The sequence below is a fragment of the Diabrotica virgifera genome, chromosome 4 (assembly GCF_917563875.1).
Source record: "Diabrotica virgifera virgifera chromosome 4, PGI_DIABVI_V3a".
Taxonomy (NCBI): domain Eukaryota; kingdom Metazoa; phylum Arthropoda; class Insecta; order Coleoptera; family Chrysomelidae; genus Diabrotica; species Diabrotica virgifera.
The window spans coordinates 109,542,034-109,614,122 of record NC_065446.1 but is presented as its reverse complement, the minus strand read 5'-3'; the positions used below and the strand labels follow the sequence as shown (position 1 = coordinate 109,614,122).

Here is a 72,089-nt window from a genome sequence, read left to right as displayed (position 1 = left end):
CTTTTGGAGGTTATAACTTTTTTTCCGTTCATTTCACAATAAAATATCGTCATATCGATTTTCTAGAGGATTTTTCAGCGAACAATTTCCACTATAAAATTGTTTAATTTTGCTTATGTATCTAGGTTTTACAGCGTCCAAACTTGAACAGATTCTCGAATTTTCATAGGAATACAATAAAAACAAAACCTTGCTTTTCTATCTATATATTTATTTATTATGATTTTAACATTCTTATACTATTATCAAGCTATTTTTGACCCTTTTCCCCGCCACCTATAAGGTAGAGTCTGGAGGCGCGTTTTTTGTGTGGTATCCCCATTAGGCCTAATCCACGGACAATTTCTAGACAAAATAATATTATTTATTATTATATGTTGAAAAAGATCTATCATAGTTATTATCTTTTCGTTTTTTTCGATGGTCCAGTCAAGATCTGAATCAGTATCCGAGGTGATTTTTTGGGTATAATGAGAGTTAGAGTTGGCGTCATTGTCGCTAATTCATCTTACAATTCATTTACATCAATAATTAATGTTGATATGTCCACGATGTTGCTGCAACTTTTACCACCACAATGGAGGCACACTGCTGAACATTTGAGGTCTGCTTTTCGGCAACCACATGCACTTCCAGTTTCCATTGCATCTGTAAAAGATGAATTTAATAAGCTCGGGGGTTCCGGAAGCTTGGAAGTTTGGATTGGTATCAAAAATCTTCCAAGCTTTTTCCAGTCCCAATGTTCTGGATCACAATGTTTACCGAGCCATGACTGAATCTGATGATACACTCGGAGTCTGTGGAAACGGGTAGCATCTTGTGTTGGAGGAAGTGAGAAGAGATTAAATGCATTTTTTGTTACTGTTTTAGCGAATCGTTTGTATCTCAGGATTTCCAGAGAATCCTCTTTATTTCCGCCATATAAAGAGACGAAAAACGTTCGTTGACAACAGTGAGTAAAGATGGCTCGACTCTCCCACTGAAATTTTCCCCAGAGGTTTCTTACAAATAAAATAACCACCACTCGTGATGCGCGCTTACAAAAATCACAAAACGCTTATCTAATCACAAAAATATAAATTTTACCCACAAGACTCTCAATAGTATAAATCTCAATTATCTATAAAACTCAAAATACTTTTCACAATTTTTAATACGACTGCACGTGGCCAAATAGGTAGCACAACTGTAAGAATACGTTAAGTAGAGGGTAGAGGGGAACCGACTGCTGTGCCACCTAGGATAAATTTAAAAAAATTAAATTGACTCCTCTAACCAATGCAAGGTATGGCCTAAAAAATGTAACATTTCAATGGACTAAACTAACAGCACACATCATAGTGAATGACCAATGGGATCCTCAACAAGAAATAACATGCCGTACTCCGTACTTAACCAGCAAGACAAGCTTTTATTAAATTTAAACCTATACTTGTAACCAGTGGCGGGTCCAGGGGAGGGCGATGGGGGCGATCGGCTACCCCTCTCAAGCCAAGTTATATATAAAGATTATAAAAACATTCATTTATTTATTTATTTTTTATAGAAATTTACTAAATCGGCCCCCTCTTGACGATGCTGGATGCTGCTAGATCCGCCACTGCTTGTAACCGCAAGCTGTCCTTCAATCTCCGTTACAGAATGGTTAATTGCTATGTATGATCTATATTGCTATAAGACATGGAGACATGGACGTTGAAAATATCTTCCATTAATAAGTTGGAGGCCTTCGAAATGTGGACCTTGCCTTGTGAGTAATGAGGAAGTCTTAATAAGAGCAAATATAGAGAGAGAATTGCAATGGCAGCAATGGTCACCAAAATAACCAACGAGGAAGTGGCTTAAGCGCTTCAAAAAATAAAGAAAGGAAAAGCGGTAGGACCAGATGATATTCCTGGGGAAGTATGGAGAGCATTGGGAGAGACAGGAACAAGGTGGCTAGCAGGTCTATTTAATAGAATTATTGAAGTCGGACAAGTGCCAGACGAATGGAGAAGCAGTATACTGGTACCTGTTTACAAAAACAAGGGAGATATACAACAATGTACAAACTACTGGGCTATAAAACTGCTTAGCCACACCATGAAAATATGGGAAAGAGTAATTGATAGACGGATACGTGAAGAGACCGAAATATCCGAGAATCAATTTGGCTTTATGCAGGGAAGATCAACAACAGATGCAATTTTCATTATAAGGCAGTTGATGGAAAAATACAGGAGTAAAGAAACAAACGGTCATATGGTATTCATTGATCTTGAGAAAGCATATGATAGAGTTCCTCGAGAGATTCTGTGGTGGGCACTCAATTAGAAAGGAGTCCCTGGTGAATATGTAAAGATTGTGAGGGATATGTATGAGGGAGTAACGACTAGTGTTAGGACAGGAGTGGGAGAGACTGATAAATTTCATGTGAAAGTAGGATTGCACCAAGGCTCTGTGCTTAGTCCGTATTTATTCTCATTAGTTTTGGACCAGATAACAGCGAAACTACAGGGTAACATTCCATGGTGCTTAATGTATGCTGATGATGTCGTGTTAGTAGAAAATAGTGAAAGAGACTTAGAACAAAAACTGGAACAGTGGAGACAAGCTCTGGAGGAAAAAGGTTTAAAACTTAGTAGGACAAAAACAGAGTATTTGGAATGTTCATTTAAAGATGGAGTTACTACAAATAAAATGGTATCTTTGGATGGTAAAATGATTGTGAAAAGCAATAGTTTTAAGTACTAACTATGATCGGTATTACAGAGTATTGGAGAAATAGATGGAGATGCATGCAGTAGAATTAGGGCTGGATGGATGAAGTGGAAAGAAGCGAGTGGTGTGTTGTGTGACAGAAAAATTCCAATAAAGCTGAAGGGAAAATTCTATAAAACAGCCATAAGACCGGCTATGATGTACGGAACTGAATGTTGGGCAGTGAAAAAGAAAGAGGAACAACGAATGCATGTGGCGGAAATGAGAATGCTTAGATGGATGAGTGGAGTGACAAAGAAGGATAAAATTAGAAATGAGTATATTAGGGGAAGTCTAGGTGTGGCACCAATTGATGCCAAAATGAGAGAGCATAGGTTAAGATGGTTTGGTCATGTTCAACGTCGAGACGTTAATCACCCAATACGAAGAATAGCTGAAGTGCAGATTCCTGGAAGGAGTAGGAGAGGAAGACCAAAGGAGACCTGGGGGGAGACGATAAGGCAGGACATGTTGGTAAAGGGGATTAACATTGATATGACCCAAGATAGAATTGTGTGGAGAAATGCAATTAGGGAAGCCGACCTCGCATAGGGATAAGGTAAAGAGAATGATGATAGAGAGAGAATTGCTCAACTTGGTCAAGGCACGAAAAATTGTATACCTGGTCCATATCCTCATCATGCTAATTTGTTGTCCTTTATTGTGTCAAATAACGGTTTGATTTTAAGTCGGTTTCTTTTCTTCATTTGTGAGTATGTCTGTCCTATCATTCTTCTGAGGTATTTCATGTCTGCTGCTTATATCCTACTCTGATGTCTTCTGTTTAAAATCCAGTTTTCTGCTCCATATGTTAACGTTGGCCTATATGTATATTGTTTCTACAGTACCATCTATTCGTATACAATAAATCCAAATTAAATGACATCTTCGGTTAACCACATCTAGACGATTGATTTACTAGTCCAGTTGATGTCTGATAGTTTTTACTAAAAAAGGCACAGCTTCGATCTACATGTTCTCTGAACCAAAAGGAACTATGATGTATTTGAGGTCAGTGATTCTATTAAAAAAATTAGGTAAGTAACTAATGTAACTGGTTTTGTAAAAATAATTAAGGTTTTTGTGAAATTAAAGCTGATCCCATTTTCAGATGTTTAAATTAAACTCATAAAGGTATAACAGGACTAATTAACTTATACACTATTGATTAAAAACCGTTTATTTTGGTAAATCACTTTGATTTTTGTACCTAGAAAAATAATAAAATCTTATTAACGAAAATATACTTTATTTACGATTTTAGAATGCAGAGAACACAGTTTTTATGGCATAAGTGTTTATTAAGTATCTACTGTTCAAAGCCGAACAAGTATACATACGTTTTCTGCAAGAATATACAGTGCTAGTCAAAAGTCCCTTCCCCCTCGTATCTTTTGAATGGTTATACTTATCTAGCAAGGGCAGGGCATCTAACAAGATCACAGCAAAACAACCAACAACCAGGGGACATGAAAGGAGCCTCCACGTAGATTGTGATCACTTGTGAATACAATCGGGCGTCCCCTGGAAACGAGTAATGTCGGCTAATCCTTTCAACACCGGTGCACCAACAACACAGATGCAATCAAAATCAAAACGGTCTTTATCAAGGCCATTTTTGATGACGACCTCAATTAATATTGAAGGACTATAAGCAGATAAAGAAGACCTATTGTCTAATATGTGCAGAGAACATGGTGTCGATGTTCTACTGGTTCAAGAAACCCATAGAGGTACTGCAAGCCGCAGACCAAGGATTCGGGGTGTGAAGCTCATACTGGAGAGACCACACGACCAATATGGTAGCGCAGTCTTCGTCAGACCAGATATCGACGTAGCATCCACATCTCTAACAGATCAAAATAACATCGAGATCCTCACAGTGGAGATAAACTCCTGTACAGTAACGTCAATCTACAAACCACCAAACGCTGACTTTGCTTTTGAGGAACCGAATATCTTTCAATCACAGCAAATCAAATTCGTACTGGGTGACTTCAACTGTCACAGTGTCGCGTGGGGTTACAACGAAACAGATTCCAATGGCGAAGAACTAGAAAAATGGGCTGAAAGCATGAACCTAAAACTTATTCACGATCCAAAGCAGCCTGCGTCGTTCAACAGCGGAAGATGGCGCAGAGGTTACAACCCAGACAATTTATTTGTCAGCGACAGAATTGGAGACCAGGTGACAAAAAACGTTGGAAGCGCCCTCCCAAAGACACAGCACAGACCAATAATTTGTCTTTCCAACGCGGCAATCAGATACGAAATTGTTCCTTTCAAGAGAAGGTTCAACTTTACTAAAGCAAAATGGGAAAAATTCTCTGAAACATTGGATCAAGAAGTTTCCCAGCTAGAACCTTGCCCTGATTCATACGATAAATTTGTAGAAATCGTAAAGCAAGTATCACGGAAATATATCCCTAGAGGTTGTCGAACTGAGTACATAGCGGGGCTCAATGAAGAATCTAAACCCCTACTTAAAAGATACGAACAGCTATATGAAGAAGACCCTTTCTCGGAAGCGACAATACAGGCTGGGGAGGAAATGTTACATGCGATATCCGCCAACAGAACGGAAAGGTGGTGCAAGCTGGTCACGAGTCTGGACATGAAACAAAACAGCAGACGTGCCTGGAAGCTGATTCGGAATCTTGGCAACGATCCCGCTGCTCCGGCAGTCAACATGACAGAAGTCACACCCGATCAGATAGCCCATCATCTTCTAATGAACGGTAAGACGACATCAAGAAAGAACAAGGTGAGAGCTCAACGGAATATCGACGAAGAAAGAGATGTTCTAGGTACCTCTTTTTGTCTAGAGGAGATGAGAGGCGCGATCCATCAAATGAAAGATAATAAAGCGGCTGGCCTGGACGACATACGAACAGAGCAAATAAAGAACTTTGGACTAAAAACCGTAGAGTGGCTCGTAAAAATGATGAATTGCTGCATCCGTACATTACAAATCCCCAAAATCTGGAGAAAAGCTAGAGTGGTAGCCCTCTTAAAACCAGGGAAGGATCCAGCGGATACAAAGAGTTTTAGACCTGTATCTCTCTTGTGCCACCTTTTCAAGGCCTTTGAAAGAATGATACTGAACCGGATCGCAGAATATGTGGAGACTAAAATTATTCCAGAACAAGCAGGATTCAGGCCCGGAAAGTGCTGCTGCAGTCAAATTCTTAATCTCACCCAACATATTGAAGATGGTTTTGAACGGAAGGAAATAACAGGAGTAGCGTTCATAGACCTAACTGCCGCTTATGATACAGTTAACCATCAACGGCTACTCGCAAAACTCTACGAAACTACAAAGGATTTCCGACTAACAAGGTTAGTGAAATGTCTCCTCCAGAATAGACGCTTCTACGTAACGCTCCAGTCCAAGAACAGTCGGTGGAGGGACCAAACAAATGGGCTACCACAGGGAAGTGTCCTCGCGCCGATTCTATACAACATATACACCAACGACCAACCCATACACCAACAAACAAGGCAATTCATTTACGCTGATAATACAGCGGTGGCAGCTCAGGGAAGAACCTTCAATGAAGTCGAAGTGAAACTGACAGATGCCCTGGGAGACTTAGCTCTATACTATGATAAAAACCATCTGAAACCCAATCCCACAAAAACCCAGGTATGTGCTTTCCACCTGAGAAACAAGCATGCCCGAAGGTCGCTGGAGGTGGAATGGCGTGGTCAGATGCTGGAACACAACAAGACGCCAAAATACCTTGGCGTCCGTCTGGATAGAACTCTGTCTTACCGATACCACTGTCAAATAACATCATCCGCAAGCTATTTAATACAAAATGGGGAGCACAACCACACACTCTCCGCACTTCTGCCTTGGCATTATGTTTTTCGGCCGCGGAGTTTGGAGCACCAGTATGGGCAAACTCTGCTCACGCAAAGAACGTCGACGTGGCTCTAAATGAAACGGTCCGCATAATATCGGGTTGCCTGAAACCGACACCTATCGAAGAGGTATACCCTATTGCTGGAATTGCTCCACCACCTATCAGGAGGAAGGTCACGTCAGAGGTAGAACGGAAAAAGCAGGAGACGGACCGAAGACACCCCTTATATGACCACCAAACTCAGCCAAGCAGACTAAGATCTCGGAAAAGCTTCCTGAAAACATCAAGATCCATCCCCGAAGCGCCAGAGACGCGCCGAATACACCTATGGCAAGCGTCAGCTACCGCGACACATTTTCCTCCCTCGGAGGAAATGGCTGCTGGACACAATTTACCGTATCCGACTTGGAAAGCGCTAAACAGACTAAGAACCGGCGTTTCACGTTGTGCTAGTAACCTGAAAAAATGGGGATACCAGGAGGACGATACCTGCGACTGTGGCGCGGTTCAGACCAGCCGGCATCTACTATCATGCACAGAGAAGAGAGAGACCTGCACAGAACAAGACTTAATTATAGCAAATAACAGGGCCATCTATGTGGCCAACCATTGGAAATACAGAATTTAAAGTTGTTGGTGTTCCGCACACGGAAAGTAAGTAAGTAACCAACAACCCTCCTAGAAGAATCCTTATGTCACAACATGTGGGAAGTAGAAATAGGGGTAGGCCAAAACTCAGATGGAAGGATGGTGCAGATCAGGATGGTAGAAAAATAGGCGCAGCAAACTCGCAACAGTTGGCAATGGATAGAACTGACTGGCTGTAGCGTAGCACCATTGATGATGATGATGATACAAAAGTAAACTCTCGTTTTCTGTTAATAAGGCGTCCATTTCTGGCTTTAACTTTTAAAGCTGGTTCAGTTGCATTTTGGCTATTCAAACTTTGTGAGGGTGGTTATATTGTTTTTATACAGTGCTAGAATGTGCTAGTCAAAAGTCCGTTCCCCCCTCGTATCTTTTGAACGGTTATACTTATATTAGTGAAATTTAGAGGAAGGAAATAAACGGGCGTAGGCTTCTCAACTGGTCAAAACAGCGGAACGTAATAGTGACAGATGACGTTACAGAGCCACTTTGACCGATAATTTTAAATGGGACCTTATGGCAAGTGATACCTCGTGAATTGGGATACACAGCATCTCAATAAACATCATATTACAAATAAACCTTTTAATAATTAAATGCCCGTGGTAATGTTTGTTTAATAAATACGAGTAACCTAGTTTTGCATGCTAGTATTTAATACAAGGTCGAGTTGCAATAATATTCAGTGGGTGTTTATTAACAGTCAGCACGTTAAATCACGGTCACCTCGGCTTACCAAAACAGTAAATAAACAATAACCGACTTTAATTATATTTTTACGAGAACAGATAAATCAATTAGCAGTTGAGATTCGACGGGGTAACATCGATTCCAAGTAAATAATATACCACCAGTTATTTTCTGTGATATATTTAACGTGTAAATAAATGTCTTAACAACGAACTATATTTACTACATCAACCCTCATAGTCGGGGTAACCACCCCTAAGTATCCAGGGTGGCTCAGAAGGCGGGAGCCACCATATGGCGATCCAAGACCAGGCGAGAACTCAGAACTAGCAGTCTAGGACGAGTATAGAAATGGAGAAAAACGTCAATGTTCCGGCACCTCGACCACCCTAGACAACAGTGTGGTACCTACATGGAAATAATGGAGACATCAGGCCGACGCGGAGCTGAATGGAATGGAATGGAGACGGAACTACCATATGGAACATCGTGAGACAATGCTATGGAACGTGCAGCGAGAACTTTTGGGTGATACGAACAAAGACGTTTAAAGTGGTAAGTCCATATTAGCTATTTTTATGGTATTTCCTGATTCGTATAATATAAAATATAAAGTATAAAGTAATATTAACGTAATTATCATTTAAGACGCACATTACCTTTTAAGTTTTACCTATTTTTACTTAATTATTCTATTTTAATTTCCTTATGATACCAATATTTATCAAAATATACAGAATTTTTTTTTAACCCTGATATTAGTTATTTATAAGACGTAATGATACATTTTATTTGATACTGATTTTTATATGATTTTTTTATATATTTACCAACATATTTTATCTTTGCTGATTTTTATCCATTTATTATTTGACTACTGATTTTTATTACATTTGTATTGGCTAAGCAGTAGACCCCTTTTTAATGGTGATTTATATTGAGTGATATACTGATTTTTTTATGGCAATTTACTATATTTTTACTATTTTTGACATAATATTTTTCATATATATTTACTATACCTCGTAAGACTGTCAAATTTATGCGTTCGTTACGGGTACAGGAATAAGAAAATTATGAATAAATGAGTAGCAACAAAGTTACTTGGGAAGATTTCATCAAAATAGTTGAGGAGATTACGCAAGAAGTAACAAGACAAAGTAGAAGGGTCTTGAAGAAGAAAGTACCTAAATCTAAGTATATACAAGAAGAAGTAACGACACAGCTAATTAAATTGTATAACAAATTCACATATTTAACGAAGAAAAATTGGAAAGCGCTATCGGACAAACAAAGAGAAGCGTGCAACAAATATTTCGGAAAAATAAGAGACAAAGTTATACGCTCATTTCAAGCTGTAAACTTAAGGACAGTAGTTCCAAGTTCAATACATCAACTAATCGACAAGGAAATAGAGGAAGAACAAAGCGACGAAGAAGTAGAAGAGGAAAAAAGTGACGAGGAGATAGAGGAAAAAATTGACGAGGAAATAAAAGAGGGAAAAAGCGACATAAAACAAGAGATAAAAATATTAAACATGGCTCTGACAATCAAAGAATTTTTGAATATTGCAAGCAAGGTATTGCCCAACGAGTTTGATGGAAGCGCAGGGAAATTACAACCATTTTTAGACGCATTAGAGTTACTTGGAAAAATAGCAGAAGGACATGAAGAAACAGCAATAACATTAATAAAAACAAGATTGAATAATAAGGCTAGAAATCTGATAACTACAGAGGATACGATCCCACTTATAGCAGCGGCACTGAAGAAAGAATTAAGAGGTGACAATCCGAAAACGATAATAGACAAGTTAACAAAGAAAAGGCAAGGAAACAAAGATGCAGCAGTGTACGCATCCGAAGTAGAGGAATTAGCGGAACAGTTGAAAGTAGCATACATAGCGGAAGGAATGCCATTGGAGCTAGCGAAAAAATACACAACGGAAACAGTTGTAGCAACAATGAAGCGAAACGTTAATACGGATAGAGCAAAGTTAATACTGGAGGCAGGTAATTTCACAACACCGCAGGAAGTAGTATCTAAATTTTTATCGATTGATACGACAGAGGAGAACACACAGGGAAGAGTGTTCAATTATAGGACGAATTATGAAAATAGGAGAGGACAACAGCAATACCGAAGAGGATACCACAACAAATACGACAGAGGAAGAAGAAATAACTTCGGACAACGGAACGAAGGAGAAGAAACAGGAAACCAACGGAATTATTCCAACAGAGGATATAGACAATTCAACAACCAAACGTACAGAGGAAACCAGAGAGGAGGACGAAACAGAAACGTAAGGCCACTTGAGTTAGAAGACAGCCAAGAGGAAACAGAAAACCAGCAGTTGGGGTTTTGAATGAACGAAACAAGGAAAGTACACAGTCAGAAGTGGAATATAATATTTACAACTTCGACTTAAACCTAACGAATTTTGTACGAATGAAAACAGGAATCCTATAAAACACAAATACCTTTATCATAGACACAGGAACTGATATTTCAATACTGAAATGTTCACAAGATTTTATGAAGGAACATGTGAAACCAAACACAAAAGCGAAAATAAAAGGAGTAACTAAAGGAGAATTACAAACAATGGGAGAAGTTGAAACAACACTAGAAGTAAAAGGATCTCGAGTTGAGCATATCTTTCAATTAGTGGAACCTAGCTTTCCTATTCCAACCGACGGAATCATTGGGAGAGACTTCATTTCAAATTTTCAATGCATACTAGACTATGCTAACCTTAAAATGCACATTAAAGAGGACAACGATTGTTACATTAGTACAAACATTTTGGATAATATAGATAATGACACGATAATAATACCGCCCAGATGTGAAATTTACAGAATCGTAAAAATTTTTCAAACGCTGAAGAACGACAGGATAGTGGAAAAACAAGAAATACAACCAGGAATATTCATAGCGAGAGCAATTATTTCAAGTAATAATCCGTACATCAAAATTTTGAACACAACCTACGAAACAGTAAAAGTAGAGACAAACGAAATCAAAACATTAGACATTAGATTATTCAACATATATAGACTGATCAACGACAGCAAGGATAGGAAAAAGGAATTACGGGAATCATTGAAGTTAGACATTCCAGAATACATACGCGATAAGTTAGTATCTTTATGTGAAGATTATTCAGATATATTCGCCCTAAGGCACGACATGCTAACATGTAACAACTTCTACGAGCAGAAACTGAGAGTTAAAGACCAAACTCCGGTATACATTAAAAACTATAGGACACCTCATGCACAAACAGAGGAATTAAACCGGCAAGTGCAAAAACTGAGAGACCAAGGAATAATAGAACCGTCTACATCAGAATACAACAGCCCAGTAGTACTGGTACCGAAAAAGGCGATAGATGGAAATAAAGCATGGAGATTATGCATAGATTTTAGACAACTGAACAAGAAAATAGTCACAGACAAATTTCCTTTACCAAGGATAGACTCGATACTAGATCAACTAGGAAGAGCAAAATGGTTTTCAGTTATAGACTTAATGTCAGGTTTTCACCAGATACCATTAGAAAAATCATCGAGAAAATACACATCGTTTAGCACAGAAAATGGAGCATTTCAATTTACCAGATTACCTTTTGGATTAAATGTAAGCCCAAATAGCTTTTCAAGGATGATGTCAATAGCATTTTCGGGATTAACACCAGACAAAGCATTTCTTTACATGGACGATATAGTAGTGATAGGAATATCTGAAAAACATCACCTAGACAACCTGAAAAAGACATTTGAGACATGTCGAAAATTCAATTTGAAACTTAACCCAGGAAAATGTCAATTTTTTAGAAGAGAAGTAACATATTTAGGACATGATCTTTCTCAGGAAGGAGTATCACCAGACAAAGCAAAATATGCAACGATTGAACAATACCCGACACCTAAGACAGCGGAAGAAACAAAAAGATTCGTAGCATTTTGTAATTATTATAGACGTTTTATTCAAAATTTTGCTGAAATATGCAGACCACTCAACAGCTTATCAAGAAAAGGAGTAGAATTTTTTTGGTCAGAAGAATGTGAAAAAGCATTCAATAAGCTTAAATCATCTCTGATGAAGCCACCGATCCTAAAATATCCAGATTTCAATAAACAATTCATCCTAACAACAGACGCATCCAACGAGAGTTGTTCAGCAATTTTAAGTCAAGATTATAACGGAATAGACCTACCTATAGCATACGCATCAAGAAGTTTTAATAAAGGAGAATGTAATAAACCTATAATCGTTAAGGAATTACTAGCGATTCATTGGGGAATTAATCATTTCAAATGTTATTTATATGGAGCACCAACATTTTTAGTAAAAACGGATCATAAACCACTAACACATTTATTTGCAATGAAAGAACCAACTTCGAAACTTACAAGAATCAGATTAGATTTAGAGGAATACGATTTCGAAATAGAATACATAACAGGGAAAAATAACTATGCAGATAGTCTTTCAAGAATAACATTACATCAACTAAAGAACCTATACATAGATAATACCCATATATTAGCTATAACACGAGCTCAAGCAAGAGAAAATAAGAAGGAAGCAAGGCAAACGAAGGCAGAAAGCGAACTCGCACTACAGCCAGAAGCCCACAAACAGACAGTAAGAAAGGTACTAAATAATTTAGAGGCGCATAGACTACCAATTTTGTCTTTTGGAGCAGAACTAATCTCACCAAGGCTGAGCATTAGGGTCAAAAACAAAATAAAGTGCAGCAAGAGCATAGCCACAGGATTCAATCATTTCGATTTAAACCAAATGTTGGCACAGCTTGATAAGCTGGCGGTAGAGAATGCAGTACGTAAAGTAAAAATATACGTAAACGATATTATTTTTAAAGTGTGCACAATTGAGGAATTTATTAAACAAGGAAACAAAATATTAAAGAATGTTGAAATATACATATGTGAAGTACCAGAAACAATAGAAGAAGACAAAGAAAAACACAGGCTAATAGAAGAATATCACAATCATCCGATGTTTGGAGGACACGTAGGAAATAACAGACTCATAAAGAAGCTAAAAGCAAGATTTAGATGGAAAAATTTGGAAAAAGACGTAAGAAAATACGTTAAACAATGTCATAAATGTCAAATTAATAAACCGAAAAAGACACATGTCGAAGAATTCGTGATATCGGACACTTCTTCCAAACCATGGGACATAGTATACATAGATACGATAGGTCCATTTACTAAAAGTAACGAAGGTAATAGATACTGTATAACAATGTTATGTGAACTTACTAAATACGCGGTCAGCATACCCGTGTGCAATAAAGAAGCAGATACAATAGCCCGAGGAATTTTTGATCATTTCATACCAACATACGGACTCATGAAGCAAATAAGAACAGACCAAGGCACAGAATATAAAAATGAAGTAATGCAGGAATTAACAAAGCTATTAAAAATAGAGCACAACTTCTCAACGGCATACCATCCACAGTCCATTGGAAGTTGCGAAAAACTACACAGAACATTAAACTAGTACGTAAGAGCATTCATAGATGAAGACAGAGAAAATTGGGATGTGTGTTGCAGGATGTTCACATACTGCTACAATACAACCCCTAACGCGTACCATGGTTACACACCGTTTGAACTATTATATGGCAGGAAGGTTAACCTACCAGAAGACCTTACACAGGAGGTTCAACCATGTTACAATATAGATGCTTACTACAATGAGTTACGTTACAAACTACAAAGCGCACACGAGAGAGCTAGAACCTTCTTACTAAAGCACAAAAAAGAGCGACAAGAAAAGAATAAGCTCAAAGCAACACCACAACAATTTAAAATAGGAGACCTAGTCCTGGTAAAAAGGGAAGAGAATGGTAAGTTTGATAGTCTTTATGTAGGCCCTTTCACAATAACAGAGGTAAATAATGTTAATTGTAAGATCAGATCGGAAAACAATAAAATCAAGGAAATACATAAGAATAGACTATATGCTTACAATCCGAGAACACCGTGAGTGACAAGTGAAACGGGAACAGTCTAGATAACGAACATTTTCACTTTTATTTTTTGTATCTAATTAGTATTTATAGGAAAAATGTATATATTGTACTTCGTAAAACGCAGCAAGTAATTAGTGGTACTATTAGAAAAATTTTCTTCCTTTTCCGTAGTCAGAAAATTTTCGGGGGAAGGGGAAGATGAATTGGGATACACAGCATCTCAATAAACATCATATTACAAATAAACCTTTTAATAATTAAATGCCCGTGGTAATGTTTGTTTAATAAATACGAGTAACCTAGTTTTGCATGCTAGTATTTGATACAAGGTCGAGTTGCAATAATTTTCGGTGGGTGTTTATTAACAGTCAGCACTTTAAATCATGGTCACCTCGGCTTACCAAAACAGTAAATAAACAATAACCGACTTTAATTATATTTTTACGAGAACAGATAAATCAATTAGCAGTTGAGATTCGACGGGGTAACATCGATTCCAAGTAAATAATATACCACCAGTTATTTTCTGTGATATATTTAACGTGTAAATAAATGTCTTAACAACGAACTATATTTACTACATCAACCCTCATAGTCGGGGTAACCACCCCTAAGTATCCAGGGTGGCTCAGAAGGCGGGAGCCACCATACTCGTTTGAAAGGTATTCAAAATACCTATTTAGTCATATTAATTTTTTTGGGTTTAAGTTGATTTTGATTTTGGTGAATAAATTAAATAAATATAACATTGTAGTTTCGCATTTAATTAATAAAAATTCAAATGTCCGCCTATGACTTTTTTGTCAAAAAAGATGAAGTTTTTCAATTCTCTAGTAATTTTTACGTCAACGTCAACCTTTTTGACAAGTAACCATAGGCGGAAGTTTGATTTTTTATTAATTAAATGCGAAACTACAATTTTATATTTTATTTCATTTATTCATCAAATTGAGCTTAAACTCAAACGAAATTAGTATGACTGAATAGGTATTTTCAATATCTTTCAAACGAGGTATCACTTGCCATAAGGTCGCATTTAAAATTATCTGTCACAGTGGCGCTGTAAAGTCATCTGTCACTATTAAGTCAGCTGTTACAACTAGTTAAGAAGCCTAGGTCCGTTTATTTCCTCCCTCCAAATGTCACTATTATAAGTATAACCGTTCAAAAGATACGAGGGTGGGAACGGACTTTTTTGACTAGCACTATAAAAACAATAATATAACCACCCTGACAAAGTTTGAATAGCAAAAATGCAACTGAACTAGCTTTAAAAGTAAGCCAGAAATGGACGCCTTATTAACAGAAAACGAGAGTTTACTTTTGTATCATCATCATCATCAATGGTGCTACAGCGACTACAGCCCTATAAAACAGCCTCGACCTTCCCAAGTCTATTACGCCAGTCAGTTCTATCCATTGTCAACTGTTGCCAGTTTACTGCGCCTATTTTTTAGCATCCTCATCTACACCATCCTTCCATCTGAGTTTTGGCCTACCCCTATTTCTACTTCCCGCATGTTGTGACATAAGGATTCTTCTTATTTACCACCAAATATCAGTGATGTCATGGCAAAATTAGCAGTGCCGGAACGCAGGGGCGGCCCGTCGGGGTAGGCAAGGTAGGCGCCGCCGACCCTCTTCAGATGTAGTACAATAATATAAATTATTAATATAAATTACTTATTTCAAAATTTAATTTATAAATTTTGACACAATATCTACAATAAAATAGCAAAAATTATCCAAATTATTTTTAAAAATATCCAAAAAAATTTCTCCGTAGTTAAAATTATTGTACGCTCCTTGTAGTATCAGTAGTACTGTATAGATTCTATATTCTCCTTGGTCAGGCACTCGGGAACGTAGCCTGAAATAGAACGACGCCAACACCGAATTGACGTGCGATCTCTCTCTGTTTACGCGAGCAGGCCTGCTGCAGGTCTGCTCGTAGCGACCGTATTCTACGATTTTGAACGGGCGGATAGGCACAGAGTCTTATAGCCGGACCTACAAAATGTTATCAGTTGCTTCTCTTGTGTCTTGTGAAACTGTTTTAAAATAATTGTTTTTTGATTTTGGCTGTTATTAGTAGGTTAAGTATTGAATAAAACTAGGTAGGACAATTTAAATTTGTTTATGAAAACTGAATAATGTGTTATTAGATTATATAGATAATTAAAAATTTAAAGCGAGGTTAATTGTTAACTTATCAATTTATTCGAATAGTAAATTATTATTTGATACATTAATAAAATAAGTAATATTTGACGTTGAAACGTAGGTGTGTTAGTTTTATTGGTGGAAAAACTTTAGTCATTGAATATGAATATTTTAAACGATGTAATATGCAGTTTGATCGAGACGCCTTTTTCAAGGCGCCAAAATCAAGAAAGATTAGTAATTATTTCAATGGGCCGGCCTTTACAAAATTTAACAATTTTATCCACAGATAAGACAAAAGACAATCCACCATTTTCGAGATCGTTTAAAACAATATGGTATGAAAATCATAAATGGCTAAGCGGAAGTTATTTTAAAAATTCACTTTTCTGTTGGCCTTGTCTGTTGCTCTCAAATTTGAAGCAAAATGTTTGGGTGAGTCAGGGATATTCAGATTTGAAAAATTTATCAGCTAGTGTAAAAAAACATGAATCTTCGAAAGAACATTTAAACAATTGCTTAGATTTAAAACGGTTAGAAAAAAAATAAACAAACTACTGACAGTGCTTTCGCTGGACATATTTCTCTATCTAATAAGATATATAATGAAGAAGTTGAAAAAGATTAAAGAAGTTGAAGAAATTGATGTTACAATTCTTTTAGCAAAACAAGAACTTACATTTCGCGGTCGTGATGAGAGCCATAATTCTTCAAACATGGGTAATTTTAAAGAAATTTTTGATTTAGTAGTTAAACGCGATCAGGAAATCCAGGATCATGTTAAAAAATAGAAGGGGTGTTCACGGGTTTGTCAAAAACAATACAAAATGATTTAATAGATTGTCTTGCCGATTACGTAAAAAATGAAATTTCAACAGAAATTAATGAAAGTCAATTTTTTTCTATACTAGCTGACGATACTACTGATATAACCGAAAAATCACAGTGTACTTTAACCATCCGTTTTGTTAACAAAGTTGGTCAGGTAACAGAAAGATTTTTAGGGTTTTTTGATGTTAGCGATAATAGATCTGCAGACGCTCTATATAGTTTAATTTCAAACGTGCTTGAGCCATATGATTACAAAAATAAATTAATTGCTCAATTTTTACACATTGTTGCGCTCAAAGATTACATTTAGTATTGCAAGACGGCTCAAAATGTATTACAAACTGTAGGATATTTTTTGTCGCCTACCCGAAGTATATGTGTAGCCTACCCGCATACTGAGGTCACGAGCCGCCACTGCCGGAACGCACTTTCCTTAACTTTTTTACAAGTAAAATATTACCCTATGTTTTTTTAATAAAAATTACGTCTGCATATTTTAAAATGTATATGCAGAGAGCGTTTTCCATAATCCATGTTTTATTTATAAAACCTAAATTCTCTATTTATTTTTTTCTTCTTTTCTTAACCAGTGCCGGAACGGCGTTCCGGCGCGTTCCGGCACCAATACACCACTGCCAAATATACAGTTGAGTCCAGGAATCTTTACCCGTGCGTAATTAATACCTGGCGAGATAAAACACATATTTGATAACTCAAATTTTAGCCCGTGATAGGAGCATTAGCTACTTACCTACTGTCACTTGCTGTTGAGTTTAGTAAATTTCAATTTTCGACTTATCATCGACTTATTTCGTATGCTTTAAATTTTTATATCTGTGGTATACCTCGTAGTTGAACCTCCTTCTCCAAACACTATTTTCACAGATGACAATGTTCCTTGTCAACAATCCTTCGTTCAGATATAAGCAGAAGGTTTTCATCTGCCTTGGAGATGGTCCATGTCTCCAATCCATATGTCAACAGTGGTTGTATGGGCCATTCCACGAACATACGCCTGTTTTGGATTACTTCGACAACGAATATTTTACTGTGCAACATAAGAAGTACGAAAGTAAATGGCGCTAATAATTGGCTCCAATAAACAACAATGTAATTTGCAATTTACTTTCGTTCTTCTTATTTTGCACAGTAGAATATTCGTTGTCGAAATAATCCAAAAGAGGCGTATGTTCGTGGAATAGGGTATATAAGGGTTTTGTATATATGGTTATTTTTGTTTTTTAGTTTAAGTTTTTGCTTCTCATATATCTACTTAGTCCAAAATAGCATTTGTTTGCTAGGATTATCCTTCGCTTGATTTCTTCTGTCATGACGTTCTCCTTGGTGATCAGGGAGCCTAAGTATGTGAATTTGTTCACCAATTCAAAGGTAGCGTTATCAACCATGAATTGGTAACCGATGTTTCTGGCTCTATTGTTGGGTGTTGATGCATCATCTTAGTTTTCTCCTCATTTACTCTCACTCAGGCCCATATTTTTTGAGGCATTTGGGAAGGTATCCACGTTGGGCGCCATAAAAATGTGTAACCTCGGAAACCTTTTTTTGATGGTGCTAGAAAGGTCACCATTGGAGACACTGCGACGGCAGCCAGATGGTAGGTGGAAAGCGAGTCGTGGGTTCGAAACTAGCTTTTGGAACGTGGAAGGGAGTCAATAGAAGAAATAGGTAAAGATAAGACAAGAGAAGGTAGCTTGGAGAAGAGAGAAAAACAGATAAAAAGACCGATAGGTAAAGTTACCTAAGATAAGAGAAGAGATATAGGGCGCCACTTAACTTTTTGGGGTTGCAAGGGGAAAATTAAGAAACCTTAGAAACGAAAACAGGTAGGTAAGGATAGATAATGAGGTTCTGAGACCTAATACAAGAAAAGATATAGACAGTTAATTAGTTAATATTTAGCGGTAATTTCTTATCAGGGAATTTATTATGAGTAGATAAATAAAACTAGTGAAATAAATAAAAAACAATATATTAAACACATGGCTCACCAGAAGGGTGAGTCAAAAAAAAACACAAGGTATAAAGAGAAAACAATACACCAATCCAATCAAAACTGCATCAACAATTAATGTGTTGTGGTGTACAGTTAGAAATAAACAATAATTATGATAGAATAAATAAAAGTATCATAATATAACAAAAACATGCACAATTAAAAACACAGTAAAGAGAGCCTGGTTATGAATTAAAAAAACAAATCAAGCATCTATAATGAGAAATCTCTCTTTACTGGTTTAGGGCTTATCTCGAGATAACTGATATGGTAAACTTAATATGATTGATAGAAAATATAAAGTACAAAGATATAATAAAATTAAATGCAAAGCATACAACGTTTACTGTTCAAAAATCAAAAACCACCCCGCACTTGGTTTTATAAACAAAAAGCCAATCGCACAGCTATTAATGAATTAGTGAATGTTTGTACTTAGTTTTGATAATGAAAAGTTTTATTAATGAATAAAAGATTCTATTGATGAAATCGCTGATGAGATTCACCGGAGGTTAGCCTTAACCACAGATGAAGATATGTTTGAGGTCGATAGCCCATAGATTGCTCTATTTTTGGAAATAGTTGTAGGTAGTATAATTAAGACACTTACAGTTACTCTGCCTCTTAATTTGCACTGAATTTACTTTAAATAGTAAGCAAGCACTGAAGTTATTTGGTAATTTGAGTCTAATCGGATGTTAGATCCAATTACAGATACGATAAGAGAGTGAATATCACTCAGATAAGATATATTGTAGATAAGGTAGATGGCAGATAAGATATACGGTACTCTAGAGACACACGTCTGTGCTTCCAGCCATTCAGCCGCCAACTCCTCTTCGCAATCTTTGCGATGCTTTTTCTCTAAAAAAAGGTGGGAGTATGTCCCCTCTCAAAAAAAGTTACATTTCTCAAAAAGAACTGACCTATTTGCGTTTTTAGGTAAAGTAACCGTACATCATACAGATACCGCAAAATGAAGTCAAAATACCTAACGGTTGTCTTGTATTAGGTCTTAGAACCTCATTATCTTTCCTTACCTACCTGTTTTCGTTTCAAAGGTTTCTTAATTTTCCCCTTGCAACCCCAAAAAGTTAAGTGGCGCCCTGTATCTCTTCTCTTATCTTAGGTAACTTTACCTATCTATCTTTTTATCTGTTTCTCTCTCTTCTCTAAGCTACCTTCTCTTGTCTTATCTTTACCTATTTCTTCTATTGACTCCCTTCCACGTTCCAAAAGCTAGTTTCGAACCTACTACTCACTTTCCACCTACCATCTGCCTGCCGTCGCAGTGTCTCCATTGGTGACCTTTCTAGCACCATCAAAAAAAGGTTTCCGAGGTTACAGTGTTGTGCGAGCAACTATATAGGTCGACATTATCTGCGTATGCCAAAATTTGGAATGATTTATTAAAAATATTTCCTGTGTTGTCTATTCGAGCATCTCTGGCCGCCTTTTCCAGAGCTATATTGAAAAGGAGACGCTCCAGGGCATCTCCCTGTCGCAGCCTAAAAATCTAATAATTAGATTGTTCAAAATCTTCAAATTGCTCTCTTGTAAAATTTAAAATAGAGGACTTTATACCGTTTGGCTCTGAGGTCCAGAATTATTTGTTTTTCGGACATTTCAGTAAACCTCGTATCGATTTTGACTCGAAAAACAAACTTTTCTAAAAATTCAAAATCAGAACCGGCTTTATTGAATGTTCAAAGTTCATAATATTGAACAAACCAAAATACCTCTCTATTTACATTTTTGTATGTTTTCTATAAAATAATCAATAATAAGTCTCTATTTATATTTGTATGTTTTCTATTTGGTATAATACGTGTGGAAAATATTGATTTCTCCCGTCCACTGGATCAAAATATATATAAATCACTCAGTAATTATTTAATAATTACTTGTTTTGTTACATTCCTAATTTAGAAAATTCGTGAATATGGTTTAGGAAAATTTTAAATCGATAAAGGAATTGTTGACCGGGTCAGTGACTTGGTCGAAATTTTATTTGTACAAAAATCTCCAAAATTAAACTTATCAGTAAAACTCAAGGGAATGACTTTTACTTAAATATTTATTTTTCAGGGAATCTACAATAAATTTAAATTAATATCGTACACTCGCTGCAAGACAACACTGTATTTTAATTGTAAATAAAACCACGCCACTATACTTGATTTTTGTGATTTTAATAAATTTCAAAAAAGATTACACAAACAAATTAACACAAAGTAACACAAAACAGTCAGAATTTGATATTCCTAGGGTAATATCACCCCCTCAATTTTTTTAACAACATACTTGCTGTAGGTAGCATATAAATCGGGGCCAAGTATAGTTTGAAAAGACATAACGTAATAAAAGTTGCAGTTGGATATAGACGTTCCCAGAATTTTTAAAATATTTATTAGAACTATTTCTGGAGTAAATACAACTAATAGACTTATTTTTGTAAATCGAACATTAGTTATTTAAAAATGTCATTTTCATTACATCAATAAGTGTGACTTAGTCTCATATTATAAATATATTATTATATCGTTGCATTGGAATAACAAAGTTCCAACTGCCTCAGGTGACATTTTTAGTTATGACTGTTTAAAGTTTGTATGTTATGTATTTATTTTATTATTATCGCTACTTGTATGTTTTAACAATGTAAATTTTTAAAAAAATGTAATTAAATTAATATGAAGTAAAAGATTGTTTCAATAATTAATAAAAAGGAGTTCTGATTTGAGAAATGATTAAAAAAATACAAGATTTATTGTAAAATGTATATTTTAAAATACCCTAAAAAAGGGTCACAGACAAAACGTTTTCGGATTAAGAAATCCATCATCAGTATTCTAAAAGCCAAAAAAGAAAACATGCCTGAGCCACCAAAATGTGTTGAGTAAAAACCCTTTAAATGTAAAAGATTATGTTATGTTACATATTTGAATAAAATGTTAATGATGTTCTAGATATGCCTGGATGTTACCCAGGTCAACACAGGACTCTTCCTACGTGGTTGGATTTTTTTTGTTTGTTTTTTTTTGTGTTGTCTTGTGTTGCCCTGGGTAACATCCAGGCATATCTAGAACATCATTAACATTTTATTCAAATATGTAACATAACATAATCTTTTACATTTAAAGGGTTTTTACCCAACACATTTTGGTGGCTCAGCCATGCTATTTTTTGGCTTTTAGAACACTGATGATGGATTTCTTAATCCGAAAACGTTTTGTCTTGTGACCCTTTTTTAGGGTATTTTAAAATATACCTTTTACAATAAATCTTGTATTTTGTGATTTATGGTATACAGCCAGCTACAGGAAGCTTAGTTTTTCCTCGTGGATTTTGTTAAATGATTTAAACTTATTTAATAAAGTTCTGTCTGCCACATAAACAGGGCCGCCGCTACCATGTGTGAAAAATGTGCATCGCACACAGGCGGCCAACAATAGGGGCGGCCAAAAGCAGGCCACTGATGATACTACTTTTTTTAAACGCAAATAAGTTCAAATAATTAAATAGTAATGTTTCAGATAATTCTAATTGTAAAGTCTAATATTCCAAACAATAATTATTAGGTATTATTATTACCTGATAATACTAAAATGCGCTTCATTTAACATTTATAGTGCTTTTTTCGCGAATCTAAATATTTTTCTAGAACTGTCAAACTAACGTCAGAACGTGTATGTATTGATCTGTAAATTGGTGCCGAAATTTGTAATTATTACTGTAAATACTAGTTATCAAAATTAGTTTTCGCTCAAATAGTGACTAATAACAATTGTGTTACGTGTTAATCATCAAGAACAAGCTGTAACTTCGGTCAGTAAGAGATGTTTTACTTAATAATCTTCCAACTTAAACATATTCAGTGTCAAACTGTCAATAGTTTTTCACTGCTGCTATCCCGTCCCAACGGACGCCAACGGTTAGGCAACCAGTATTGCAGTGATGTATCGAAGGTTATCACTTATTTCCAGACATTCAAAGCGTTAATATAAACAAATTCAAGTTACTTTTGACTACATGACTAACAATTTAAATCAATGTTCCCCCACTGTTAGCAACACCATGTCTGGATCCAATTCTTCCAGTAATCTTACTAGTTCATATGCAACTGCTACTATGACTAAACAACGTCCGAAGTATCCCAAGAAGACCGAAGCAATTTTATAATTAGTTGTACGTCTCTATAGTATCCAATGATTGTATATCCAATTTTTTTTCTTCATAATTTTTACCTAATGTTATTTAAGATTTAGAAATTAACTGTTATAATATTTAGTTTTAAGTCCTTATTGTAATTAATTATTGTATAACCAATATTGTTTGTGTCAATGGCCATTGCTGCCGAGACACATAAATTTAAATAAAAAAAAATATTTTTCTATTATATTAGATTGCAGCCCAGATATAACGCACGTAGAACAAATAAATAACAATAAATTATTGTAGTAAGATGTGTTTCAACTTCAACGCCAGTTCGGATATTTTTTCTCCTGAAACTGACGTAACTGGACAAGGTCTCTTTGAATTTATAGAGAATAATCTTGGGGAATTAAATATAAATATTATGGATGATATAATAATATGCGTGGTAGACACATTAAATTGCAGAAAATCCTCGAGAGAATTATCCTCGATCATTTTTTATTCCCTTTTCTGCACATAGTATAAATCTAGTGGTGAATGATGAAGTAAAATTAAGTTTTGAGTGGGTGAAATTTTTTAATACTGCAGGTACAGGAACTATAATATGTATTTTTTTCTTCTTCGAATATTTGAAGGAAAATTTTATTAAAGCACCTTCCAAAATGGACATTAAAAGCATTGTTGGACATGCGATGGGAGAGTCTGATCGATGTAATCGCATCATTAAAACCCCAGATAAGTAAAATATATGATGCTTTAGAAGAATTGCAAAATGATAACAAAAGGGATATCAATTTGGAAATTCAATGGATAAACATATTCAATTGTGAGAAAGTGTATACAGCCCTTACAGACATAAACAGCTCGGAGACTGACATTAGTGCAACCGATTTATATGAATAAATTAAAGCTATTCAACCATACGCTACCGCAGAAAAACGTCCTGGTAATATTCTTGAATACATTTACGAAATAATAATATTAAATCAAAATTTCCAAACTTAACTATAATCGTACGTATATCCCTAACTCTACCCTTTACTGTAGCTAAGGGTGAGCGGTCGTTTCAAAACTTAAAATTATTAAAAAATATTTGCGATTTTCAATGAAGCAAGATAGATTTTCTGCTTTAGCAATGTTATCTATCGAACATGAAGTCTGTGTAACATTGGGATACTATAAACAAAGACATTGTCAAAATTTTTCCCGAAACGGAAGCCAGAAAAGTTTGTTTTTAGTTTCTTTATGTGTTTATGTTATATTATTCACGGTTTATTTTAATTAAATGGAAGTTTAAATTAGGATATACGATATACATTATAATGGGCGTTGGATCATGGATATTACTCAAATTGTTCAAGTATTTATCTATTTACAACTTATTATTGTTATGCATCTTCTGCACATTTCTTTAAATACTAGTATGTACATATTTCCTAAAGTGTTGGAAGGGGGACGGCAAATATTAAGTTGCACACGGGCGGTCAACATCTCCGCGGCGGCCCTGCACATAAATACCCTCGTTTAACAATTAGTATATAATAAAACAACTTTAAGATATTTAATAAAGTCTTATTGTTAACTTATAAACATTTTTAGTTCTTGCTGATAGGACCTTGTGTACTTAAGTTGACTATTTTTATTTCAGTTAGAAACTTGTTAACTTTTGAACATTTGTAATTCTCTCAGATAGAACCTTGTAAAATTCGTATTTCAGCCACCTGTTAAATTTTGGTGCTAGTGCTAGTAGCATATTAAGGCGATGAACTGAAATAGGACCACGTTTACACAAAAATCTCAGTTTAGACAAAAATGGCAGATAGAACCTTGTTATTCTAACGCAACGATATATTATTAATATAAACATTAATGCTTAAAAGATAAAAAGGTATATTTTCGTGTAAATATTTTGAAAATTTTTCTGATTTTTTAGTTTATTAAGAAAACATGGCGTAGCTTCTTATTTGTTGATTTTTTCCACTTAATCTACCTGCATCGTATATTATTGAAAAGAAATCCCATTGATGATGATTAGATTTTTCGTTTTTCGGTTTTAGAATAACTAGATAAGAGAAAAAAATAATTAAAAATGGGGGCAAATGAAAAGCAATTAAAGCTTTGAAAAATATGTTCAAAAGGACACAAAATTTGAAATATGTTTAAAGTGTGGCAACACAAATGGTATGTATTTTTGTACATTTTTGACTGATTTACTTGTGAACTTAACGTAGGTACATAATATTATTATCGTTGTATTATAATGTGATTAAAAATACTCTTTCTCGTCTATTGTGTTTCGTGAAGCCACTATCTTAGTATTACCATTGTGGTACCATTTGGTCGTTGGCACGAAACAGTGGAATTTTCCATTTGCCCTTAGTTGTCTGAATTTTGGAGGCGGGCCTATAGAGTGCATTGTTCAGACTGGATTGTAATACTCTCGTAGTAAACCAGCGTCCTTCATGAGGTTGTTCACCCTATAGAAAAAAAGGTATTATAGTATTTGGAAAGTCTGTATAGGTTCCGTTAAGGGCCAAGCATCTCTGATTTCGACAGGTCCGGACTCTGGTACTTCTATTAAAATTATTTGACAGTATTTTTCTTCTTTTGTGGCATTTGGGAACTGAGCCCATATAGCCAGCAACACTTCTTAAAATCAACGCCTAACCAAACCTACCATACAGTTACACCAAGACCATTATGAATCCAATCGATCAATCAAGGGTAGGTAAGGGAAAAAAACTTTTTGCACCCAGGGGTCGTTCAGGGTGACTAACCACAGACTAAGTAGGGATACGGGGTATTATTGCCAGGGAGATAAGGCAAAGGTCCTGAGTCCTAGACCTAATCGAAAGTTTTAATTTACATGACTTAACATAATCTAGAAGAATCCTAAAAATTGACGGTTTGTTCAAAGCTAGTAAGTTCATCAGATTATATGGGGGATAAAGGTTTTCTTGCAATAGCTGCATATTCAATAGATCTCTCTGTGTCACATATTTGTCACATGCAAAAAATATATGATCCAAGTCACTTATTGTATTGTATTGATTTTATATAGATGTGCGGGATAACAGGCATAGCCAAATTTTAGTCGAGAGAGTAACAATATCGTATCTTGAAAAATCGAAATTTTTATGCCAATAATTTGCCGCGGCTTGCAATGCACCGCTTCCAATTGTCGCACTTGTCATCAAAAACACAACAGTTTGTTGCATTTCGATAAACCAAAAAGATCTTCGAATAACAATAAAAATACAAACACGGATACACCTAGTGCTAGCGTAAATTTGCACGCTCATGTAGCCACGGAAGTACTATTAGCTACCGCAGTGGTAGATATCGTAAACGGTCGCGGAAAAACCAAAGCTTGTCGAATGTTTTTGGATGCTGCAAAAAACTCAACTGGGTTGGATTGTTGCAGGTGAAATAAATCATTCATCTCGATTGCAAAATATTTCGTGTCATCGTGTCACAAGAAATTGAAATTAAGTGATTCATACAATAGCGGGTTAAAACGTTTTTATTCGCTAGAAAATCGTTTTCGTAAAGATCCTGCTCTGCAGCTGGACTATTCTGCTTTTTTGACTGAATATGAGAAATTAACTCATATGTTGTATAAAAATTATGAAAATGGCCAACAAATTGGATTTTATCTCCCTCATCACGCAGTATTAAAACAAGATAGTCTCACCACTAAAACTCGCGTAGTTTTTGACGGGTCTGCAAAAACGTCAACGGGAAATATCACTCAATGATACCTTAATGGTCGGTCCCAAGCTGCAGGATGACTTATTTGTCATTCTTCTTCGTTATCGTCAACATATATTCGTATTGGCAGCCGACGCAGAGAAAATGTATCGCCAAATTCTCGTACACCCCGATGACGCTATTTATCAAAAAATTTTGTTTCGTAAAAATCCACAAGAGCCAATAAAAACGTACATTCTTAATACCGTCAGGTACGGTACCGCGCCGGTATCATATTTATCAACTCGAACTTTTAAGCAATTAGCTCAAGATGAAGGTTCTGCTCATCGTCTCGCAGCTATCGCATTAAACAGAGACTTTTACGTCGATGATCTTCTCACTGGTGCAAAGACTCGCTCAGAAGCGTCCGGTCTTAGAGAAGATCTTATCTCATTGTTAAAAAAAGGTGGTTTTCTTCTTCGAAAGTGGTCATCAAATGATAGCTCTTTAATAGTTGATCAAAATAAACATGCTAGTACTTACATGTCTCTAGATCCTGATGACCTGATGCCACCATCAAGGCATTAGGAATTCAATGGAATTCTCGCGAAGATATTATATTTTATAGCTCTGGCATTTCAAGTATCGAAACTGTAATGAAACGCTCTTTTTTGTCGCAAATCGCAAAATTTTTTGATTCGCTGGGATTGTTAAGCCCAATTATCGTATACGCAAAAATAATTATGCAAATGTGCTGGAAATCGAGAGTAACCTGGGATGAGTCACTTCCGCTCGAAATTCACGATTTATGGTTGTCATTTCTAGCTCAATTAAAACTTATCGAAAATTTAAATTTTTCTCGTTGTATTATTACGGTGCTTGTCTTTATTGTCGTTCTGTTGATGCTGAGGAAAATATTTTTGTGCGATTAATTTGTGCAAAATCTCGCGTAGCACCGCTCAGCTCAATATCGTTACCGCGATTGGAGTTATGCGGCGCTTTACTTCTAGCTCGGTTCTATGCGACCTTTCAGCATTCTCCTTTACTAGAGGTCAGCGGTACTTATTTTTGGTCGGACTCAGCAATCACTCTTCACGGGATAAATACAAAGCCATATCTTCTTCGCACATTTGTCGCCAACCGGGTTGCGGAAATACAAAGATTGACTAGTCGGTGTCATTGGCAGCACGTTTCCTCGTTGGACAACCCGGCAGATTTTTTATCGCGCTGTCAACTTCCCTCAGGATTTCTATAAAATAATATTTTGCAAATTGTTGCCTTGGTTATCGCGAACCCGGTCTTCATGGCAGAAAGGAATTTTGGATTCGATCGAAATTCCCGAATTAAAAATTGGTAAGGCCTCAATCAATAAATTGTATGCAAGTTTTGATGAATAATAATAATATTTTTTAAAAATACAGCTCAATGCATAAATTAGGTCGCGTGATTGCCTATGTTCGTCCTTCTTCTTAACGTACCCTATCAAGTCCCCTTGACGTTGGCGATTAACATGGCGAAACTGTCTCTGTCTCGAGCTATTCTAAATAGGTGTTCTGCTTTCTTTATTCCTGTCCACTCCCGGATATTCTTCAACCAAGAGGCCTGCTTTCTACCAATTCCTCTGCGTCCTTCGATTTTACCCATCATAATAAGTTGAAGAATATTATACCGGTCTCCCCTTAATACGTGTCCAAAATAGGCCGTCTTTCTATATTTGATATTATCAATCAGCTCGCGGGTAGCATTTGCTCTCTTAAGGACTGCCACATTTGTCAGCATAGCCGTCCATGGTATTTTCAGTATACGTCTGTGCAGCCACATTTTAAAGGCCTCCAAACGGTTAATGGTGGATATTTTTAATGTCCATGCTTCGACACCATACAAGAGTACTGACCAAATGTAGCATTTAATCATGCGCTTTCGAAGTTGAAGTTGCAAGGTATCATTACAGAAGAATGACCTCATTTTTAAAAATGTCGTGCGGGCTATCTCGATTCTACATTTTATCTCTTTATCTGGATCTAGTTGTTCAGTAATATGGCAACCAAGATATTTAAAACTGGGTACTCTTTGAATTATATGACCATCAACATATAACCGTGAATCTTGATGGGCCAAACGGCTAAATACCATGTATTTTGTTTTTGAATAGTTTATATTTAGGCCAAACTCTCTTCCCACTGTGTCAATGGCATTTAAAAGGTGTTGTAATCCATTTATATCATCACTTAAAATAACTGTATCGTCTGCATATCTGATTGTATTTATCAGAATTTCATTAACTTTCACACCCCATTCCAAATTATGCAGCGCTTCCTTAAATATTCTATCTGAATATAAATTGAATAACAGTGGGGACAGTATACAACCCTGTCTGACACCTTTTTGTATTTTGCATATTTCTGTTGAAATGTTCGTCCATTTATTTTTAATGCAAAGCTGAAGGGAAAAGATAAGCGCAATTTAAGCGAGCTGAATGCTCAAGAGTTGGATGATTCGCAATCTTTAATAATTAAGATGACGCAATTCGCGGAATTTTCAAAAGAAATTAATTCTTTAAAAATAAGGATTTCGTTAATGGTACCGGTAAATTGGTGCCTTTGAATCCATTCCTAGATAATAACGGAATCTTAAGAGTTGGTGGTAGGCTTGATCGATCCTCGTTATCTGAGTCCCAAAAACATCCAATTTTGCTGCCAGCTCATCACTTCATTACTCGATTAATGGATTAATTATACGTGAAGAGCACGTAAAATTAAAACATGCTGGTCACAAGCCACCTGGTACTCCGTGCGCCAAATTTATTGGCCGTTAGACGGACGTAATGTAAGTCGAAAATTTTTACATCGATGCATCCCTTGTTTTCGCGTAAAACCTCGTCCGGCTAATCATAAAATGGGTATCCTTCCCGAATACCGGGTAACTCCTTCTCGACCTTTTCTTAAAACTGGAGTTGACTATTGCGGTCCTTTGTTTATCAAGGAGAAAAGGTTCCGCAATCGTAGACGATTAAAGGTATACGTCGCCGTGTATATATGCATGTCTACACGGGCCGTTCATTTAGAACTAGTAAGCGACTTGACTACCGAAGCCTTTTTAGCCAGCATCCGCCGTTTTTGTTCTAGACGAGGAAAATGTGCAGAAATATATTGCGATAACGCTACCAATTTCGTGGGGCAAGTCGCGAACTGCACGAATTATTTAACTCGTCAGATTATCAAAATGCCATTAAAAGATATTCGGATGTTGACAGGTTCGCTTGGCATTTTATACCGCCCAAATTTCCCCAATTTGGAGGAATTTGGGAAGCCGCAGTTAAGTCCTTCAATAATAATTTAATTCGCACTGTAGGGGATACTTTGTTAACATACGAACAATTAGAAATTTATCTTATTGACATAGAGGCGATATTAAATTCTCGTCCTATTTCTCCTATGTCGTCTAACCCAAATGACCTTCTTCCCCTTACCCCTGGACATTTTTTAATTGGTGGTCCGATGACAGGCTATTCTGAGACTGACTTTTTGGATATGTCATCCAATAAATTATCAGCGTGGCAGCATGCCCAGCAATTGAAGCAGCACATCAGAAAACGATGGTATAAAGAATATCTTCATCAATTGTGGGATAGAACTAGAAGTGCAGATATACGACGGAGATGCAAGGTGGACAACATTAATAACTGGGTGAAAAACAGAAGAGTAAAATGGAACGACCACATAAGCCGAATGACAACAAATAGAGTAGTAAGGACGGCGAGAGACGATTCCCCAATAGGAAGACGATCAGTGGGAAGACCACGAAAAAGATGGAATGACAACTTACTGGAGGCACATTGAAAAACAGACAGAGTCATGTCTACATAAAAAGAAGAAAAAAGAAGAAGCTATTTTATTCATTATTGGTGCTTGGTTGGCCATTCTTCTAATAGTCTCGTTGCTTAATTTATCGCATTTTGTCTTTCCAACTATTCTTTTCCTTCTTAAGTGTCTCATCTTCATTGCATTTATCCTGTTCTTATGTTTTTCCAGAATTATCCAGATTTCACTTGCATAGAGCACAGTCGGTATCACTATTGTGTACTATATTTTTATCCTAGTCTCTGTTTTGAGTTCCCTCTTTCCCAATATTGGGGCTAACGCATAGTATAACTTGTTTGATTTCTTTGCTCAATTCCCAGTCTATTTTTCCGTCAATATTAATAATACTTCTCAGGTATTCGTAAGTTGTAACTATTACCAGATCTGAGTTTTTACATTTTAGCTTTATTTCGTTATCTTCCTTACCTTCTTTGCCGCTGATTATGACTATCTTACCTTTTCCTCGTTTATTTCCATTTTTAGTGTCCAACACAGTCCTTCTAATATAGCTTAAAGTCTGTTACTATATAGTCGGCTTATTCTCTCTGACAACATTAAACCCATCCCCACCTATTTTTCCTGCCGGTTTTAAAAAGAGTCATTTTTCCAGCTTTCTTTGAATATTGATCGTTGATATTTTCTTGTCAGGCCATTATTTCGATTCAACATTTCTCACATATTTCATTTAAATTTCTTGATGCTTCTTTGTCATAGGTCCCTCTTACATTCTATGTTACCAGTTTTAATCCACTTTAAAAAATTGTGTGTTTCCTTTCTTACTATCTTCTTTTCTTTCCACCAAAATCATCGTCCTATTTTTCGCTACTATTTTTCCGTTGTTGTTTACTATTTATTAGTTTTTTGACGCCTCTTGTGCAGCTTCCCAATAAAGTACATATTATAATTGAAGGGTACAGGAAAAAAGGGGAAATGTCAGAAATTTTCATTTTTTGTTTTAATGATTCATTAGATATGTTATATTCTGTACTTTATTATACGTAAATAACAGTGGTTAAAAATGGGTTGTGTCATGAGTAGAGCTCGGGAAATATACAAAATGCATATTAAGTGCATATTTGCATATTTTGGATAAATTTTATAAGTGGATATGCATTTATTAAAAGTGCATATTCTGAGTTATTTATGAAAAACCGCTTTAAAACATGAATTTTTTCACGAAAAATCAAAATTTTTGATCTTTGATAACTTAAAAAGTATTGATTTATTTTAATAACTTTATATAACAAATTTTCCTTAGAATTTGTCCCTCTATCTATTTGTGGGGATATTTTTAATAAATTAATTTTCACCTCCGAAAAAGGGCTGGCATTCACCCCCAGGGTAAAAGCGCAAGTTGGCACTACTTCACTCTTGTTTATTGAGGTATCGTCTACTAACCATCCACCAATTTTCGTGAAAATCGATAGAGGTTGGCCGAAATCGAAGGTAATAGTTGATTTTTACCTTCAGTGAAGGCACTATAGAAAATAAATTGCAATACAATAATAGAAATACGCATATTTTGCAAGCTCATAAATTAGTAAACGATAAGTAGTCGCAAAATAATTAATTTTTTAATTTTAAGTAAAATTTTCTTTTAAGACGGGAAGATGGAGAGGTTTTCTTGGGGTTGTAGCTCAATAATCGAAATGCACGTATTTTGAAAGTTTATTCTTTGAATTTATACGCTATACGAATTATATCCTCGATACGATATATTTTAATTTTTCTCCACATTTTTCTCTTAAGTTCAATCAATTAAAGGGTTGTAAGCTTTATCATTTCGAAAGCTCATAAATAGCTCGTAATTCCACCGCAAAGAACAACTCAATATCTCTATTTTTACCTAGTGGGAGGGGGCTGACTCAGCCTCCACAAAAATATTAAATTCCTGCCCAGTGTAACGAGCCCGAAATTTAAGTCTGGTGCCGACCACTAGACTAGTAACACGCGTGCGAGCGGAGCGGAGCAGAGAAGCAGCGAAGAGAAGCCAACGAGTAGTGGGGATTGCTCGGCTGGGGACTTTTTAGTCCTACCTTGAATGTAAGCGAGGTAACAGTTGAGCGTTTTCACTCTCCGAGGCGAGAAGACGACGAGGAGCCAACGGTGGAAGAAGTTGTACGACTAGCAGGAATTTTCATTCCATCACGAATGTAAGCGTGATAGCGAAATCGTGCACTTCTAAGCCTTAGGCAAGAAGGAGAGGCAAAGGCCGATCGACTGGATGTGGTGAAACTTAGGGAATTTGATTTTATTGGATTCTCTGAGACGCCACAGCTAGAGATCGGTTAGCAGAAGAAGCAAAGCGGGCTCGACGGGAGCCCGCTACGGGATTTTTACTGTGCCTCCGTAAGGGTAGACACTGCAAGGTGTAGTTCTATGGAATCTACATCGGGCAGCCCCGGCCCCTAGGTCAGTAAAAACGAGAACATCAAGAGGATCCCGTACCCAGTTCTGCCTGGGTACGTGAACAACCGCGATAGGGGTAGGGAAACCAACCCTGAAGCCGAGCTGGCGTCGGGCCAGTCGGCGAAAAAAAAGGTTCGCCAAGATTAGGGATTCTCCCCCCCAGACGATTGATCGAGCTAAGTCTCGATCACCCCCCCTATGGCCACTCCGCCAACACATGAAGATCTACGCAAAGTGGATCTTAGACTTTTACAGGAACAACAAACCGATGAAAGCGAAGAGGAATCCGAAGAAGATACCGAGATGAAATCCGAGGATATGGAAAGCGAGGCAGATAGACAAAACCAGATAGAGGAAGCTCTCCGACGGGCAAAAGAGACGCAACTAAGAGGTGAACAGCTTCGTCAAGATATTGAAAAAGCACAGGCAGAGAGATTAATGAAAGACTTGAGATGGACAAAAGACCAGCTTACGCAGCAAGTGAAGGAAAAGAACGAAGAAATAGCCCGACAAAAGACCGAAAGAGCGGAACTACAAGAATCAATGAGAAGGACGAAAGACCAGCTAGCGAAGAAAATGAAGGAAAAGGACGAAGAAATAGCCCGACAAAAGACCGAAAGAGCGGAACTACAAGAATCAATGATGAAGATGAAGAGCCAGATGAACGAACTGACCAAAGAGCTACGAGAAGCCCAGAAAAACCTGATGCTAGAACGCCAACAACAGGCAAAGCCCATACCGAAGGTAGAAAATAACCCAGCGACCGATAAGCCACCGCCGATTAAAAAACAAAGGGCAAAAGAAGACTTCCCAACACTGTCACGACGATTAAGCACAGATAGTGAGACGCCTGCCTTGGGGCGATCTGACGATTCAGAGACAGAGGACATGGTAACAAACGAAGATACCACCGTGCTGCCCGAACAACAGGCAACACCTCACAGACAGCCGCCTGTAATTAAATTACAGAGCGTGAATGAGACAGGGGCTATCCTCACCATAGCCCAAAGACTAAAAGTCTATACGACTAACAAAATCTCCAGGAGCGGTAAAGAAACACTCATCCAGGCGAAAAACCTAGAAGATTACAAGAAAATGGTGAGGGTAATAGAAGAATACGCAAAGGCACACAAGGACAAAAGGCTACAATGGGTAGCCTTCCCAGTAGACGAGGATAACCCAAAGTGGTTTTAAAAGGATTGCCCTCAAATACCACCGAGGAGGAAATCCAAGAAGAGATGGAAGCAAGACACCAAATAGTCTGCCAAGCAGCCAAGAATATGACCACAAGAGTCGGTCCCAAAAGGCAGTTACCGATGTTCGTACTGACTCTGAATCGTGAGGACGTAGAAAAGGCTAAGCTGATCACCAATCTGTGTCACATGAAGATAGAGGTAGTAGACCTAAGAAAAGCGACAGAGCCAACGCAGTGCTTCAACTGCCAAGGCTTCCACCATGCGCAGAACGCGTGTCACAAACACCCCAAATGCGTGAAATGCGGAGAAGACCACCACACGAAGACCTGTAAGAGACCCAGGTAAACAAAGGCGACCTGCGCAAACTGCAAAGGAAGTCACCCCACAAGCTACAGAGGATGCCCGAGAAGTCCAACCTGGTATAGACCACCACAACAGAGGCCACAACAACAGATCTACAGACGACAACAGGCAAACGGAGTCTCCTATGCCAAAGTCACGCAGGGCGAAAACCAACAAGCCACCACAGCGATCCTCCCAGACGAAGAATACCTGGTCAAACTAGTCACCAACATAGTGACCAAGGTAGTCCAGGAAACCATCCAAGATACCAGACAGATGATCAGGTAAAACCACAATACAATTAAAAAAATCATAAAAAAGGCGTAAGCCACCAAAAAAATCACACAAAATAAAAAAAAAACCAACATAAAATTAGAGCGTCAAGCCATTGGACGGAGCCCATTAGGACTCGGTACAATGGCTTGGAGCCCAAGCAAGCAATTTTAGTTCCCGCGGATAAGTAAATAAGAGGATAAAAGGCTTAGAGCGCTTAACGCTGGCCTAGTTTTGCATTCGATTAGGGTACCACATTGGAATCCTATTACCCAGGGTTCCATTGTGAAGAGCATTTGGCTGATAGTTGTGCCCCTATCGCGCATAAGCGTGCTATAGGGGGGAAAGGGATGGCCTGGGGCATTGGAGCGAGGTGGGGTGATCCCTGTATTTATACTCGGGCCAAAACACCTCGCCCCAATGAATTGTTACACCCGAATGTCCTTTTTTTTCGAAAGGGTGAACATCTCCCATGGGTCGGGTTGAATCAAATTGCTTGCGAGCCCGAAATTTTTAATCTACGGTATATAAGCTCATAAATAGCTCGTAATAATTTAGCGCTATTTGTATTTTAATCTCTACAAGGTGGGGAGTAAGCTATACAGGGGTGAAATAGAAAGAAGTTTTTCCACGTATAAACAATTATTATCAGATTTTCTCTACAAAATTTGAAAAAATATTTAATAATATACAGTTTTAACTTTAATAACGATATAATAAAGAATGATGATGATGATGATGAAATGATGATGAAAATAAAGATTGCTGCGTTTTTTATTTATATGCATTAAATGCATAAAAGCATATTTTAGTGCATATTTGAAATGTTTTTTGTGCATATTTGCATGCATATTTTACGGTCCAATAATAAAATACCTATACAGGAGAAGAAGGGGGAATGTCACGGTGTTACCGGTTAGTTAGGGGGAATGTCAGTTGTGAATTACGCAGAAATAAGTGAAAACACATTGTTCTCGTGTGTTCCCACAGAGTAAATTTTTCAAACATATGATTTTGAAAAAAGAAAATACCATCAAAATATATCAGTAATATTAGTCTTATAACTTTGAAAATGCTTGCTGAAAAATTCAGCAAAAGTGACATTCCTCCTTTTTTCCCTGCTGTATTTCCCTTCAACTATTATTGTAAATGAAAAAAAAAAGGAATAAAGAATTGAGCAAAGAGCTTTGAAATAGTATAAAGTGTAAGAATAGAATGGAATAATTTGAAATTGTATAGCTCTATGTAATATGTATATTGTTTTTAGAATTATGTAATTTAAAACTTGAATTGTTCTTGAACTAAATTTAAATAAATAAAAGAAATAAAAATACTTGCCCAGTACAATTCTGTTCAGTGTCGACGACCTTTCTTTCAGTTTAGATCAAACCACAGGCTGAGGAAAGGTACTCAGGTATACCTCTACACACTGGTAAAAAACACCCTTATAAAGTCTCCCCTCACATTTTTGAATCAAAAAATAATTGGTTGGTCCCTAACAAAAGACGGTGATAAGATCTCGATGTAAATGATGGTGGAATTTTTTGTTTAGAAAAGAATTTGGGAGATGATTGGAACAGCTATAAAAACACCTGTTGGGTATATATTTTTTTATGAAAGCTATGGCATTTTTCAGCTTCTAGAGAAATAGTTTGGTTATAACCTAATTTAACAAAATCATAATATTCATAATTCAAGAAAAATTACCACTTTCTTAATGTTGTTCTGAAGCTATTTTCTTGTGGCATTTTTACAATTTTAACTATTTATAATGGGAAATAAGCCACAATATTATAAACATCTGTTTTATTAAAAAATGATTATCCTTTATCGTTTATAAATAAGGAATTGTTAAGATTTCATCGAACGGAACAGAACAACATAGAACGGGATCCTACAACATTCACAAGAAATAATACGAGGAAAATATCAATACCATACATAAAAGGACTATCCGAGAAACTTAAAACAATAGGAAATAAATTCAACATTTCAACAACATTCAAAACAACCAACACATTGAGATCTATTATATCTAAAACTAAACCTAACAATGAACAAGAAAGGACAAAGAAGTGTATTTATAAAATACCTTGTGAATGCGAACAGTTTTATATAGGTGAAACATCAAAACCATTAAACGTTAGAATAAGTGAACATCAATCTTATATTAAAAATAGAGAATTTGATAGATCTCAAATATGTCAACACGCATGGGATAATGAACATAGAGTTCAGTGGAGAGATTCAAGTATAGTCCTGAAAGAAACAGATAGTAAAAAGAGAAAAATCAAAGAAGCGTCTCTAATTATGCTAAACGAAACAAATTGTGTCGCAAATTCCTCGGTGGAATGCAGTAGGATGTGGATACCCATACTGAAAGAGGAAGTCAATAGAAAGAAAATACCACAATTAGTAAGTCAATAGTCGAGTTAGTACATATTTTATATTTTAGTATTACTTATATATCCATGTCTGTATTATTGATATTATTTATAATTTAAACAAAATTATAGTAAAGTCAGAATTTGGTATTAATTTTGAGAGTAAATTAAATGTAAGACCAAATACTTACGATGTCGGGATAGTACCACGAGGTTTTTCCTGGTTTTCCCTCGTGATTTATTATGAGATCTCTAACGCGAGAATTTTAATGTCACCGTTGCATATGGTTGTCTTTTTAAAGACAGATCACATGCTATGATTTTTTTGTGACGGATATTCTTGAGTTGGGGTTGATTTCATGTAATCGAATGAACTATCTTTCAGTAAAGTCGTCCCAGGAACGCAACTCATAAATATTGGCAATATCATTTTAAAGTCTTCTACTTTAAAATGTATCATATTATGTATCTGAATTGCCGATATAAATGAGTCAAATTAAATAAATTATTCGAAGAATTTTTTACTAAGTAACAACGTTTTATGTTAGTAGTATTTTGTATTTTGACAACGGCACCCGATTTGGGCGTCGAAACGTTAACAAAAATCATTTTTTAATAATATTGTGGCTTATTTCCCATTATAAATAGTTAAAAATTACCACGTATAGATTTGATTTTCAAATAAAAAATAATTGTTTGTAAAGTTTATTCTTCTTCTTCTTCGTGAATGGCTTTACAACTCACTGTGAATCTTCGCCGCATCCAATATAGCACTCCATCTTCTGGTGTATCCTGTGCTTCAGTCTCCTAATTGTTGTAGGTACCCTAAGCCGAAATAAATCTGCTTCAACATCATCCTTTCATCTTTTTCTGGAAGACTTACTGATCTTCTACCGTCTAGTCATAGTCTATCAAAAATCACTGTCTACACTCTGTCTTCTTCTGATCTTACTATCTTATCGCATGAGCTGCCCATCTTATCCGGTTAGCTCTTATATGTCTGACGATGTTTTCAGTACCATACAAAGTCTTCAATTCAGCACTACGGCGCTTTCTCCACTCTCCTGTCAATTAATCTCTTTGAGGGCCAAATATCATGCTGAGAATCTTCCTTTCAAATAACAGGAGCTTATTTTCTTCTCGCTGATGTAGAGTCCATGTTTCACTTCCATCTTCCATATGTAAGAACTGGGCGAATAATTGGCATGTAGGCTTAATTTAGATTGTCTTTTTAGCAGCTTAGATCTTAATAATGATGATAGGAAGTATAATGCTCTATTTCCTGCAGCTAGTCTTGCTGATAACTCTTTTTCTATATAGTTGTCATCTATAATTACCGCCCCCAGATATTTAAACTCTTTTACTACTTCGAAGTTGTCGTCATTTTTGGTTACTACTCTATATCTATTCATTTATTTGAAGACACCGACTAGCTGTTTTCTCTTAGAGCTGTGAGAACACCTCTTTCACGTCTCCTGCAGAATGAGCGACTACATCTAGATTCTAGATCATCAGCAAAGGCCAAAGGCCAACAATACTACTTAACGTTCCCGAAAACGGAGTGGGACAAGCCGAACTGAACCAACTACAAGCACAACCAGATTGTCGATCTTTCGATGTATACGCGGTATATTAGGTACGAATGGATTATTATAAGTATTTTAGAAGTTTAAAACTTCTAAAAATCTTATAAGTTTAAAAGTATTTAAAACATTGTTTAATTTAAATCATTGTTCATTATAACCTTATACATATATTATTCTGAAGCTATTTATTTGTGGCATTTATGTAATAATTTATTATTCTAAATGGGAAATAAGCCACAATTTAACTTAAACAATAATTGTACATTGTATGTTTTTTTTTTGTTAAAAATGAACATATTCTACTTCGAATAACTCGAAAAGTACCTACCTCTTGACTTCGGATCGAATCTAGTATCATCAAAGAGTTCTTGTATGTATTTTGTCCATACATTCAGATTTCTTAATTTTTGTCTGTGATAATATTCTCCTGTTGTTCTCGCAGTTTGCTAGCTGTGTTGGATTTCGGAAGACTAGCAAGCTGTTTGTTTCACCTTTTTAAGCATGTTACCTATTATGTCTTTGTCCTAACAAATCTTTTTCTAAGAATCACTATCATGTGATTTTAACCATTTTTTTGGCCTTTCATATTTTGGTTTTTATTTTGTCTCTGAATCTTGTACATTATTTTGTTGTTCTTTGATTTTCTTCTTTCTTCGATAAGTTGCAGTATATAGTGTCATTTATCCAAATCTTTCTCTTCTCTTTCTTTTCTATTTCATGTTCTTCTCTGATCTTGTTAAAGGTTTTACATATATTTTATTACATACACCATTTTTTTTTCACTTTTATATAAGGTACTTATATTTTTGCTAAGAATATTTTTTTCAATAGAATACTTACTTTTTGAGTTATTTGCGAAACACCGTCCAAAAATTATTTTTTATTTGTTAAAAATTAACATATTCACTCGCAAATAACTCGAAAAGTACCTACCTATTGACTTAGTAAAAAAACTCTATAGAACAAAAGTTACTTAGAATAAATCATTTTATCCAATGCCGGACTTATTTTGAATGTATATTTTTCACCCCCGAGAAGGGGGTATTCCCCTCCACTTTTGTAAAATGGAGGGAATGTAGAACTGTAAACTTTTTCTTATATAATAATAGACAATTTCAACTGACTATTCCCAAATTTTCATTCTTCCTTTATTTTTTTTGGGTCAGATTTTTCTTTGATCGGGCTATGTAGCAAATAAAGAAAGACAAATAATTTATTAGTAATAATTTTACAAAAAAAACACAACCACAACTTTTGATACACTTAAAATCTACTTTTGTTGTATGTAAACGTCTGATGTGGAAGTGGAAACGTCAATAAAATAATTTTTTTAAGTTATCTTTCATCCTTCCTTTAGTTTTTTTGGGTCAGCTTGTTCTTTGATCAGGCTATGTAGCAAATAAAGAAAGACAAATAATTTATTTTATTTAGAATAATAAATTACATAAATGCCACAAAGAAATAGCTTCAGAATAATATATTAGGTGATAATGAACAATGATTTAAAATAAACAATGTTTTAAATACTTTTAAAACTTATAAGATTTTTAGAAGTTTTAAACTTCTAAAATACTTTAATAATCCATTCGTATCTAATAGGGCTTTTCATCGATTGTCATTTGTTTCGAGCTTCTGTCATATTGTGTTGTATAATCTGTGTATTATATTAATATACACGGATTATACGACATATGACAGAAGCTCGAAACAAAAGTACATCGAAAGATCGACAATCTGGTTGTGCTTGTAGTCGGTTTAGTTCGGCTTGTCCCACTCCGTTTTCGGGAACGTTAAGTAACAATACTTTTGATCCTCTAGTCAGTCATAGATCCCCCTGTCAACTCAGACGATATTTTACAGTAAATATACGAAAATTTTGTGATTTACATTTTGTTGCTTCATACAGTCTTAAAATATTCCAGGATGAATTTAAACGATTTCCAAGAACAAAAAACTAGGAAATAAAATTGTTTACTAAAATTCTAAGGTTAAATTCCGTTCACTCATAGAATCTTATTAAATATTGTTTCCTGGTAATTAATTCATTCTCTTAATAGCGGAAATCTAATAGCACAATAAGCAAAATATTTGGTAATGGTTTATTGAACAGCTCACAAAATTTGTTAATTATTATCAACAAATCTATTCATGGAAAATTTAAATTAAACTAATGACAACGGTGGGTTAAATAACTAAAAAATTACTGATGTACCTATATAATAAAAGATATATAGGGTGTCCCAAAAGTAGTGGAACGGTCGAATATTTCGCGAACTAAACATCGGATCGAAAAACTGAAAAATACTGGTTCAATGTTCAATCATTTTCAAAAATCTATATCTATCCAATGACACCAAACACCAACCCCCACTACACCCTCTGAAGGTGGGCTGGGGGGTAACTTTAAAATCTCAAATGGAAACCCCTAGTTTTTCTTGCAGATTTGGATTCGTTACGTAAAAGTAAACCACTTTTATTTAAGATATTTTTTCGAACTGTGGATAGATGGTGCTATAATTGGGAAAAACGATTTATCCTGATACCATAGGTAAATTATAGAAACGGTCTAATATCTCGAGAAATACACTTCCAAATGAGAAACCAAAAAACAGGTTTTTAATATTTTTCGAAAACCTATCGACAAACACCAAAAATGACCCTCCAACCCACCCCCTGGAGACGGGGTGGGGGGTAATTTTAAGATCTTAAATAGCAACCCCCACTTTTTATTGCAGATTCGAATTCGTCATGAAAAATTAAGCAACATTTATTCGAAACATTTTTTAAAATTGTTGATAGATGGCGCTAATAAATAGTATTTTTCCAATTAAAGCGCAATCTATCAACAATTCTGAAAAATTGTTTCGAATAAATGTTGCTTAATTTTTCATGACGAATCCGAATCTGTAATAAAAAGTGGGGGTTGCTATTTAAGATTTTAAAGTTACCCCCCACCCCACCTCCAGGGAGTGGGTTGGAGGGTCATGTTTAGTGTTATTCGATAGGTTTTCGAAAAGTATTAAAAACCTTCTTTTTGGTTTCTCATTTGGAAGTGTATTTCTCGAGATATTAGACCGTTTCTATAATTTACCTATGGTATCAGCATAAATTGTTTTTCTCAATTATAGCGCCATCTATCCACAGTTCGAAAAAATGTCTTAAATAAAAGTTGCTTACTTTTACGTAACGAATCCAAATCTGCAAGAAAAACTAGGGGTTTCCATTTGAGATTTTAAAGTTACCCTCCACCCCACCTCCAGGGGGTGTAGTGGGGGTTGGTGTTTGGTGTCATTGGATAGAATTTTGAAAATGATTTTAAACGTATTTTTCAGTTTTTCGATTCGATGTTTAGTTCGCGAAATATTCGACCGTTCCACTACTTTTGGGACACCTTGTATAAAAAGCCGCAGGGCTAGACTAGACACTTCTACGCACAATTTTTGAAAATTATGGACAAAGACGCAGTAAAAACAGTTACATTGATCTTCAACAATATACAGGTAATCAATAATAATTTTGTTGTGAACCGAAACAAGAGCCCTCTTATCTTAGTTAGTTCAGAGAGCGCCAAAAACACAGAGAGACTAAGGAAGATGAGGGAATTCTACAATTTACAATTCACCTCTCAGCATCCGTATGTCTTGCAAATTGTAGAAGCCTCGGAGGTATAACCAGAGAAGGTTCCCATTGTTTTCATTCTGGTAGGGTGTAGAATAGCATTGTTGTTTTATATGCCATTAGAGTGAAAACTTAGTCTTTTTGTTAGCAGTTGCCGCTAGGGCATCTATGCCATTTCGTTCGTTGCAATCCGGGACTGCACGCTGGGGTTTGTTTTGGTTGGATCGGGGAGAGCAGCATATGTGCCTCCTGATGAGAGACTAATAAGTTTCGAAACCGGTAGAGTTGCTTGATGCACTCTCTGATTGGACTAGAATATGGTTCGGCTGTATTTTCGTTTTGCAACGAAATTGAAAATGGTTATTCATTTTTGATTTACATTTACTCTGATTGGAGTACAAAGGGAATCATTCTCGTTGGAACTTTACCGCGCTGAGCAGATGGGACGTGAATTGTAAATTGTAGCATTCCCTCATCTTCCTTAGTCTCAGCATCCGTATGGCTTGCAAATTGTAGAAGCCTCGGAGGTGTAACCAGAGAAGGTTCCCATTGTTTTCATTCTGGTGGGGTGTAGAATAGCATTATGTTGTTTTATATGCCATTAGAGTGAAAACTTAGTCTTTTTGTTAGCAGTTGCCGCTAGGGTATCTGTGCCATTTCGTTCGTTGCAATCCGGGACTGCACGCTGGGGTTTTGTTTTTGTTGGATCGGGGAGAGCAGCATATGTGCCTCCTGATGAGAGACTAATAAGTTTCGAAACCGGTAGAGGTGCTTGATGCACTCTCTGATTGGACTAGAATATGGTCGGCTGTATTTTCGTTTTGCAACGAAATTCAAAATGGTTATTCATTTTTGATTTACATTTACTCTGATTGGAGTACAAAGGGAACCATTTTCGTTGGAACTTTACAGCGCTGAGCAGATTACTTCTTCAAGAAGTCACAAAAGTGTGACGAAATATTGAGAAATAACAAATAGACTTTTATTTCACATGACCGAATTGCTGAAACTTCAAACCACTATAACACAGTACGGTCGAAAATATTTGTACAAAATATATATATATATATATATATATATATATATATATATATATATATATATATATATATATATATTTATGCACAGATATCAAAGTGAGGTCCTGACATTACGCGCACTTAGTGAGGACCGGTAGAAAACGTAGACATAATCGTTTCAACTCTTCATAGTGACCTTGACAAGTAAATAGCAATTAAAAAATGACGAGTATACACAAAAAAGATTACGTATATGTGCCCCGTATTGTTCAAGTATATTGCCACCCAAGTGAGGCCATTACACGCAGCTATTAAAGTGAGACTGTATATACTTTTTCGTTATGCGCACAAAGTGAGGACAACTTTACGTGTATATTTCCTTACAGCTCATCAAGTGAGGACCATACAGTGTTGTCGATAAATATGAGATTAATCGTTTCTACTGCCTTTTTCTGTATAACACAGTAAGAATTATTATTGTTTCGTTGTTTCAGTCACTTGTAGTTATAAGAAGGATGTGGACTCTTTGTTCTTGCTCGTACTGTTTGTTAATTTTATAACATTTTAGTACCTCAGCATTAAATCACGGTAGCCTTATCGGAGACTAGCGTTAATAAAGAAATAGTTTTATATTTTTTAATAATTTACGTTAAAGATGGATAGGAAAGCAAGAATTTTGAAAATAGCGTTAGTTGAGAACAATAATAATCAAAATGGAGGATACAGTGATAGTTCAGTTATGTGAAATTTATATTGAACTTAACATATAAATATAAAAGCCCGACTTTTGATCTAAGGGGAACACAGTTTTTACGGTACATACATATCTGTCATTTGTCAACCCCCTCCCTTCCATTTCCCCCACTCCTTATTTTTAAATAGGGAATAGGGGCGTGTGCTAGCTCATTTGAAACGATATTCAATTCTCTATCCAGTATTATTAACATTGACATAATTATCTATACAGAGTGTATTTTAGTATAGGTACTGTTGCCCCTGTCGATTTTCATTTTGAAACGACAATTTTCCAACCTTAATTTTAGTATACAAGATGATTTACTTAATTTAATTAAACTTAATGTCCCTTTTTTACTGACTTAATTTTACAGTTATTCCACTAGATGGCAAATACAGTGAATATGATCATATGTTTTATTTCGAATAATCATTTTAAAATAGTTTTAGTTTTCTATTTTCTCTGAAAATTGTTGCAAGCTTCTTGTTCTTATACTTAAAATCATGTCACTACAAATTTATACGAGACTACATATTAAGAGTATAGAAAGTATTATAATATATGACATACATGCTTTTTTCCATTTATTGAAGATATTTCACCTTATCCTGAAACAATGCAATGTGAACAAGTGTCCTCAACTAAAAAAATATATCAGACTATTTTAATACTAAGTGTATAGTTTGTACTATAAACCGTATTGAAATAGATTGCAACATGTGTGTGTGGTTGGGATATTGACTGCGAAACCTAAGGCTTCATTCGCCTAATCATATTTACCTTTGATTCTTATAACAATAAATAAAATTGATTAACATTTTATATCAATATTATTAGTGTTTTTAAACAATATCAGTATGATATATCAGTATGATAAAGTCAAGATAAACAATACTATAATAGAAAGCTTTGAGGTCAAACAATGACTGCGGCAGGGTGATCCATTATCGTCTATAATGTTTAGCATATTACTAGAAAAGGTTATACAGGAAGCAAACATTAATAGAACAGGTCTGATCTACCACAAAAAAACATCAGTGCTTGGCATTCGCAGACGATTTGGTAATCTTGGCTAGGAGCAAAATAGAACTTATAGAAACAGTCATGAAATTCGAGGAGAGGGCAGCAACCAAAGGATTGTATATAAATGAAGCAAAAACAAAGTATATGGAATGAACAAATAAGCAATTCGTTCGGGGGCAATACATAACAATGACAACAGCGAAGGGAACACAGTATAAATTCGAAGAAGTTTAGAGATTTGAGTACTTAGGAACTGTCTTCACAAGAGATCCTAACTGTGAAGAAGAAATACAAAAGAGAATTATGTCGGGCAACCGCGCTATATTTGCTTTTAATGGGTTGTTAAGAAGTAAACATATATCACGAAGAGCAAAACTAAGAACTTACAAGACCGTAATAAGGCCGATAGTAACGTATGCTTCTGAAACATGGGTCACAACAAAAAAACATCAAGAGTTGTTGTTCCACCCGGTGGGAAACTGAGCTCTATCAAGATCCTAACATACTAGCAGTAATTAAGGCGCAAAGACTTAGATGGTTGGACCATGTGCAGAGGATGATTCCATCTAGAATTCCCAGAATGGTACTATCTAGTGCATTGGCAGAGAAAAGACGAAGAGGAAGACCGAGGTCACGATGGAGTAATGGAGTTAGAGAAGATATGAGAAGAATTAACTTAAGGAACTGGGAAACAAAAGCGACTGACAAAAGGGAGTGGAAAAGAATAGTACATCAAGCCATGGGCCTACTAGGCTCGTACTGCTTACATATTATAATATCAGTTTTCTAATATTATCCAGTTCCATATCCAGTTCCGAATCCAGTGGTTATATTTCTTCCGTATTGTTTAGTTTCGCTTCCAGTGATTGTATTTTTTTTCTTGTTTTTTTTTGAAATATTTATTTATTATTTTATTACTATATTTTTTTATTGTGCTCATAATAGATTGCAACATTGTCTACAGACATGAATGCAGTAACAATAAATAAAAAAATCGGAGATCCACACCCCGGATTTGAAATCGAAACCTCTGCTTTACGAATCCGAGATCCGAGGTCTACCCACTAGGTCACTAGGCTATCGCTCTTAAGACAATATTTTTTCCTGAAACGGGGAACTTCTAAAGCCGGGTCTAGACTATGTAACAAAACATGCTAATAACAAAGTTGTACAACAAATTTGTTGTACAACTTTGTTATGTAACTTGGTATAATATAGCATGAGTATCCAGACTATATAACAAAAAACAAAACAACAACATGCGCATAAATTTTGCAGCATTTTAGATGGATAGCTGGTAGGTTAGGTAGTATATAGAATTGCGTCATATAAGTATGGAGGATCTCTTCATAGCAACAGCAGCTTGTGTAATATTGTGGAGGCGACACCGGCGTGTTAAATTAATATTTTGGATGTGTCCTTCATTAGCAGCTCGAGCAAAATATAGGTAGTGGTACAGCTCTTTTAGCTGATCTGGAAAGAGATAACATAGACCCATCGACAGGAGACATTAAATGTGATGGCAGTTTTAAAAACTTCTTAAGAATAGAAAGTTCTGATTTTGAATTTCTTATAAATGACATCGGCCATAAAATAGGCAGGAAAGACATTTCGAGATGCAATTCCAATAAGAGAAAGATTAACAGTTATATTATTAGCAAAGTATATTTTTTTAACTTTTTACTCATTGTTTCAGAGAGGAAGTATAACATTTGTGTAAAATTTAATTCCTCAGTATTATCGTCTTCACCTGTTCATGATTGAGTGTCACTGTCTGTTTGAATTGGTGTAGCTGGAGAAGTAGCGGATGTAGGTGTAGTGGACGGAATAGAAAGGCTCAGATATATTGTATGATTGAGTGCCTGTTTGAGTAGCTGATGAAGCAGTCTGCATCTGTGTAGCGAATGAAGTGAATGTTACAGGTTTTATGTCTGAACACTCTGCTCTGTAGAGAATAGTATTTATGTCAAATTTAGAGTTGATTTGCACCGATTTGCTGTTAAGGTTCCGCGTACTGCTTTTCTTTTGTTGGCTTGAGTTATAGGCGTACGTGCATTAGTTTTAACTACAGTTTCTGTATCTATTTTCACTTCTATTTCAGTCTATTCATCGTGTTTTTTATTTGTTTTTTAAATCAATAAATGTAGCTCATCCCATAGCAATCCCATAATACTCGTTACTTACGAAATAGCTCAATTAAATGAGTAGTCAGTTCTTTCGACAATTTCATCGCGTAAATGACCCTACGTGAACAGAGCAAAGAAAAATCTAGCACAATCACTCCAGAATGAACAAGGCGATATGACTCCAACGGTTGCTGCTCGCGTAGGTACTATGCCAGAGAATGTTTCAATAACATGTTTTTAGGTGTAGATCAGTCGCGGTGCGGTTTTATAACTTTCTTTGATGTTTACCGACATCTGTTGGATAACATAAAACATGCTATAAAACATGCTATATAACCAGAAAAATGTTATACAACACTGTGTTTTAAAACTTGTTTTTTTAAAATTTTGTAACAAGTTACAAAACTTTGTTATTTAACATGTTTTGTTACATAGTCTGGACCCGGCTTAACGGTAACTGCTTATAGGTAATACACTACAATTTCTGAATATTTTTTCTGAAATCTATCGAATGGTACCAAACACGACCCCCACGGAGGTGGGGGGGGGGGGGGGGGGTTACTTTAAAATCTTAAATATGAACTCCTCTTTTTATTTCAGATTTGGATTCTTTGCGTAAAAATAAGCAACTTTTATTCGAAACGTTTTTTCTAATTACGGATAGGTGGCGCTATAATCGGAGAAAACGGGTGTTGGAAATGGAAAATTAAATTAAAATATGGAAAGTCCCCACTAAAATGGAAAATTTTACTTAAATTTTTTGGTTTTAGAACCTAATAATCACAACCCAATAGGTCCCCAAAGCGCTCGAGTGACTGCACATTTAGCATACTTTGCTCCCCTACTATATGTATTATAAATAATATGCGAAGTAATTATTAACCCAAACAACCATAATTCAACTTTTATTTACTAATAAAGAACTGGACGAAAGTGTCACATCAGCTTTTATGAAACACATGAATATTTACATAAAAAGGTATGTGATCTGCTTGAAATCGATATTCCCAAAATCATCTAAAAATTGTTTATACATGAGTACTTTGAGACTCTTGTATGAAATGTGAATACCGAAATACGATTAGGAATCTCTATTATGTAATTTTTAAATAATACATAATTCTTAGGAAATGAAAGGTATTATACAAACGTGTTAAAAAATACTACCTACTGAAATTTTTTGATGGCAATAAATGATGAATTGGTTTATCGAATTTATTTTTAAGGTGATACAGTAGCGATCAACAGGTAGCCAAAACGCTTTCCAAGATTGAGGCTGTAATTTTGAATATTTTTTCGAGATATTTGGCACACGTATTTATAATATAATAAAGAATGGCGGTACAGAGCCCAATTTGAAAAATATATTAATATGTGGAAATTACTCTGTAAATAAATACAATATTAAAAAAACGAGTCTGTACCGCCATTAAGAAGAACAAAAAAATACACTTTCTTCAAATAAACTTTTTTATCAGATGCCTAGATTTTGTGTCATTTTGGAACTACTAATGAAATAAAAAATTTTAGTAGTTCCAAAATGACACAAAATCTAGGCATCGGATAAAAAAGTTTATTTGAAGAAAGTGTATTTTTTTGTTCTTCTTAGTGGCGGTACAGGCTCGTTTTTTTAATATCTATTGTATTTAATTACAGAGTAATTTCCACATATTAATATATTTTTTAAATTGGGCTCTGTACCGCCATTCTTTATTATATTACGAATACGTGTGCCACATATCTCGAAAAAATATTCAAAATTACAGCCGCAATCTTGGAACGCGTTTTCGCTACCTGTTGATCGCTACTGTTTCCTCTTAAGTAAAATATGTCATTTGGATATTTTTTTAAACTCGATAGATCCTAGGGACATGTCGGTAGATCGGTAGGATCATCACTTTTGGGAGTTTTGGGAATATCCCAATTGACAACGCAATATACACCGACGCCGTCTACAACGAGCGACGAATCAGAGATGCCAGATTGGGGTACTTTCGCCCATTTTTAGGGTAATTTGAAAGCACATGGGAAAATTTTTATAGGTTGAATTGGTTGGGGAATTTTTCGGGAGGAAAATTGAGCAAACTGAATTGCAATATAAATGTATGTAACATATAACATTATATTAACATTATAACCTATCGAGTATATAAGAAGGAAGAGAGACAGACCCCGAAAATCTTTTAGAGATAAAATGGACGAAGCAATATTAGAAAAGAAACCTGCAGGACTGGAAAAACAGAAAGAACTGAAAATAACGGTCAAGTGAAATAATACAGGAAAAACTATGGAAATCCAGGGTGGTCAAGAAAAAACAGGATGTTTCTAAATAAATGCGACAAACTTTAAAGGGTAATTCTATATGAAAAAATAATGACAGTTTGCTCTATAAGCATATGTCAGCAAATACTTCGTTTCCGAGATATGGGGTGTTGACATTTTTCTTACAAACTGACGATTTCTTTATTGTTCTAAAACCGGTTCAGATATGCAAATGAAATTATGTGTTTTAAGAGGTAATTATTGCGCATTTTTTGACATAAAATTAATAATTTTATATCTACTGTTGAAATGGTGTGAATTTTTTTAAAGAAAAACATAGTACGCCACTGAGATATTTCAAATAACAAATCATTTTGGAATTACTCGTTCAATTTATGATATATACAAAAATCTATTATTCCTTTTTTTCATACGTCGTTCGTGCCGTTTTTATGCAAAAAGTGAAACATCTTAACGCGTACAAAGTATTCGAAATAAATTTCTATATTATATTCATATTATGAAAAAGAACTTGTCAATTCTAATTCATATAGATATATGTACCTGGTTTGTTTTTTTTATTTCAAATTACACACCCACGGACACACGACAATGTTGATAAAGCAAAGTTTACAGAACAGGAAGACAAAACTATTTAACCATTGAGGCTATAATGACAAGCAGCAGTATAATAATATCACTGACTATTCATAAATTTGTTGATACTTCGTAAATCTGATCTTCGTGTATTTTAAGTATGTATGTATAACATTGTAATACCATAAAAGTGATAGGTATTACCTGACAAATGACCTTTAAAAGCCATAACAATTTTTAGGTTGCATTATTTTTATTAGAGAATTTTTGTGAGCTAGAAATAGTTTTCTTATTGTTACAATTATTTAATATTAATTGTCTTAGGAGTAATCTTAGCCCAAAGATAATCTATAAAGTCCAAAAAAATAATGAATGTAAAAAATATTATATTTTTTTTTTGTTTAGCTAATGCCTCGACAACTAATGGCCATTGGCATGGTAGGTACGGTAATTTTGAACAGTTAGGTACCTAGTGTCAGTGTCATGTGTAAGTAGTGTGTGTTGAGTAAGCGCCTTGTTACTTTGCAATGTCGACGTCATTGTCTTTGCAAAGAGACGCTAATTGTATCCGAACGTCTGCGGTCCCTCCGGTGAGAACCGATCCCACGAGGACAGAAACTATATTCATTTATTAATTTATAATAAATGAAAAATTTCCGACCCTGGTGAGATTCGAACCCACAACCTTTCGGATTTTTTAGATCCACAGGCAGGCGCTCTTACCACTGAGCCACGGAGGGGGGTAAATATTATATTTATATATCAGCGTCTCTCAAAATTTGGCGCCCCCAAATTCTGGCGCCCCGGGCGGTCGCCCGGCTCGCCCGCCCCTTTATCCGGCGCTGCTTTAAGGCACTAGTGCTTTAAAATTTTTATGGCACTGCAATTCGTATTGATCGTATAGGCAATTTTGATGTAATGTCAAAAAAATATAAAAATGGAATGTCAGTCAAGTTCAAGTAAAAGTTTTTGTAGATATTGTCCTGTAATTACGTTTGTAGAAAAAATATTGCATGATATGTCTGTTAAAAAGTGCATTTTTAAGGCACTCATGTGAATTGCAGAACTCGCTGTCGCTCATTCTGCAAACTTTCACATGCGTGCCTTAAACGTGTACTTTTAACACTTATATCATAAATAACTATTGAAATACTGATTACAAAAATTTATAGTATTTTAAGCCTTTCTGAGAGCATATGCGCAAAAATTTCGCTCGAATTATTTTTAAATGCGTTCATTTTTTTCGAATACTGAGAAAACCTTAAGTATTTTTAAAAAATTTAAACGCAGAAAGAAATATTACTGTATTATCCATGGTCGAAAGTCCTTGAGAACTTCTATAAATATTTATTTTAATAAGTCACAAGGGTGAAAAAAAATAGTCTGATTTTTAATTTTAAATATATCATTCAAAAGAAACTTTTTGTTCATTATAAGGGACTTTCTGCCCTCGGGAATAATGTAGTTTTCTATTTTGCGTTTAAATTTTTTTAAAATACCTATTAGTTATCTCAGGTTCGAGTTTGGCAAGCGAGGCGAGAGGTCGTGTGGCAGGTGTATTGGCGATAAGGTAATTTCGAATTCGAAACCTATCACAATAAAAACACCGGTTTTTTAAAAGACCTATCGTTATCGATAATCGTTAAACTTAAAAAGCGTTCTTGTGCGAAATAAAAATAAACTTCTAAGTGTATAATAATAATATTTATATTAGTGCTGAGGTTAACATTTAATTTAAAATGGCCAGTGGCGGAACATGAACAATCCGAAAGGAAACCTATAGAAAGAATGAAGAACTATCTGATAGTGGCGACGAAGAATCTAAGAAGAAAAAATATAAAGAAGATAAATTATATTTTGAAAAGAGTAACCTGACGAGACGAACACCGAATAAAAGCAACGACACAAATGAAGAGATGATAAAAATGATGCGGGAAGTTATGTGGAAAAATGATGAAATGATGGCAGAAATAAGAACCATACGGAAAGACCAAAAAGAAACGATGGAATATATTAAGGAGCTGAAAGAAAAAAACGAAAAATTGGAAGAAGGTTTAAAAATGGCAAACAATAGAATAGAACAATTGGAAAAAGATAGACGGAGAAATAATATAGTATTAAAAGGCCTAACACTAGATGCTACCGACGGAAAGCCTGTAAAGGAGTCAGTAGAACACTTCATAGGAAGAAATCTGAAATTAGAGGTCAGACTGAGAGGAGCGGTGAAGATCGGCGACCAAATCTTTGTAGCAGAAATGGAAAACCTAACGGATAAGATGAGTGTACTAAAAAACAAAGGAAAACTGAAAAATCTACAGGGACAAAAGGTGTATATAGAATCAGATTTAACAAGAAAGGAAAGGGAAATACAAGCAAAAATTAGGAAAATGGCAAAAGAAGAAAAAGACAAAGGTAATACTACGAAGATAGGATATATGAAACTGGAGATTAATGGAAAGGAGTGGAAATGGGACCATAATAAAGAGAAACTTATACTAACTCACAGAAATATCGGGGAAGGGACTTCAAAAAACTAAAAGAAAATAATGAGACCGGACCCACAACAATGACAACCAAGGCAATGAATGGGAAAAGCGATAGGGAAAAAGATGATGCAAAGGTAAACAAGGATGAAAATAGGAAAAAGGGGAAAGCTAGATTGCAGAAAAAAGGAGAGATAAAAATGGGAACATGGAATGTGAGAAGCATCAATGGAAAAGAGGAAGAACTGGTAGAAGATATGATAAGACAAAAAATAGAAATACTAGGAATAACAGAAACGAAGATGAAAGGAAAAGGTCTTAAGAAAATACACAAAGGATATTGGTTACTTTGGGTAGGAGCGGATACAAAAGAGAGAGCAAAAGAAGGAGTCGGGATAATAATTGCACCGAATAGACTACAACACGTTATAGAAGAAACATATGTTAACCAGAGAATATTATCGGTGAAAATTAAACTGATGGACGAAGAAATATGGACAAAAATAACAGCCTACGGAGTAAATGAAGATGCAAGAAAGGAAGAGAAAGATAAATTTTTCGAGGAGCTCCAAATGCAAATTGATAATGGGGAAGAAAACATAATTGTAATGGGAGATCTAAACGGTAGAGTCGGAAACAACAACAGCGGAATAGAGGAGTGCATGGGAAAAGAAGGAGAAGAAATGCTAAACAGAAATGGTGAAAGAATAATAGAAATATGTATGGAGAATAAACTAGTTATAACAAATACAAAATTTAAACATAAAGAAGTACACAAATACACGAGAGTACAAGACAGCAGAAACGAAAAATCAATCATAGATTACTTTTTGGTAAGCAGCAACAAATGGAAAAGAGTACAGGATACGAAAGTGAAAAGAGGCTCGGAGATTGGCAGTGACCACCATCTAGTAATAATGAGAATGAGAACAACAGAGGAAAAAGAAGAAAAGAGAAGAAAGGTAGTAAATGAAAAAATAAAAAGTTACAAATTAAAAGAGGAAATATATAAGAAGAAATTCCAAGAAAAATTAGATAATACTTTGAAAGGTAGGGCAAAAAATACAAATATAGAAAAAAAATGGGAATATCTAAAAACCAGCATAATCAAAGCAGCTGAGGAAACTTGCGGGAAAGCAAAAATAGCAAACACTAACATGAGGAGAACAGAATGGTGGACGGAAGAAATACGAGAGAAAATAAAGAACAAAAAAGACAAATGGAAAAGATACCTAAGCACAAAACACCCGGAAGATTACGAAGCATATAAAGAAAAAAGGAAAGAGGTTAAAATAGCGGTGAAAGCAGGAAAGGAAAGGTCATGGGAGAGATTTGGACAAAAAATGACAAAAAATTATAGGGAAAACCAAAAACTCTTCTACGGCGCATTAAAACAACTCAGACAAAAGAAAGAGCACACGATGCCGAATATAAAAGACAAGAATGGAAACGTACTAACAGAAGAAAAACAAATAATGGAAAGATGGAGAGAACATTTCAAAGAGCTAACTCATGTAGACAAGGACAACATAGGGGAGATACAAGAAAGGAATGAAGAACAACAAGTGGAATCCATAACAAGAGAGGAATTAGAGAAAGCAATAGAAAGAGTAAAACTAGGCAAAGCACCAGGCAAGGATCATATCACCCCGGAAATGATAAAATTCATGGGGACAGAGGGAATGGATAGCATGAAAGAACTAATGAATGATATCATAAATAGAGCAGAATTACCAAAGGACTGGAAGAAAGACATTATATTACCAATACACAAAAAGGGAGACAAGAGAAACTGTAATAATTACCGAGGTATCACCATATCAAGTATCCCTGGGAAGGTATTAGCAAGAATACTAGAGACAAGAATAAAAACACAAATAGAAACAACTATGGAAGACACACAGTGTGGATTCAGGAAGGACAGAAGCACGCAAGACCTAATATTCACATTAAGACAAGTAAGTGAGAAGGTAATCAAGAAAAATAGAGAGATACATATGTGCTTCATTGACCTGGAAAAGGCGTTTGACAGAATCCGAAGAAAGGACGTTTGGAAGACACTAACAGAAAGGGGAGTCGACAGACACATAATAGAAGTAATAAAGGATATGTACAAAAATAATACAAATACAGTAAGAACCAATAACGAGGAATCCAGAGAATTTTCTACAAGTCAAGGCGTCAAACAGGGATGCGTGCTGAGTCCACTGCTATTCTCAGTGGTACTGGATGAAGCGATAAAGAAAGCCAAGAGAAGAATGAGAAAACTAACATTAGGATACTGGCAAATGAAACAGACTCAACTATCGGAGCTACTATTTGCAGACGACATGGTATTGATAGCAGAAAACAGAGAAGACTTACAGAACAATCTTGAAATCCTAGAAGAAGAACTATCAAACATAAATATGAAAATTAATACAGAGAAAACAAAAACAATGATAATTTAAATACGAGGAAGACACACGCAATAGAATTAGACGGGAAACAACTAGAGCAAGTGGAATATTTTAAATACCTAGGAGTAATAATCGAATCAAATGGTAAACAAGACATGGAAATAAACGAGAGAATGGGACGAACAGGAAGCTTATTTAACACTATGAAAACAACATTTTTTGGGAAAAAAGGGATACCGGAAAAAGTAAAAACGGCAGTCGTTAAATCAGTAGTTAGACCAACAATCATGTATAGCAGCGAGACATGGACATTGACGGGGAGACAAAAATCCAGAGTCAATGCTATGGAAATGAGGTTCCTGAGGAAAATAGCAAACAGAAAAAGGACAGACAAAATACGAAACGAAACAATTAGACAAAACCTAAAACTAGAACCAATCAATGAAAAAATAGTAGAAGGACAACTTAGATGGTTCGGGCACGTGTGTAGAATGTCGAACGAGAGGCTAACAAAACGAGTGTTCGAAACGAGAGTGCAGGGGAAAAACAAAAGAGGGAGACCAAGAGTTATGTGGGTAGATGAAATCAGGAAAGAAGTCGAGAAGAAGGGATTGACATTGGAAAGTGCAAGAAACCTAGCGCAAGATCGGAAAGCATGGAGACTACAATGCCAAACTCAACTCCACCAGCCTTACACCTAAAGGTAGAAAGGCTTAGGACTAAGTAAGTAAGTAAGTTATCTCAGGATTCGAAAAAAATAAATGCGTTTAAAAAGAACTCGACCGAAATTTTGCGCCTAGGCTCTCAAAAAGGATTAAAGTATTAAACATTTTTGTACTGTTTGAATTTATGCGACGATTGACGATCCACTGTTTTAAAGATTGGTTGAACAGATGTTGCCAGTTGTATGGTCCTCACTATGTGTATCGTAAGTTATTCAACAGGGCATAGAATATACATGGTTAGAAAATATACGCCAAAGTCAGTGCCTCTATGCGGAAAATCTCTGAACTAAAAATTGATGTGGACCATACAAAGTGAGGTCCCACTTTTTTTTGTAAAAAAACAGTGTTTGCTATCAGTACATGTCTACGAAAAAGTCTTACATTGATTGACTAAGTGAGGTCCGTATACTGGACCTCACTTTGTACAGGACCTCACTTCAACCGCAGTTTCTTTTGATATGTGGCTCACTTCATACGCTGGGAGTAAATATATATATATATATATATATATATATATATATATATATATATATATATATATATATTAAACTCGGAATTTGGTATTAGATTTGAGAGTAAACTAAATGTAAGGCCAAATACTTACGATGTCGGGATAGTATCACGAGGTTTTTTCCTGGTTTTCCCTTGTGATTTACTATAGAGTCTCTAGCGCGAGAATTTTACTGCCACCGTTGCATTTGGTTGTCTTTTTAAAGACAGATCACATGCTATGATTTTTTGTGGCGGATATTCTTGAGTTGGGTTGATTTCATGTAATCAAATGAACTATCTTTTAGTAAAGTGGTCCCAGGAACGCAACTTATCAATATTGGCAATATCATTTTAAAGTCTTCTACTTTAAAATGTATAATACATGTCTGAATTGCCGATATAAATGAGTCAGATTAAATAAATTATTAGAAGAATTTTTTACTAAGCAACAACATTTATGTTTAGTTTAGTATTATTTTGTATTTTGACAACGACACCCGACTTGGGCATCGAAACGTTAATAAAATCATTTTTTAGTAAAATTGTGGCTTATTTCCCATTAAAAATATGTAGCTAATTACAAAAATGCCACAAGAAAATAGCTTCAGAACAACATTATGAAAATTAGTACAAACAACTATAATACTAACGAAATCTTGATAGTAGAGGGCCAGTAGATCGATTTTGGTAAAATTGTGCCTTATTTCTTATTGAAAATAGTTGATTATAAAAATACCACAAGGAAATAGCTTCAGAACAACATTAACAAAAAGATTGCTCGAAACAGCGGAGATTAAAACCCTTCGAAAAGTCGATGGTAAGACACGTATGGTACAGAGCTAGAAGTACAGGGGAATACATACAGGGTGTTTCATCAATAATTGAAAAGATTTTAACTGTATATTCCTGGGCTCAAAAGATTAAGGTAAACCCAAATCAATTACTCCGAAAATTCTTCAAAGGGAGCTAGGGCTCTGAAGATGGCGTCTTGTAATTAGTTTTTTTTAAATACCTCCAGAACGCCTCTATTTAGAAAAATGAAAACTGGTACGCCTATTTATATTCCACAGATAAATCGTATCCATTAATTGCGAATTTCTAGTACCGGTCATAGGCGTCCCTTTTGGGTAGGACAACGGATATTTTATCGCATAATTTTTATTTCTGACACGTGATTATTAAATCCTGAAGTATTCTAGAACTAAAAGGTATTCTTGATTTACGTCGGTAGGATATGCCGTTTTCTAGAAAAAGCGAGTTAAAAATTTTTCGTTTTTTGAATTTGAAAAAAAAATCGAAAACAACGGTGTGGTTTACCGACTTAAAGCAAGAGTAACTTTTAGTACTTACTAGAATACCCCATAATTTAATAATCTAGTATCAAAAATGCTTTAAAATTAAAGACACAAAAAATAATGAGACAAAAGAAGCGGAGCTTCGGTAAGGTGCAGATGGCGGAAGTGGCAACCCTCGATTTTAGGGGTAATATAGAATCAAATTAGTCACCGAATGATTGCCAGAATACGAAATCCCCCACTTACTGGCCAACGGCTTTGGGCGGATGAGTTAGAAAGTGGTAGGGCACCCTTTTGCCCTGAGGTTGAGAAATCGGCCCCGAAGGCGGAAGAACCAAGTAATGGTCAACGGCATAAGGATGTAGAATGCAAGGGGAAACCACTACATTAAAGATCCATATGGATATCCCTAGTACAATCATCATGGTGGTAAAAACCAACAATAGTGATACTGATTATGGCCCTCGGAAGCCAAGTTCCGACAGGGGAGGAAAAGACAAGGCCTCTCAGGTCGTTAATCAGCGAATTCCCTGTCACAAAAGCGGAGACGAGAGAATAAGACTGTCCAATACTTAAATTGGAACCTGGAATGTTCAGAGCATGTTTCAGCCTGGTAAGATGCACAATATCATTCAAGAGATGAACAGGTTGAATATTGATGTACTGGGTATCAGTGATGCCAGGTGGCCTAACTCGGGCTGCTTCTCAACAGCAGAAGCTACAATATATTATTCAGGTAGCGATGACAACCAACATAGATACGGCGTGGCAATAATTGTTAATAAAATATCTAATAGAGCAGTGAAAGGGTTTGTCCCCATCTCAGAAAGAGTAATGTTACTACAATTAGAGACATCTCACGCCACGTTGAACCTGATACAAGTATATGCTCCTACGACGAATGCCAATGAAGAAAAACTAGAATTATTTTATCAGCATATCAAAGAAGCACTGAAAAAAAAACAAAAAGCAGAGAAATCACAATAGTCCTAGGTGATTTCAATGTAAAGATTGGAAAGGGGCAAAGCGGAAAGTGTGTAGGAAAATATGGTTTGGGAAATCGCAATGAGAGAGGGGATCATCTACTACAATTTTGCCAAGAGCAGAACTTCATTATTACAAACACAGTTTTCAAACTACCCAACAGACGACTGTATACATGGCGATCGCCCGCAGATTCATCGGAGAAAGTAGTTAGGAACCAGATAGACTACATTATGATAAACGAAAGATACCGTAATGCTGTTAAAGCCGTAAAAGCATATCCCGGAGCAGACGTGGCCTCAGATCACAACCCACTTATCGCCAAAATTACACTCACACTTAAAAATATTAAAAGACATCAGTGAACTGCTACAATAGACATAAGCAAGCTTAAAGAACCCAACGTAAAAGAATGTCTTCAACACGAACTGCATACGAACTGTAGAGAGCTGAACATAGACACCAATGACATTGACGAGCACTGGGAGCAACTGAAACATTACATACTAAAACCTTGTAAAGATATACTAAAGACTTCCACAAGGAGAAAAGAGGAATGGATGAACGACGAGATACTGAATATGATGGAACAACGGAGACAATATAACAACAAAGATGACAATAAATACAGGGAGATTAACCACGAGATAAGGAAGAGGATAAAGCAGGCAAAAAAAAAACACTTTGAAGAGAAATGCAAAGAGGTTGAGGACCTCCAAAAAAGATACGATCTATTTAACCTACATAAGAAAGTCAAAGAAATGGCTGGACTAAGAAAGCAAAATCTCACTGGTGCACTTCTGAATAGACACGGGGTTGCTATAACAGAGACCGATGAGAAAGTACAACGTTGAGCAGAATACATCGATGAACTGTTCGATGAGGGTACATGGAACACATAGAACTTACTTCAGGAGAAATAGGTCCAGATATTACAAAGGAAGAAATAATACATGCGTTAAAAACAATGAAGAACAGGAAAAGCCCAGGACCTGACATGCTTCCTATCGACCTTTTAAAAATTATAGATGAGAAGCATATTGATGTTTTAGTGGTGCTCTTGAACAAAATTTATAGCTCAGGCACATTACCCAAAGAATGGTTGACGTCGATCTTTATTTGCCTCCCTAAAAAGAAAAACGCAAGAGAATGCGGCGACTACTGCACCATTAGTTTGATGTCCCATGTGCTAAAGTTACTACTGAAAGTCATCCATAACCGAATATATTTATCATAAACTGGACAGAGACATTAATGATACGCAGTTTGGGTTTCGCAAAGGCCGGGGAACTCGTGAAGCTTTTTTTCACTTAACATACTTATACAAAGGTGCCTGGACGTCAATGAAGATATATATGCGTGTTTTATTGACTATAATAAAGCATTCGACAAAGTACGACATGAACAATTAATGCATGTCCTGGAATCAAAGAAGTTGGACTACAATGACCTCAGGATTATATCGAATTTATACTATAAACAACGAGCAAAAGTACGTGTTAACGACCAGCTGTCAGAGGAAATTGAAATCAGACGTGGAGTGAGACAGGGATGTGTGTTGTCGCCAATTCTTTTAATGCCTACTCGGAAGAGATCTTGAAAAAAGCTCTTGAGGGTGAAACACCTGGAATAAAGGTAAGTGGAGTTCCCATTAACAACATTAGATATGCGGATGACACTGTCATCTTAGCTGAAAATATTGTGGATCTTCAGAGGCTGGTGACCAGAATGGCAGAGTTTATACAAGAATACGGGCTAACAATGAATGTCAGGAAGACAAAGTTTATGAGAATATCGAAAACTCAAAGAAATAACTAAAATCTCTTCATAAACGGATCCAATATCGAACGAGTCGACCCAACCAATATGCATACCTTGGAACAATGATCAACTCCACAGGAGATTACTTACAGGAAATCAAAATCCGAATAGAAAAGGCTAGAGCAAATTTTAACAAAATGAGAAAAGTGCTCTGCACGAGAGATTTGAAGTTGGAGCTAAGAGTTAGGTTGGCTAGGTGCTACGTTTTCTCGACTTTGTTTTATGGAATGAAAGCTTGGACCTTGAATGCTGCATCAATGAAAACACTAGAATCATTCGAGCTGTGGGTGTACAGAAGAATTCTGAAAATATCGTGGACAGAACACGTCACAAACAAAGAGGTTCTGAGAAAGATGAATAAAGAAATGGAAATCCTAAATACCATCAAAACAAGAAAATTGGAATATCTCGGACATATTACACGTGGAGAGAGATACAGCTTGCTCCAATTGATTATGCAGGGAAAGATTCAAAGAAATAGAAGCCTAGGGAGACGCAGAATATCGTGGCTGCGCAACCTGAGAGAGTGGTACGGATGTACATCAAATGAACTTTTTAGAGCAGCCGTCTCTAAAATACGAATAGCTATGATGATTGCCGATCTCCGCCGCGGAGATGGCACTTATGGCACTTAAAGAAGAAGATTTATCTCTAAAAGATTGCCATATTCAAAGAGCTCAAGCTCCCTTAGGAAACATTTTCGAACTAGGTGATCTACAGTTAAAATGTTTCCAATTAATAATGAAACATCCTGTATACGACGAAGATGCAAGGTGGAGAACATTAATAACTGGGTAAGAAACAGAAGAGTAGAATGGAACGACCACATAAGCTGAATAACAACAAATAGAATAAGTAGTAAGGACAGCGAGAGACGGTTCCCCAATAGAAAGACGATCATTGAGAAGACCAAGAAAATGATGAAATGACAACTTAGTGGAGACACAGTCATTTCTATACAAAAATAAGAAGAAGAAGAAATTAATCGCGAAAGCATGAAGATAATTTATTAAAACTTCTCTTTGAGGTACAATTTGCGATAATTTATTAAAAGAAAGTTTCATATTATTATTCATGCCGTCTCAGATAAGAAAATATCAAATACTTTCTGAAGACTACTACTTTTCTAAAAATAAATGAAGATAAACCAAAAAAATGGTGTTTTAAAAACAAGAACGACTGCAAATAAAGCAAAATATTACTAAACGATCATGCCCCGAAGCGGAGCACACTAGTTCGCTCCCAAGGTCAAAAATCCCTCTTAATTACATACTAGTTCGCTCCGAAAACCTTAACCTAGTTCGCTCCCATGGTTAAGCGGATTAAGTATTTATCTATTAAGTTCTATGTAGGAAAATTAATATCGGCAAAATTGGTACTGTGACTTTTGTATTTTATATAGAAATTGTAAAAAATATTGGTTGTTACATATTTACATAAATATATATTATGAGACAGTGGAATTAGATTATTTTAGATTTAGTCCAATAAATGACCGTTTTGGAGTGTAATTTTCTGCGTTACGACGGATTTGCTTGAAAATTTGGTTTTAGGTTCTGCTTACCCTCACTTCAAAGTTAGACTGCTGCCGTTGGTTGCTTTTACTTGGGGGGTGAAAGCCACCCCTTCTTATGGGTGAGAAAACATACTTTGAAATAAGTCCAGAAATGGATAAATTGACTAATTCTAAGCAACTTTTGTTCTAGAGAGTTTTTTAACTAAGTTAATACTTTTCGAATTATTTGCGAGTAAAAATGTTTATTTTTCGACACAAAAACACGTTTTCGTGCGGTTTTTCTCAAATAACTGAAAAAATAAGTATTTTGTGGAAAAAATAAGTATTTTGTGGAAAAAAGAATATGCTTAGCAAAAAGCACAGCTTGTTTAATTTCGCTGTGTATCAATTTCAATGGTTTTTCCTACAAATCGTCCATTGCCTTCCGCTTAACACCATTACTGAAGTTTTTCCGGTTTAACGCTGTTTTTGTTAAACTTTCATGGGTGTGGTTATCACTATATTCAAGTATACTATTACAAATATTTAAAGTTTTAACAAATACTTTGCAACTTCTTTCTACACACTGCCAACGTTTGATATTATTAGCAAGCATTTTATGTAAGTTATACTTGTAATTGTCAATAAATAACATAGACTTCCCATTTCACTTATTTCAGATTTCTCCCTCATGAACTAAAGACATTCAAACCGTAATTAAAGTAATAATGATGAGATTTCCACCACCCCTGTATCTTTTATAAATTTCAGGTGGCTACTAATTACCAATCTTTTCAAAGAAATATATCATTTGCAATTTCTTATACGTAAAAACCCAATCAAATATTGAACAAGGGAATATGAGCTCTAACATCATAATACTTTAGTGATAATGGTTATAATTTTAATTTAATTTTAAGTAAGAAGTGTAGTTTTATATTTAGGCAAATACAAAGTTTGAGAAATATTTATTAAAAATTTTATTAATAAAATGTATCAAAGTTCCTGCTTTATGAAGGAACATTGTCTTTATGGCACCTATGTACGCCGTTGCTCCCGCCTGGCGGCGCTAGTGTAGTTGGAGGTCAAAATTTTGACTATTCGTGAAGTTTGTATATGGTGTTTTTGATTACGATTTAATAAATAATAAATTATGGCCGAAATATACGGATCTTGGAGACTGTTTGTGCGTTGAAAAACGAATTGAGAAGGGATGCGAGAGTTACTGGAAAAAGGAAACACTTATCGAATGATAAACTATATTAATCATCGTCTCAATGTTTTATTTCTATAGCTCAGAGGGTATTTATCTGGTATTGATTAACTTCCCACACGAGTCTGACAACTGTGTATAATATATGTGCGATCTGCCTTACTTTTTTTATCAATTTAAAATTCACAATTAAGTGCGCTCAGCATGAATTTTTGTGTTTCTTATTTAGAAATGTGATTTTTTCAAAATATGGCTGCCTTGACAGTTGCGCATTTGGTGTAAATTTGGTTTAAGCATAGGGTGAGCGCAGTTGATTCTGCAATGTTGTCTTATTTAAAAAAAATTATAACTCCTTATGGAAATATAGAATGTGTTAATTTAATGAAGTATAATTATTTGGATGTTTGTCTACGTGAAAGGCGACCTTAAATTTAAGGTGAAATTAGAAAAAATTAGGGTTAGGTTTGATCAGGTTATGTTTTAGTCACTAAAGAATATTTGAATGGTACTAGGTCACTTTAATTTTCAGTTATTAACTTATTTATATTATTTTCGATTAGGTTAGCTTTGCTCAGGTTATGCTTTAGTCATTTTAAAGAATATTTTAAAGATAATATATCACTAAAATGTTCAGTTATTAACTTTTTTATATTATTTTTGATGGCGCTAGGTTAGTTTTACATGTTCACTCCATAAAAAGCGATTGTAGATGTGGCAACAGTGTGAATGTATACAAAATTGCATATCTTAATCCGTGCGTTTATACTAAATTTTGATCTGAATTTTATAGTGAAGTATTCTATTTTTTACAGTCGAATCTGGGGGCAATACTTAATCTGTTTCAACAAAATGTTTATTGCAGATACGTGCATTTATTCTCGGCACATATTTATCCCTTCTTATTGCTACAATCCACTTTTTTCTCATCAGAATATCTTTGGGAAACCTGTGTCCTGATGTTCTCGATGAGCACAAATGCACAGCACAACATTGAGGGATTTTATTTTCTCAAGTTTAATTCACACAGCGAAACAAATATGCAATATTTACTTGGAAATAGATTGATTTGAAGTATTGACGTAAATTGACATGACCTCCAACTACACGAGCGCCACCTACGTTGGCTATTCATTATTATTCATTGTGTACCCAGTAAAGGCATTTTTAAACTATCTTTTCTAAGAAATATATGAACGGAGCGAATTTACCTATGCCCCTTTTTTCTGTAGGGTATTAAAATCTGGCCGCCGGAGCGAACTAGTATATGCCCCTTCGAAGTGGTTAAAGAGTTAGGAGCAACAATCACCAATGACAACAAAATAAAAAGAGAAGTTGAAATGCGAATATATGGGTGGAAACAGTTGCAACTTGCAATGCAATATCTAATGAAGTCAAAACTTCTCTCACGAAGTGCAATAACCCAGCTATATAAAGACCATAATACGACCAGCAGTCGCGTATGAAAGCGAAACATAGACGTTAACAAAAAGAAAAGTAAATAATTTGCTGGTTTGTTAAAGTAAGATCCTTCGAGTGATACCTATATGGCCCTTGCAAAGACAGTGTGACAAACCAATGGAAGTGCAGACACAATAACGAGTTGTGTCTTTCTTCGGAACGGAAAATCTACTCAGATGTATAAAGGCCAATAGATTAAGATTGGCAGAGCATGTGATACGCAGTTACGACAAACGCCTTATAAACAATGTATTTTGGGAAAGACCAGATTTGAGAAGGTTTGTAGAACGGTCTCGAAGAAGCTGGAAAGATGCAGTCAGAAAAGATCTGGAGCAAATTGAAGTGAGACAATGAGAAATAGTGACACAGCACCAGCACAGGACCAATAAACATGGAAGGCAATAGTAAATTCGGCAAAGACTTACGAAGAATTGTAACGCCATTGATGATGATGATGATGATGATGATCGCAGATAAGACATGATGTAATGTCTAATATCTGTTACACAAGCCCCAAACCTCACAAAAATTTCTCCCAGTAAATTTTGATAATGTGGATAATTATTTTATGAAACAACCAACAAAGGCTTTTCTTTAACACATGAAAAGTATCAGAAAATGAAGAAGAATTTGTAAACATCCAGTATATAAAAACTTGCTTAAAATTTCACTGTAATATTTTTTCTTCCAACCGTCAACTACATACCAGTAAACACGCACAAAATTGTAAACAAACTTTACTCAGAAAACAAGCTACATTCTTTCCCATTGTTCCCAGATTATCTTCATTCGTAGAAGTCTTCTCGAAATCGTTTATCTTATTCGTAACTATAAACGCGTAGCTGCCGGTGGACGTCATTCAAGATCATTGTCTGGCCACACTTGAATTGATTTGTTTACAAAATTCTTGTTAAGGACGCCGTGCCGGTAAGATCGTCATGACTAATTCTTTAGATGTCTTTGCTTCCTTCTAGAACGTATTCCAAGAACGACTGTAGCGTAGCAAAGACCGTGACTTACATCAGAAACAAAATATATATATCCTTTTTTAGAGTAGGGTGACCAAATCATAAACTTGAAAAAACGGGACACATCCAAGGAGCAGTGGCGCACCTAGAATTTTTCTCTGGGGGAGAGGGTTGGTTGGGCGTCGAATTTTTTTTGTATTGTTTGTGAAAGACATGTTATATTTTTCTACGATTTTTTATATATTTTTCATATGCCCTGGGGGGTTTAACCCCCAAAACCCCCCTGGGTGGGCCACTGCCAAGGAGGGTTTGGAGCGATACCCAAACAGGTAGGAGAAATTAAAACATGGTCTCTTAGCTAATTTGGGACCTATAAATCCTTTTCAATTTACTTTTGAATGTGTAATTTACGTACAATCGCGGCAGGAGCGACGTTGTTGTCAAACGTCTTAGGCAGACCAGAGATCAGGGCATTGTATTGGAACTAGGAGGAGGTAGACAGATGACGGAAACGGTGAAGGACATCGTCTCAGCTAGGCATAGCACGGTCACAAGAGCAGTGGCGAAAGGTGGCACAGTCAGGCGGGAGCTCTTTGTAAATGGAGCAGATGGTCTAACCAAAGAAACTGACCATGTCAGCGCAATTGAGACCTTTGCGGGACGGAACGGAACGTGTCAAGTCAGGGGACCCCTTCGTAAGGCATATGGCGGAGACGTCAACGCCACAGTTGAGGTCGATGAAGACATTGCAGCGCGCTTTATACGGATAGGCTTTATTAGGGTGGGATATATATCCTGCACAATTAAGGAGAAAATCCGTATCGCCCGGTGCTACAAGTGCATGGAGTACGGACACCGCAGGTCTGAGTGTAAAAATGAGATCTTGAAGGGATGCATCCGGTGTGGAGCAGAGGGACACATTGTGAACGATTGCCCAGAAGAAGGGCACAAATGTAATAATTGCAAAGTCACGGGACATCGGGGCAACTCAATGGAATGTCCGAAATTCCGACATCTGGTTAACACGGCCAGGGAGGAAACGGAAAGGAGAATGCAGTCTTAGGAATGGAGCGGTCGAATGGATGCGAGAGTCAATTTGACAGAGCGTGTGTATGTGAGAATGAATATCCTGTATATACATATAATGGCTACCAGAAAACAGAGACCGGCTCTGAAGATACTCCAGACTAATGTGGGTACGGCGAGATTAGCTCATAGTCTCGCAGTGGCTTCCGCCGCGGAGGGAAACTTTGACGTCCTAATCGCGGCGGAACCGAACCCCACATTGGTCGGGAACCGAGGATGGATTGCGGATGCTTCGGGTAGGGTTGGGATATATTTCTGCAACAGACACCTACGTGTGTATGATGTTGTCAAACACGATGGATATCTGGTCGTTAAGATGGAGAGAATGAATCTGGTCTGTTGCTATATTTCACCGAATATAGCAATCGACGCATATGAAAGTAAGCTGGATGAGATTATGAATGAAGTGAGACGATTGAATCGGGAGTGCGTGGTGCTTGGTTACTTCAACGCGAAATCGGCGGAGTGGGATTCTCCTATCACCAACACTAGAGGTCAAATGCTGAGCGAATGGATAGGAACCCTGGACCTTGTTGTACTTAACAGGGGTTCAGAACCCACGTTTGTGAGAGGCAATTCTATGACGGGTTCGTACATAGACGTTACCTTTGCATCCCAACGTATATCTAGCTGTGTGAAGGAGTGGGCAGTGCTGCAAACCTATACGGGTACGGAGCACCGCTACATTGGGTTTTCGATAACTGGAATGGGCGTCGCTACTGGAAACAGAACCTCTCAGGGCTCGGGAGCCCGATGCGGAATACAATCGACTAACTGGAGAGTGTTTGATGAGAGTGTTAGATGGGAAGTGGAATTGGTTCGAAACCTTCCGCCCTCGCCGGAGGGACTAGAACAAGTTGTGAAAAGTGCAATGAGAACCAGTAAGGTAGCTCCACAAAGGGTAAGGAAAATGCCTTACTGGTAGAATGCTGAGATTGCGAATGCTAGGTCGGAATGTGTGGCATTGCGTCGAAGGGTACAGCGTGCAAGGAAACGTAGAGCAAACGCTGATGAAGTGCTACAAATGGAAAATGAATATCGTGCACAGAAGAGGGATCTGAATAGGTTGATACGCTCTAGAAAAAAAGAATGTTGGAGGGGTCTATGTGACGAGCTGGACGAGGACGTATGGGGACAAGGGTACAAAATTGTAATGAAGCGTTTCGGCGCATACCCTCTGTACGAAATGCCGCTGGATAAGAAGCTATCGGTAACACGAGTGCTCTTCCCGTCTGGCGAATGGCATGGAGCGCGGAGGGACGGGTCTGTTGAGCGGGCTGCGCCCTTCTCCCTAGACGAACTTGTTGAAGCGTTGGAGGCCCTTAAGTTCCGCAAGGCCCCGGGCCGAGATGGAATACCGCCTGAGGCGGTTAAACGTCTGGGTCTACTGGAGCCGGCGTGGCTTCTGGGCCATATGAACGCTGTACTCGCTGAACAGACCTTTCCCAAGGACTGGAAAACATCAAAATTAATACTCCTCCCTAAAGGAGAGAAAAAGTATCGGCCTAATTATAAACCTGTATTTGTAAACTGTTTGAGAGAATGTTGCGTGAGAGGATTAATGAAGCGATTGAGAGGTCTGGAGGCTTATCCCCCAGACAGTATGGATTCCGGAAGAATGTTAGCACGACTGATGCAGTGTTGGGGTTGCACCGAACGTTGAATACGGAGGCCCGCGACAAGAAATGGGCCGCCTTGCTCCTGTCGACGTTAGAAACGCCTTCAATTCACTTTAATGGAGTACAGTGATGAGAGCGATTGAGGATAGGAACTTCCCTGGCTACTTGAGGAACCTGGTCTCGGACTATCTATCCGACAGGAGAATTGTTGTTGAGAGAGGAGTAATTGTGGATGTCACGGCTGGGGTGCCGCAGAGGTCCGTCCTTGGCCCGACGCTGTGGAACCTGCCATATGACGGGGTCTTGCGTCTCGAATACGGTGAGGGGGTTACTCCTTTCGCGTTCATGGATGATCTTGCGTTGCTGGTGGTAGCGCGGGATACGGATGAACTTCTGTACAAAGCACAGAGTGCATGTGATCTCGCGGAAGATTGGATGAGTCAGCGCGGTCTGAAACTCGCTGGGGAGAAGACCGAGGCCGTGATCCTCAAGGTACCACGGAAAATGCGAGAATGTGATATTTGAGTGCGGCGGAGCAGAGATCATCCCGAAAAAGTGTGTTAAGTATCTGGGAGTGACTCTCCACACGAATGGGAGCTGGGGTCACCACCTTCGGGTGGTGACGCGCACGGCCACGCAGAGAGCGGCCGCGTTGGGGTGGATAATTCCCAACATTGGCGGGCCCAAATCTGAAAGGAGGAGGGCTTTGCATGGTGTGGTACAGTCTGTTCTTCTTTACGCGGCCCCAGTCTGGAGTGAGGCGGTAGAAATATCGTCCTACCGGAGGCTCTTGACGCGCACAGACAGAGCAAGTCTCTTACGTGTGGCAAGCGCCTACAGAACTGTGTCTGCGGCAGCATTGTGGGCCATCACCGGCTGCGTACCCTCTCACATCTTGGCTTCCGAGAGGGCCCGTTTATTTTATCGTACTAGGGACAACGGTCCGACCGAGAGTGTAAGGCGCGAGGAGAGAGCCATATCCATACGGATGTGGCAAAGTGAATGGGAGGCAATTGTGGATGTGGCGCAGTGGACCAAATCACTTATACCGGACCTGAAGACGTGGCTCGAATGTGGGCACCGGCGCTTGGACTATTTCCTGTCGCAGGTGCTCACCGGTCACTGTTGTTTCCGTTCGTATCTCTTCAGGTTCAAGAAAGCGGCTACAGAAAACTGCTCTTACTGTGGTTTGGTCGACACAGTGTCACATACGTTGTTGGAGTGTGCAAGATGGAGTGTGGATAGGAGAGAAGGAATGGTGTTCGTTTTGACTCTGTGAGTGATATGATTGCGAGGATGTGTGAGGATAAAGATACGTGGGCAAGGACCCATGCGTTCGTGAGACAAACGCTCCAATCCAAGGAGACTGAAGGAAGACAACTGCGCCCATAAAAAAATATATGTTTGTATATATGTGTATATATATGAATGTGTGTATTGTTATGATCTGCTTTCTATTATTTTTATATTAATTATTATTTACTTGATCAATTATTTAATTAACGCAAATCATACATAAAAATTAAGAAAGAATCTCAGGGTGCCTTTTTATAATATAAAAAAATGTCTAAATTATCTTATGTTATACTTATCTTCTCTCGTGGTTTCAGTATCTCTTAGTTGATCCTTATCGGGATAAAATAGGAAAAGGAAATAAATAGAAAAATCATAAATAAAAACATACAATTACCTTTATTACCAAAAGCAATGTTCTGTAAATTTATCAATTAAATTCTGTGGGCATAACTGTCCAAAAGAAACTTTTACCATATAAATTAATCTAATTCAAACAAATATTTATCGCTTTGTTCTTGATACCATTAATAAACCCAGCTAAACAAACAGATTTGGTATTCGCAAAATTGCTTATACTTCCTATTAAATTTTTGAAATGTTGGAATCTTAAATTCATATGCTTTTACGTAAAAAAATTAACTTCTGATTATAAAAAAAATCTATCACATAGGTTATTGACTGACCTTTTTGATTCACACACAATGATGTCTCCTCTTGACCCAAACAGCTCCTCCTTGTTGATTATGTTAGGCTACCAATCAAAGCCCTCTCCATTCTCAGCAAACAATCCAGCAGGATACCAGCAACTATTTCTCCAAAACACAAGCCAGGCTTCCTTTGACCAGGACTCGTTCAATAAACTCCAAATCTCTCTCCTCTCTTTCTCTCAACAATAATCTCCTGAGACCCAAGTATCTTTTTTACTTGGTGTCACAAATAATTTTAATAACGATAATTCTTGTAACTTACTCTCTTGGACTTTACAGAATCAAAGAGGTATTTCTTCTCGATTTGATTTGTCTCTCGTTCCACTTTTCAGCTACTCTCACTTATCAAACACAACCACTAGTACTTGCTTCTGAACTACTCACGAAAACTTTTAACTGCTCCTCTCGGCTGCCGATAATACAATAATCTTTCCTTTCTCAAACTGTCTCAACTTTCAAGCTTCTCTTTCCCCATTCCAAATTTCCTAGCCAATCAGAAACACCCTGTATTTTATATCTCTATCGAAAAGTACTACTATCATACTTCAAATTTTATGAAGTACTCCCTATACCTAAAGTTATTTATCAGTTTTCTAGATATTTTTATTTGTCCATCAAAGTATTAATTTGGTAGATATTTTAACGTTTACCAATAATTATTGTGAGTTGGCCATGATTGATTTGTCAAAAACTGACAGTTTGACATTATTGTTTATTAATTCAGTATTGGGGTACACCGTAAATTAGCAACAATTATTATTTAGTAATTCAGTAATTAATTCAATTTAAATTAGCAATAATGAATTTTACTACTGATGAAATGGTGGATATGATCTGGATTTTGGGGGAATGCAGTAAAAATTCATTACTATCAGCTAGAATTTATCAAGAACGGTTTCTAGATAGGCGGCAACCTAGACAAGATACATTTGAAAAATTGAAAGATCGATTTAACCGCACTGGTTCAGTGAATTATGAAAAACATGAACGAACAAAAACTAGTGTGACAGGGGAAAACGAAATGAGTGTGTTGATGGCAGTTACAGAAAACCCACACACAAGTATAAGGAGTATTTCAAATGAACAAGAACTTAATTACTAGTCTGTTCAAAACATTCTATCTAAAAACAAGATGCACCCTTATCATACTCAAAACCACCAATAATTAAATAATGATGATTTTCAGAAACGAATAGTATTTTGTGAATGGGCCTTAGAAAAAATTAATGAATAGAGAGATTTTTTTGATTATGTCCTATTTGGTGATGAAGCTACATTCCATTGAAACGGTTCTGTTAATAGGCATAACTTTCACTACCATTCAACAAGTAATCCATACCACATAGTAACACATAGTCAAACAAGATGGTCTCTAAATGTGTGGGGAGGTATCGTCGGTAACCATGTAGTAAGACCATATTTTTTTGAAGATAATTGAAATGGTGAGATTTATTTAGATTTTATCGTAAATCAGCTACCGATATTATTAGAAGAGGTTTCACTTAATATACGTGAACAAATGTGGTTTCTACATGACGGTGCTCCTGCGCACCACAACGAATTAGTACGTGGTGAACTTAATGATCAGTTTGGTGAAAGATGGATCGGAAGGGATGGACCGGTAAGGTGGCCCCCAAGGTCACCAGATTTTAATAAAATGGACTCATTTTTTTGGGGTTACGTTAAGAACGAAGTACATAAAATACCTCCAACAACAAGGGATGATATGAAAAATAGAATCCGAATTGCATTTCAAAATATTTCTTTACAAATGCTTAGTAATGTAAGCAACTCTT

General features: G+C 36.2%; 1 protein-coding gene across 1 annotated transcript; it reads left to right on the top strand.

Annotated features, from left to right (window-relative positions):
• Positions 1-33,288: 33,288 nt before the first annotated feature.
• Positions 33,289-66,648, top strand: LOC126883635 (uncharacterized). The gene is made up of 2 exons (XM_050649289.1): positions 33,289-33,557; positions 66,012-66,648. The coding sequence occupies exons 1-2, from the start codon at positions 33,289-33,291 to the stop codon at positions 66,646-66,648; spliced, it is 906 nt and encodes a 301-aa protein (XP_050505246.1).
• Positions 66,649-72,089: the final 5,441 nt, after the last annotated feature.

What these genes read in the sequence shown, in the direction of transcription:
- LOC126883635 (XM_050649289.1), top strand. Translation starts at nt 33,289, where the DNA reads ATGGCCACTCCGCCAACACATGAAGATCTACGCAAAGTGGATCTTAGA. An exon ending in TTGAGATGGACAAAAGACCA is followed by an intron (nt 33,558 to 66,011) that starts GCTTACGCAGCA and finishes CAATCGCGGCAG; the next exon opens with GAGCGACGTTGTTGTCAAAC.